Here is a 72,089-nt window from a genome sequence, read left to right on the forward strand (position 1 = left end):
GGAAAAAGATTTAAAATTTCACAACAAATCTCGAAAGGACAGAAAGATGTCCAACTAATCGAATGCATTTATGAAAACAAAACGAAGACTTAAACAGGCGAAACCATATAAAAAGATAGAAATAGATAAAATCAACCGAACTATTGTAACTACTAAAAAAGGAAAAAGAATACATAAAACAGATCTAAAGATTAAATGAAACAAAACTGTTCTTTTCCAGATGCGTACAGCAGTGTCAGGCCCAAAACATCACAATATCCAGTATGGAAAAAAATCCGATAATAGCATTTAACAGAGGCGATGCTAGATTAGCGATAGGTAATAATTATTACATTCATCATTTTAATATATCGGACATTCAACGCGAAATTGAGGTATTATCTATTGAGTTCAAATCCCTTGAAGAAACCCAATTTTCAAGCATGATAGAGCAAGAGTTTTCAAATGTATATGAAATGTTAAAAAATACGATACCGATTCATAGAGCCAAAAGATGGGACACAATAGGAACTGTTTGAAAATTCATTGCAGGAAGTCCTGATGCAAATGATTTACGCCTGATAAATACTACATTGAACGGGTTGATTACGAATAATAACGTTCAAGTGAAAATAAATAAGGATTTAACGCTTCAGCTAACAGAAACATTGAAAACAATCAAAGATGCGCTTAGACTGTCACGAGATTCTTCAATAGAATTCTTTTCCCTCCTTATTCTCAAATACTTGGTCGATAAATTTAGTTTGGTAGCAGATAGGTATAGTAAATCCTCGTATATTAAACCGAAGTGAAATAGATTTTTTAATGAACGATTTACAAAAACAGAATATTCCGTTTCAAACAGTTTCAGAAGCGCTATCATGTGTGACTACTAAAATAGCAACAAATAACAATGAACTGTTATTTATACTTAGCTGCCCGAAGCTGACGAACGATATATATAAGAAAATTGAATTGTACGGTATAACGCATAAAGATAAGAAAGTTCATCTTCCCAACCAATTTTACCTATCCTTAAAATCACAACTTTTCATCGTCCCGAACTTTAACAAGAACATTTACGACTTAGAACAACTACAAGAAGATAACGGAAAATGCGTACCAGCTATACTCAGAGGACAACAAGCAACATGTGACTTCATAACAAACCCAGCAGCGATGGAAATTCTCCAACTCGATAGGACACACATTCTGATCAACTCAGCGGCAGAATTCACTATTAAAACAACATGTGGTATTAAGAAGAGAAACTTGACAGGCTCTTTTCTCCTATCCTACCAATCATGTTACATATTCGTTAATGACGAAGAGATTTCCAGCAGCCAAACTGAGCTTCACGGATCGCCGTTGAATCTTCCGATTTATGGTATAAACGTCACATCGAAGAACCACATGCTGAACCTTACTCTAGAACATCTACACACAATGCATATGGATTAAAGAAGCGAAATGCATCAAATACGGCTAGAAGCCAAGAGCTTCACATGGAACAATTGGTCCATAACAAGCGTTGTGAGCACACCTGTAATGCTGATTATTGCCGCATGTATTTACTACATTGTGAAGACCCAGAAAACGAAAACAGTGATCAACATAAACGGACAGAAACCGGCCATATCACCGAACTCAAACAACGACAACGATAACACTTGCGAAGAGAACGAGCCAAACGCCCAGATAAGTCCAAACTTTCAACCGCCCACAATGATGGAAGTTTTTCGTACGGAGCCTCATATCTAAGGAGGGGCAAGTTAACAAACGTTCAAAACAAGTACGATCACGTTCAAGCGATCCTTCACTTCCGCCGTCCTAAACAAATAATTATTCATATTCCGAGATAAAACCGTTATCGCCGTCGACCCTCGGACCATCAACGATCCTTCGCTTACCTGTTCTTGTTGTTTTTCGTTCCTTCCACATCCTTCCTTCCCGACCCAAAATATTTTGTAAAATCTGAGAAAATAAACCACTCTACGTCTAACCGCCAACTGAAACGGTCATAGTTCTCTGCTCCGCAAAATCACGTTCGAACGTCGTAACCCGAAAGTAAATCTTTCGAAAAAGTTAACTCGCGCATCGTAGACGCTGCTCCGTATTGGCGCCACTTCACCATCGACCATCGTGTGTGTGAGTGTGTGTGTGTGTGTTTTTTTTTTTTTTTGACAAGGAGTTTAAAATCTTCTTAGACACCCTGCGGGCGACATGGGATTTTTACCCATGTAAAAAAATCTCCTTGGCCACGCAGTGTCGCTGCCACCACTCACGGAATCACCTCGCGGTATTACTTCATGAGTGGAGCTCTGCAATGGACTTAGTCAATATACACACGGAAAACTGCACATTCCAAAGTTGGTAACAATACATTACACGAACACAACACTATTCACGGAGCACAGATACACTTATGAGGGACCAACACGTTGGTCTTCCTTCCACCGTCGTTGGAGACTCGTCCCGATTTGCCGCATCATGGTTGCCACAGCTTCCCACAGGTCAGCGCTTTGCAGCATCGACTCCTCCAGATTTGCACTGGAAACTTCTCTGCCACACTTGCTGCTTAGCTGCTGTCGCTCTTCCGTAAACTTCGGACACTCAAACAGCACATGCCCTGCTGTCTCATCCTCGTCAACGCACGTCGGGCAACGAGACGATGAAGCGTGCCGAAACCGGTGAAGATAGGCTCGGAAGCAGCCGTGGCCGGATAGAAACTGCGTAACATAGAAGTCGACCTCTCCGTGCTTCCTCCCAACCCAGTCTGCCACGCTAGGGATCAAGCGATGCGTCCACCGTCCCTTCGCGGAACTGTCCCACTCAGCTTGCCACTTCCTCGTCGAGTTCCTTTTCGCGGTTTTCCTTGCGTTACCGGCGTTAGGTTCCCCCGTACGTGCATTCCAGAAGCTCTCCAGATCTTCTGCCAATGCGATGCAGATAGGCACCATGCCGGCCGGTTATCACACGCTGCTTCATAGGAGATCGTCCTATATGCGCTGGTGACACGCTTAGCCAACATCCTATGCACTGTGTTGACAGCAGCTTGGTGCTGTTTCTGCACCACGCTGGGGCTCCGTATCTCAGCACAGAGGTAGCTACGCAGGCGTGTAGTCGTTTGGCACGACTGTTAGGACCACCGATGTGTGTGTGTGTGTGTGTGTGTGTGTGTGTATGTGTGTGTGTGTTTGTGGGTGTGTGTGTGTTTGTGTGTGTTTGTGTGTGTGTGTGTGTACTTGGGGTAGGGGGTACTAATTGGTGTTCGAAAGAGTCACACTTCTGCCAGAATACCTACCCCAAGACAAGAAATAATAGAAACTGTCGCAGTTAAGGCATAACTGGGCGTTATTCACGTGACAATTGCACCCGTTTATATCCCCCCGATAGCCAATAATGAAAAGGAAACAATGAAAAGGAAATTTAGCAGTGGTATTGCCTGGACCGCTTTTTATTCTGGGAGACTTTAACTCCCATGAAATCGACTGGGGCTTCGATAAGGATGACATTCGCACTCCTATCATCCGAGATATCTGCAACAGATTTGGATTTTCCATTCTCAACTCTGGAGAGGCAACTAGGATGCAGACACCTCGAAGTAGGGCGAGTGCACTGGACCTGTCTCTATGTCCATCAGCAATGGTGCTGGATTTTAGTTGGAAGGTGATCCAGGACCCTATCGGCAGTGACCACTTGCCGATAGAAATTTCCTACATCAAGGGAGGATGTCCAGTAGAAGGAATCCCCGTTAAATGTGACTTTAAATTATTTAAGTGTCGAATTAAATGTCGCTTCGCTTTCTCTTGACTTGGAAGATTTGTCTCCTCTCAAGGAGTACGAAAAACTTGTTTCACTGATAAACAAGTGCGCCCTTGAGGCCCAAACAAGGCGCTCCCACCAAGCAAGGACATTTAAAAAACCTCCCACTCCTTGGTGGGACAAGGATTGAGAAGCGGCTTTCACCAAGAAGCGTGAGGCATTTAAAGCCTCCCGGGACACGGGCTCGAGGTCCTTATATGAAAAATATAAACAACTGGAGGGAACGTGCAAAAACCTGTTGAAGGCGAAGAAAAAGGGTTATTGGCGTAGATACGTCAATAATCTAGACCCTGCCACTTCACTTAATTCGCTTTGGAGAATGACTAGAAGGATGCGAAACAGCTACAACATCATAAGAGCGAAAGCTTTTCTAGCGAGTGGCTGTATGAATTTGCCCATAAGCTTTGTCCCGATTTCGTTCCTGCGCAAATCCATCCATGTTCGTTTTACACAACATGCGCCTGGTAGTGACCCTAGGATGGATTCACCGTTCACAATGGTAGAGCTGTCACTTGCTCTCCTATCAAGCAAAAATTCCTCCCCGGCTCTGGATCAGATTAGTAGCAAATTGCTTCAAAATCTTCCCGACGTAGGGAGGAAACGTCTGTTAAGCATATTCAACAATATGTTGGAGGTCAACAGCGTCCCGCAAGAGTGGAGAGAAGTGAAAGTTGTCACTATCTTGAAGCCTGGCAAACCGCCATCAAGTCACGACTCGTATCGGCCAATATCGTTACTGTCGTGTCTGAGGAAACTCCTTGAAAGGATGATTCTTTTCCGGTTAGAAGAATGGTTGGAATCAAACAACCTTCTCTCGAATACCCAGTTTGGTTTTCGTAAAGCCAGGGATACTAATTACTGCTTAGCCCTTCTAGTTACGGAAATAGAGATTGCTCGTGCACGCAAGCAGAACATGGGATCTATTTTCCTGGATATACAGGGGGCATTTGACTCAGTATCACCATACAAGCTGAGTCAAAAATTAGAAAATGTGGGGCTGGGTCCAAAGTTGAATAACTTTTTATTCAACCTTTTGTCGGAGAAAGCTATATATTTCAACAATGGTCATGTTCAGCTTAAGCGGACCAGTTTCCATGGACTAGCACAAGGGTCCTGCTTGAGCCCCCTGCTATATAACTTCTATGTTAGTGAAATAGATTCTTGTCTAGCTCCGAACTGCAGCATTAGACAATTAGCAGACGACGGCGTCATATCTTTTGCAAGCAGGGACGCCGCCGAAATACAACTGGCTTTACAAACCACTTTGGGCAACCTTGCCGAGTGGTCTGAAAACCTTGGTATCAAGTTCTCTGCACCGAAAACTGAGATGGTAGTCTTTTCTCCTTTTAGCGACACGACGAAAAATAGGGAGAAAAGACTATTTGATCCGGAAATTGATGTTTTTTTGTACGGTGAAAAGATATCAACTACCGACAATTTTCGATACATTGGTGTTTGATTCAACTCAAGACTAAACTGGAGTACACACATCACCCATCTGGTGCAAAAATGCAGCAAAAGAATCAAATTTCAAGGACAATCACAGGATTCTGGTGGGGCGCACATCCAACAGACGTCCTGCGACTGTATAAGACAACGGTACTATTCGTATTGGAATATGGAAGCATATGCTTCCATTGGGCATCCAACACGCATATCCTCAAACTAGAGAGGCTACAGTATCGTTGTCTTAGACTCGCACTAGGGAGCATGAAATCAACACACAACATGTCGCTAGAAGTGATGACCGGAGTGATGCCGCTAAAACTACGTTTTGAAATGCTGTCGCTTCGCCTTCTTGTCCGTTCTTCAGATTCAAATCTCTTGATCGAAGAAAATTTTAAACCGCTTCTAGAGACAGGTTCTAAGAGCAAAATCTTGAAGATCTATGAAGATTTTGTTGCCCTACAAGTGCATCCTAGCGCTCCACAGGCATTAAACCGTGATACCCTTCCTGAGACCTACAGTTCCCTTTTAACAACAGATTCCTCGTTGCACGAGGAAATTAAGACCATACCGAATGATCTTCGCCCGATGGTAGTTCCGGGCATTTTCAGGGATAAGTATGGCCATTTAGACCAAATATGCCAGTATGATACTGAGGATAAGATCGTTGTCTCTGGCGAATCGGTAGATGAGCCTCATGTAGGTGAGGTTCCTAGTCGCCAACACTTCTCTTATTTCTGTACCCGTTCGTCTGCCGATGGTCTCGACAACGCCCAACAAGGAGGGTCTTGCGGTTTCAAACTCCACGCAGGACCACAGAAGGTGATCCACATCGTGAAATCCGTCACCGCAACCACACACCTTTTTTGTTTGAGAAAAGACTACCATCTCAGTTTTCTTTGCAGAGAACTTGATACCAAGGTTTTCAGACCACTCGGCAAGGTTGTCCAAAGTGCTTTGTAAAGCCAGTTGGATTTCGGCGGCGTCCCTGATTGCAAAAGATATGACGCCGTGGTCAGCCAATTGTCTAATGCTGCAGTTCGGAGCTAGGCAAGAATCTATTTCACTGACATAGAAGTTATATAGCAGGGGGCTCAAGCAGGACCCTTGTGCTAGTCCATGGAAACTGGTCCGCTTTAGTTGCACATGACCATTGTTGAAACTCATAGCTTTTTCCGACAAAAGGTTGAACAGAAAGTTGTTCAACTTTGGACCCAGCCCCACATTTTCTAATTTTTGACTCAGCTTGTATGGTGATACTGAGTCAAATGCCCCCTGTATATCCAGGAAAATAGATCCCATGTTCTGCTTGCGTGCACGAGCAATCTCTATTTCTGTAACCAGAAGGGCTAAGCAGTCATTAGTACCCCTGGCTTTACGAAAACCAAACTGGGTATTCGAGAGAAGGTTGTTCGATTCCAACCATTTTTCTATCCGGAAAAGAATCATCCTTTCAAGGAGTTTCCTCAGACACGACAGTAACGATATTGGCAGATACGAATCGTTTCTTGATGGCGGTTTGCCAGACTTCAAGATAGTGACAACTTTCACTTCTCTCCACTCTTGCGGGACGCTGTTGACCTCCAACATATTGTTGAATATGCTTAACAGACGTTTCCTCCCTACGTCGGGAAGATTTTGAAGCAATTTGCTACCAATCTGATCTAGACCTGCGGGGAAATTTTTGCTTGATAGGAGAGCAAGTGACAGCTCTACCATTGTGAACGGTGAATCCATCCTAGGGTCACTACCAGGCGCATGTTGTGTAAAACGAACATGGATGGATTTGCGCAGGAACGAAATCGGGACAAAGCTTGTGGGCAAATTCATATAGCCACTCGCCAGAAAAGCTTTCGCTCTCATTGATGTTGTTGCTCCTTCTAGCCATTCTCCAAAGCGAATTCAGTGAAGTGGCAGGGTCTAGATTATTGACGTATCTACGCCAATAACCCTTTTTCTTCACCTTCAACAGGTTTTTGCACGTTCTCTCTAGTCCTTTATATTTTTCATATAGGACCTCGAGCCCGTGTCCCGGAAGGCTTTAAATGCCTCACGCTTCTTGGTGAAAGCCGCTTGGCAATCCTTGTCAAGGAGTGGGATGTTTTTTAAATGTCCTTGCTTGGTGGGAGCGCCTTGTTTGGGCCTCAAGGGCGCACTTGTTTATCAGTGAAACAAGTTTTTCGTACTCCTTGAGAGGAGACAAATCTTCCAAGTCAAGTGAAAGCGAAGCGGCTATTAATTCGCCGTATCTCGTCCAGTCGATGTTCCTCGTTAAGTCACATTTAACGGGGATTCCTTCTACTGGACATCCTCCCTTAATGTAGGAAATTTCTATCGGCAAGTGGTCACTGCCGATAGGGTCCTGGATCACCTTCCAACTAAAATCCAGCACCATTGCTGATGGACATAGAGACAGGTCCAGTGCACTCGCCCTACTTCGAGGTGTCTGCATCCTAGTTGCCTCTCCTGAGTTGAGAATGGAAAAACCAAATCTGTCGCAGAAATCTCGGATGATAGGAGTACGAATGTCATCCTTTTCGCACCCCCAGTCGATTCCATGAGAGTTAAAGTCTCCCAGGATCAAAGATCAAGACCACTGCTAAATTTCCAAGATCCTCTTTGAACTTTTCATTTTTTTCTTTTTCATTGTTGGCTATCGGGGGGATATAAATACGAGATCCCGAATATAAATTGTCACGTGAAGAACGTCCAGTTTTGCCTTAACTGCGACAGTTTCTATCATTTCTTGTCTTGGGGTAGGTATTCTGGTGAAAGTGTGACTCTTTCGAACACCAATCAGTACCCCCCACCCCTAGTAACGCGATCTTCACGGATTATATTATATCCCGGGAAGGTTAATTTAATGTCATCCGATAGCCATGTTTCACAGAGGGCAAACACATCACAGTTATGTTCACCCACTAATGCTTTAAAAGAGTTTAGCTTGCCAAGCAAACTCCTACAGTTCCACTGTATGATAATAGACGTAGGAGCCATCAATCATCCAAACGGGCCATCATACTTAAGCATGGCCATTGAGCCAGCCACTGTTTGATCATCCCCTTCAGGAAAGGAAGGGCCCAAGTTGCGATCATGTGCAGATGCTGCGGGAGGTTGAGGGTCAAAAGAAGGGACTCAAGGATCTCGGAAAGAGACGGGGTGGGAGTTCTCGGGAAGCTCGTGGGCTCCGTCGGAAAAGCCAGGCTTTCCACCGGAGCTTCGGTCCGATGAGATCGCTTCTTCTTGCGCTGCTTCCTGGCAATTTGTGGGGCGGGAGTTTTGGGTTCAGCGTCGCGTTTCGTGACGGTTGGGGAAATTTTAGCGTGGCGCTGTGATGCCAAAGGTTTACTTTTCGTCTTTAGGACCTTCCTTTGTACTTTTTTGTACGGGATTCTCACATTCTTTACTGGTCTCAATGGCACCTGTTCCAGTGCAGGCGGGTTGGCATCGCCATTTGCAGCTGTACCTAAAACCGCAAAGGGGTTCGTTGCGTTAGCTCCTTTTGGAGCATCGCTGTATGAGCCGCGTGCCCGCTCAGCTACTGTTTTGGTCTGCTCTCTTTGAAGTTTTCGGTACACAGGGCACAAGGCTACCTCATGCCACTCCTCCCGACAATGCGAGCATTTTTTGGTACGGGGCTTCGCAGTCCTCAGTAGCGTGAGCCCCTCTGCATTTTCCGCAGCAAATCTTACGAGTGCAAAACGGATCGGCATGTCCAATCCGGCTGCACTTAGAACAGGTGGCCACCCTTGGCACGTATGGCCGGTCGATGGGTATCCGGACGCCTTCTAAAATGAGGGCCTGCGGAAGTACCGTTCCCTCAAACGTGATCCGGAGGGAGGTGGTCGGGATATATTTCTTTTCATCTTTCGATGAGGCATCTAGCTTAAAAAGCTTTTTTGCCTCAAGGACTTTTACTTTCGGCGTGTCTGGTGCATGAAATGCGCCTACACCGAATTTAACCACCTCCTCCTCCGGATAATCGAAGTCTTCGATCACGCCGGTAACTTCCACCAGACTACCGGGAATATAAACCCGGTAGTGCTCCGTATAATCTGGATCAGCCGCAATGACATTGGCTTGAGCCCGGTCCTTTGCGGTGACCCTGATCTTATTAGGGCGCATCCGAAACACATCGGCAACGCCCGGGTACTTCTTAAATAACGATGCCGCGATCGTCCTCACGTCGAGCTGCTTGGTGCGTGGCATAAAATACACCAATGGCTTACCCTCCCACGACAACGGGTAAGCACGTGCTCGATGCTCAGATAGCTGATCATTATTTTTCGCCAGCGGGGCACAAAAACTATTTGTCGGCGGGACACTCGATGCCTTCGAGGAAGACGGTCTCTCTCCCAATGCCACCTTTTTAGTAGCAGGAGCGGCATTAGGGCGACCAGGCTTACACTTCACATTCGGTTCTATCTCTCTCTCCGAATCCGATAAGTCGGTCCCCATGTAAGGACCGGAGACAACGGGGGAAGTAGGGATAGACAAACTTACCGATATACACGATAAGCAACCACGCGCGCACGAGCAAACACACACACACGCACACAGGACAGTTCACGATCGATGCGACGATGCAGCGATACGCTTGCTTATCGTAACGATCGATAGATACACACACTCACAACACTAAGAACACACGTTGATCGGGGCTAGGCGCCACTCGATCGTTAAACACAAACTCCGAGCGAAAGCCGGAGAAAGGCGGAGACACCGATTAGTGCGATACGGGTAATCACGTTGATTACGCTATCGCACACGAGGACAATGACCACTATCTGCCGTACGCAAATGATCCGTTTGACGCTCCACAGCGAAACACGTCTTATCGCCACGGAAGCTAGCGGCAGAATCGAAATAAAAAAATACATAAGTAGTTTAAAAACAATCGGCTATGGCCAGTGATTGGAATAGGCCTTACTGTATCCAACTTCTTCGACAGGAACTTTGTACTGACAGAAAAAAAAGTTGGATGTTTGGGTAAATCGGATTGGTAGCCTAGCCCGGTGCACCAAGGTCTAGTAGCAATAACGTTGGGCTTATAAGCGTTCGGATCGTTTATCCAATGCCTTACGGACCGTTCCACTTTAGCAACAAATGATGTTTAGGCCACGTGGTAAATCAAAATGGGACGGTCCGGTGGCCGAGGCGATAGCCGCGCCGGTCTTCACACGGCAGGGCCGGGGTTCAAATCCCATCCAGACCGCCTCTCCGTAAATAAGGCTGACTACTTTTCTTCGGGTAAAATTGAGTCACAGAAAGCCAGAAATGGCAGGCCGAGACCTCTCGAGGTTGTAGTGCCAAGGAAGAAAAAGAAGAAAAGGTAAATAAAAATAGAGTTATATAGACCATTGTGTATAGCCCACATGCAAGTAACTGGACCAATAAAAGAAGAATAAAAAGTTATAGACTAGACAACTAATACACAAAGTACACTACACATCAAAAATCTCCAAAATCAGTCTATATAATATGCATTAGAAGATATTCTGTAATAACAAAGCATATTTACGTAGATTATAATCTGATCAGCCGTTCTTCTTCTTTGACACTACAATCTCGAAACGTCTCGTCCTGCTAACTTCTGGCATCCTTTGATTTTTATTTTTACCGTAGCTCGATAGTCAGTCTTACGTACAGTGAGACAATACGGACGGAATACAAGCTATTGGAGCACTATTGGAAAGCCTCATCATTCGTTCTATCCAAGAGAAACACCGAAAGCGAAACTAGAGACAGTGAGTGAATATTATGTTTAATAAAATGAAAAATGTTGCTTCTCAACGTTCGCCCTTGTCATACGGCAACATTTCTATCAAGCGTTCCAGGCTAAATTCACTGCCTTCAACCCTGGTATAGTAAAAGGTTGTGATGTGATGTCCACGGTTCGTTCTTATGCTTCTCTCTGGTAACACTTATAGAAATATAACCGTTGACGATTACCGCATACCGTTGGATAAATCTTAGCCGTTGATGATAAATGAGTCTCCCCGCATATTTTGTAAGCGACCAGACACACCTCTTCGATCAAAGTTTCCCAAACGGTGGCTCATCTCGTACGATACGTACTGCGACGGTTATGATCTGATTTCTCGTTCAACTTCACCTTCTTCTCGAAGCGATCAAGCCTTAAAGCGACAAAATTAACGACAGCTGATGAAGAAAAACATAAACAAAAGTTAAAAAAAAACAAACATTAACGACTCGTTCCTTTGGTTGTCAGGAGAGCAGTCACGCTAAATTAGAATATCGCGGTGAAATCGGGAACCCTCTTAGCATGGGCGATTCAGAAGATCGGCGGTTTAATCAGGGCACGCCGGAGCGATTTATAGTAGCCGCGATTGTGCGTCGGGTTCCGCTGCTAAGGCTCTTATCTGCTTAGTACGCTGAGCCCGAAGGAAGTAATATGTTTTTAAACGACCCCCCTAACAAAGCGCGATCGATAAATCAATCCTTTTCTTGGTTTTTTTTTTTCTTTCTTGTGTGTAGAGAAGTGATGATGATGGAGACGTGGTAAGAATATTTGAGATTTTAATGCGACTTAAAGGACAACATTAAAGATTGCTTCATTTGCCGCCGGTGTGCGAGTGGTGCTCAAGAATGTGCTTTAATCAATGTGCGGTACGCAAAACCTACCAGCTCGTGCCTTTCTGTTTCTAATTAAGCCATCCTTCTTATTGCCCTCCTTGGAATGTCAATATTTGGCGCTTGGTGACGTCAGCGTGAGAGCGTGCGGAAGTATGCCGAGGTTAATGGTGCATTTTTCGATGGCATATTAAAATCGTAAAGCGTACGGAAGGCATCCCTACCGAATTGGGGTGGCTGGGGCTTATGCAAATTCTTCACCGGGTACATTCCCATCCCTGGATGACGGATCAACGGCGAATAAAACATCAAAACATCGTTTTACCGCTCGTTTATGACCGTTAAAGCTGCTTAAAAGCTGAGCTGCTCCGTTCCGTACAATGCCGAGCCGATCAAGACGCTCATGCATAAATATTTGCCGTCAACGGGTGGACAAAAAACAGAGCAGGTATACTTCTTGTAGGCACGCGGTTCACGACTGTTGCCCCGCAATAAACAGCAAACGCTACCGACATTGTCACTACTGTGACGGCGCGACCGGCGGACTTAACATACTGCTGTTGCCGATGGACTATAATCGGATTAAAATTTATAATTCATTAAGTGAAGATGCAGCTCCGTACACCGCTGCCGGTAAATTTGAAGATGGCAAACGCACACGCCTCACACTCGCGCTATACGATGATGGTTTGACTCGTCTGCAAATATAGCAAGAAAAACAAAACCGAATATGAGGAGGATGCATGCAGTATCCTCCCTGGTCCTGTCGAGCAGTTTCCGCACAAGGTCCTCAGCTTTGTACCCAATTTTGTGCTCGCGTGCAACATTCCATATTGCTATCCCTCTTTGCCAGTACGGCAATGATCGTCTGTGCTGCTCTGTCTTCCACAGCCTGTGTCGATGTGTATGCGTGTGTATGGCACTGCTCGACCGTGTAAACGCGCGGTATTGGTATGTATTGTCGCGTCGGTGTAGACTTGACAGGTACGGTGCCGGCACGGAAACAAACCATTGGCCGCAGTTGCTGTTATGGATTAGATTTGTGTTTAGGCAAAGCAAATTTGCCAGCCAAAACATACGCGTCACGTCGAGATCGCTCCTGTATCGGAGGGACCTTCGCATTAATTAATTGTGTTAAAAATTTGCGGGAAAAACGTAGTGCAATGAAAGCCTTCAGCTCTATGTCGGCGTAGGAAGCTTCCGGATGTGTTTCGGAGCCGGCATCGGAGACTATAGGAGTGTTTAAAGAGGCGAATGAGGTCTCTGAGGGCCAAAGCCTCTTTTAATAAATGATTTAAGAAAAGAGCTGTTTTGTTTGTGAAACAAATAATGGCAAGGCGAAAGAAAACACATATCACAATACATACAAACAGCGTGATCACATACACATGTATACCCCTGGAGCGCAAACGCTCACGCACACCACCCCATAAGCCCGAATCCGAACGTCCTCAGAATGTCCTCAGCCCATGTAAAAACGTCCTCAATTTTGTATGGCCGGCGGGCTTGTGACACAAAATTAGGACGTTGCATGCGGATTCGAGCACTTGTATGACGAGTGGGCCGTGACGCTGCAGAAGCATGCTAGTTGTCAGCCAAATCAGCCATAAATAAAACTACGAGTCGAGATACAACAATTTTGGCGACGAGTACGAGTACGAAACTACGCAATTTTTCAACTGCAGCAAAAGAAAAGTTCCTGCATTGTGTTTAGCTGATTGCTGCCATTGTGTTTACTCCATGACACCCCCAACCGAGCATAATACTGACGCTCCTGCTGCCGGAACGCCGATTACGTTTTCGTTCGAGCCGTTCAACCCTGCAACATCAAAGTTTGATCGATGGTTGGATAGGTTGCAAATTTCGTTCCGGATCTACCATGTTCGAAAAGACGATTTACATTGCATGGGATCAGATTTCCTGCCACATTACAAGGGGGGCCCTACATATGATGTGCTGTGCAACAAGCTGAAGAATGCATAACCGATCACAAAAATATGCAGCGAAATTGTCGCTCTGCTTAAAGACCATTTCAGCCCTACTCCTCAGGAAATCCTTGAATATTTCAAGTTCGCTAGTCGCAAACAGCAAGGCCACGAATCTCTTAACGATTACTTAATGAATTTGGAGAAGCTCGCCCAGTCGTGCAATTTCGGGGATTATTTGGACAAGGCTCTACGCAACCAATTTATTTTTGGCATACGAAATCGGATAATACAATCCCGGTTGCTGGAAGTGCGCGATTTAACGCTTCGATTTGAAGAAATCGCATACGGAATGGAAATGTGTCACCGGTCAAACAATGCAAGTACGAGTCGAGGTGCGTTTCATCAACCGTGCAACCCTGAAGAACAAAGGAAACGGTCGTTGCGGGGATCCTGGTCACTACGCAGACAGGTGTCCATATAAAACGATGATCTGCAAGTTCTGCTCGAAGATAGGACACCTGGAGAAAATGTGTCTGGTCAAAACGAAGAAGAAGACGGATGGCACACACCACCTGGAGGAGCAACCCTGCATCATCAAGGATGTTTTCCATCTAAGTACGGCCGGTCCTAGGGAGCCAAGTATGCGACTTTTCGCTAAAGTTGCACGGTTTCACCCCCTCTCAAGCCGTTTTTCTGCCCCTCGCGCAACACCGCCTCCACAAACTAAAGTCGGCCTCGGTTGCAAGCTATACCCATCGCGGTAAAAGACTCGAGAAGGGATCATCTTTCAACTAGTGGTTATTTTTAGTTTGGTGCTTATTACTTCTTATGTGTTTTTTTTTTCTAATATCATTTCAGCGGACACCGCCTACAACAAGTAACGAATCTCCAAGAAAGCCCGGTCTTGTGAAGAAAGAGTACGTAGGAGCGGAGAGAGGAAGGCGGACGGCTAAACGTGCACGGCCAATGCACACCGATGGAAGGATAGATCGACGGCCACGAACGAAGCGAGGAAGAGACGATCAGCTGGCAGCGGTACTAGGGGGACTAGCGAAATCAGTGTGAGTCAAAGATGAGTACAATAAATGAAAAGTGTGAAGAGTAAACCTTCGTGTTTTCATTTCGAACGATCCGAAAGGTGGTGGTGTGGGTACGAGATACGGGTAAAATGTTGAGATACAAATCGGATGTGACGCGACACGCCACGCGACACGTCACAGAAACATCATCATTTTCTGCTGCTATCGCTGGCATTTTGATGAGAGTTTTGATGATATTGTGCCCATATAAAAAAATACACGTGACGTCAAAAACTTGGCTAGTTGGGGTGGTATGCCTGGTAAGTTTCGTTTGAATCTGATGGTCAAATAAAAAAAGCTGACGTTCGAGATTGACACCGGATCGCCTGTATCTTTGATTTATTTACGTGACAAAAGGCAATTCTTTGACTGCTTAGACATTCTCCCAACGAAATTACGGCTTGTTAGTTACTGCCCACTCGTCATACAAGTGCTCGAATCCGCATGCAACGTCCTAATTTTGTGTCACAAGCCCGCCGGCCATACAAAATTGAGGACGTTTTTACATGGGCTGAGGACATTCTGAGGACGTTCGGATTCGGGCTTATGGGGTGGTGTGCGTGAGCGTTTGCGCTCCAGGGGTATACATGTGTGTGTGATCACGCTGTTTGTATGTATTGTGATATGTGTTTTCTTTCGCCTTGCCACTATTTGCTTCACAAACAAAACAGCTCTTTTTTTAAACCATTTATTAAAAGAGGCTTTGGCCCTCAGAGACCTCATCCGCCTCTTTAAACACTCCGATAGTATCCGATGCCGGCTCCGAAACACATCCGGAAGCTTCCTACGCCGGCTCCGAAAGAGAGCCAAAGACTTTCATTGCACTACGTTTTTCCCACAAATTTTTAACACAATTGATTAATGCGACGGTCCCTCCGATACAGGAGCGATCTCGACGTGACGCGGATGTTTTGGCTGGCAAACTTGCTTTGCCTAAACACAATTCTAATCCATAACAGCAACTGCGGCCAATGGTTTGTTTACGTGCCGGCACCGTACCTGTCAAGTCTACACCGACGCGACAATACATACCAATACCGCGCGTTTACACGGTCGAGCAGTGGCATACACAGGCATACACATCGACACAGGCTGTGGAAGAATTGACAGAGCAGCACAGACGATCATTGCCATACTGGCAAAGAGGGATAGCAATATGGAATGTTGCACACGAGCACAAAATTGGGTACAAAGCTGAGGACCTTGTGCGGAAACCGCTCGACAGGACCAGTGGGTGTGACAGTGACATTGATGTACTCGGGAAAATAATGGTTAAAGTTGTTGCTGACGGTAAAGAGATCGCATTGTCTTTACACGTTGCGGACTCCTGTAGGCATCCATTGTTAGAACGCGACTGGCTTTGAACTTAGATTTCAATCGTGTATTTAAACCCGGTACACATACAATTTCGAACTGCAGCGGTGGAGATCATTCTGCCGCTAGTGAACTAAATGCCTTATTAAAAAGAATTGCAGTTGTTTTCGATGAACGTGTAGGTAAAATTAAAAGGATACAAGCTTCAGTATACATACAGTATACTGCAATATACATAAAAGCTAGGCTAGTGGCGTTTGCAATACGCAGTGCAGTTGACAAGGAGATCGACCATCGAGGATCACTCTGAATGGGCCACTCCTGTCATTCCGATGAAAAAAGCAGGAGGCAGGGTTAGACTTACAAAATCACCATACAGGGTTTCCGAGAAGAACTAACGATGTGCGAGCCATTTCTGGGCAATGGCTAGGATGAAGTAAACAATTGCCAGGTAGAACTGGCGATCGGTTACCCTTTCTAGACTATGGCCAAGTTGAACTAGACACAGGCTAGGTTGAAGTGGACGATGGCCAGGTTGAACTGAAATGTCAAATTTGAAACGATTGCTGAAGCGTTCGCAAACGGTTGGGGTAACGCTTGATTTTAAAAAATATTTAAAAAATGACCGGTAAAACCATAAATTTATATTATATAAACCATAAATTTATAAAAAATATTTAAAAAATGACCGGTAAAAACCATATTATTTGTAATAATTTTTTTAAATGATATTAGTTGAAGAGAACGCTTAAATTGCAACGCAGCTCGTATGTAATTATAAAATTATTATTTGCTGCTCTTTGAGCATGTTTCAATGTTCAAAAACAATTTTTTTGTAATGTTGTTTTTGCTTTCCAATGTTTTTTTATTTTTCTGTAAAATATGCAAAACAATAGTTAATAGTTAAGTTAAGTTAAGCGATATTCGGGTAACTGGTCCTGATACAAAGATAGATTTGCTCAGACTCGAGGAAGTATGAAAAAGATTAGCCAAGTATGGGTTGCGGGTTAATAAAGAAAAGTGCGAATTTTTCGCAGACCAGAAGACCAGACGCAGAATTGAACGTTGCGGTTACATGGTCGATAGACTTGGAATCCATAAACTACGCGAAAAGATTGACGCTTTACAGAATATGCCCATTCCCCAAAACAAGGAACAAGTAAGCTCTTTTGTGCGACTAATTAATTACTATAGTAGATTCTTTCTTAATCTCAGTACACTTTTATACCCATTAAATAATCTACTTACAGATGAAGTTCCTTTTAAGTGAAGTAGAGAATGTGAGAAGTCCTTCGCATTTGTAAAGCGGGAAATTCAATCGGATAGTTTCTTGGTGCACTACAATCCATCGCTTTCAGTAGTTTTAGCTACTGAAGTATCACGCTATGGGGTCGGAGCGGTACTAAGCCATCAGTTCCTCGATGGAATAGAACGACCGTTGCAGTATGCTTCGCAAACTCTATCTCGGATACAACAGCGCTACTCCCAGATCGATAAAGAGGTATACTCTATTACTTTTGGTATTCGTAAATTACACCAATACCTCTACGCTCGAAAATTTACTTTGGTGACGAATAATAAGCCGATTAGTCAAATATTTTCGGAATCTAAGGGACTCCCTGCTATGTCCGCGATGCGCATGCAGCATTACGCGGCATTTTTGCAGGCTTTTGATTAGAGCATGAAAATGCTGATGCGATGTCTCGCTTACCCATTACCTCTACCGATCCTGAATCGGAAATTGAAGAACCGGACGTAGTAGGTAAACACTATACAAAACTGCCACTTACAGTAGGTGAATTGAGTTCAACCACTCTGGCAGATGAAAATGAAAATGAACGGGGAAACCAATCGAGGCAAAATTAAGATTTGGCGTAGATCAAGAGCAATTTAGTTTGCAAAAAGATTGCATGATGCGTGGTAGCCGAGTATACATACCTCCTATGCTGAGAATAAAAGTTTTTCGTGAACTTCACTCAACATATTTTGGCATATCACGAATTAAATCTCTTGCTCGCAGCCACTGCTGGTGGGAAGGCATAGACAGGGATATTGAAAACCTGGTCAATGACTGTATTTGCTGTCAGTCAGCAAAAGCAAATCCATCCAAGGTTTCATTTCATTGTTAGGAAGAACCAAAAGAACCTTTCCAACGAATTCATGTGGATTATTTCGGTACATTCATGGGGTTTTACTAGCTCATCTTAGTTGATGCGTATTCCAAATGGCCTTCAGTGTTCCTAGTGAAGAACATGACATCTGAGACAACAATTCGTTTATGTAGAGAGTTTTTCAGTGCATATGGATTTCCTTCTGTATTGGTGAGTCACAATGGTCTTCAATTTACTTCAGTGGACTTTGCACAATTTCTGAAACTCAATGGAGTAGTCCACAAACTAAGTGCACCGTTTCATCCAGCCACTAATGGCCAAGCGGAACGGTTGATACAGACCATGAAATGTTAACTGAAATCCTTACAACGCGATCGCTCAGGAATTCACAGTGAACTTTGTAACATCCTAATATCGTACCGAAAAATAATTCAATTCGAAAAAAATCCAGCAACTGGATTTTCACCCTCAATGTTAGTTTTAAGACGCCAGATTCGATCCAGACTTGATTTGATGACTCCATCAAATGATACGAACCATAGTGAAGTTCAATCAATAATTCGAGAGCTAAAAGTGGGAGCGAACATTGCAGCCCGTGAGTATGTTCACGCAAATAAGTGGGAATTCAGAATTATTCAAAAGCGTTTGGGAAAACTTCATTAATTGATTAAACTTAATTTATTTATTTATTTATTTAACAGGGTTACACAAATTTACTTAATAACTAAGTAATATAAGGAAAAGAAACAGTAGGAAGTCAACAAAGTACACAAAACACTAAGGTAGACGCAAGAATGAGGACTCACGTAGACGAGAACGAAAACGGGACACAGGGACATTGTAGTCGAACAGATGATACGAATTGTTGAAGTCCGAGAGCGCTCTAAGAAGAGGTTCATTTGAACCATAACGCGTACGGCGGGATGGGATGTTTAGGCAAGGCAGCCTTGTTGAAGAAGCGCGTTGCGGATGAGCATATTAAGGCGCTGGAGAAATTTCAATGTTTTTTCTCCGAAAATGTGGCAAATGAGGTGCTGGATGCATTAGAATGATCGATGCGATTCATTCGATGCGATGCGAGATGCGATTCGAATATCGTTCCAAATGTGTTAGAAAAAAATTATTGGCATTTTAATTATAATCACTGTGACTTGGCCGTACTAATCACCTCAAAATCGCATGTTCGAATGAGATAGTGATTGAAACCAACGGAAATGTTATTTTAATTCGTCCAGCAGCATTATTTAAACTACATCTTTTTAAGAATCGTCAGTACAATATAATACACATTAAAACTAAAATCTTAATTTCTAATCCTGTATATATATATATATATATATATATATATATATATGTATATATATATATATATATATATATATATATATATATATATGTATATATATATATATATATATATATATATATATATATATATATATATATATATAAAATAACTTCATCTAAAATTTCTTCGCCCCTCAAACAACGGGACATGTATTGCCACTTATTCAAAATGTAGCCATCGCAATCCTGTCCGGTTATTGGCCTGGATCCACTCCGAATCGCTTCCATCAATTGATCATTCGAAGGATTGCTTCGCCTCACAAAACTCTTCCACTGGCTGAAAAGATTTTCAATAGGATTAAGGAATGGTGAGTAGGGTGGTAGTTATAAAGGTTTGTCGCTATCATTTCCGATTGCAACTCTTACTGCGGGTGTTTTATGGAAAGCTACATTATCCATTATAAAGTAGCTGCTGTTAATGTTCTTCGATCGCAGGGTTTGCTTTAGTTCTTCAATAAACTGTATAAACCGTTCACGGTTCACGGATCGAGTGTGTGTGGTGTAAAGCAGCACGCCGTACCAATGCATAGCACAAATGATGGAGATGTTCCTAGTGCTTAACTGTGGAACGGTGATGGTGGCCGGTGTTCCTCTCTGCGATCGTCCTTTTAGCGTACGCATACTGACGTTAAATCCTACTTCGTCTTAATAGATTAAACCATTATCCGGAATTTCGCGCGCAATTTCATAAAATTGTGTGGCGTAATGTTTCCTTTTTTCCATAGTCGTTGGTGTGTTGCGTCGCTCCGGTAACAGTTTGACCATCTTCAGAGAGTAGTTGAATCGTTTTATTTCCCTCGCTATGGTTGTCGACGAAACTCGAACACCGTGTTGTTCGAACACTTTCCCTGCGAGTGCTTTAAGCGTCACCGTGCAGTCCTCGTCGATCCAGTTCCGAACATCATTTACGGCTTGCTGCGACAATAGTTTAGATCTGTTGCCACCACGCTTCTTTGCCTCGATTTGCCATTGGGTTTGGTATTTTTTGATGATGCCATGGACAGTCGGTTTTTTCAAATTAAACATTTCGCTAATCGTAGCTGCAGTGGCTCCGTTTTCATACGCCGTTACCACGCGCTCTCTATCTTCGTTGCTGGTAGTTTTTCGGCGGCGAGGTGCTTGCATAGCGCTGCTTGCATTTTTCTCTTGTACAGAGCTTTGGCTGGAATTCATATCTGCAAGCAAAAAGTAAAAAGAACGATGTGTGTCTCAGTTGTTTCGCTTCAGCACATACCGCTATTGAAACTCACTGTATTCTTTCACGGTGCGTTAATAAAACAAATTTACCGACAAGAAAAATGTTCGGGGCGCACTTCAACAAGCAAGAGCTCCTATCGTAGCCAAACACCTAGAAAACACTCAAATTCAATGAGAATTCTAGTTGTAGCACTTTTTAATTGTGCTGAAATTCGTACCTTTAAAAGGATGATTGCCAAAACCAAAAAACAACGAAGGAATGTATAATTAAACCGCCAATGATGCTCTGATTTTTAATCGCTTGGTAAAACTGTGAACGCTTCGGTTGCTAGACCAATATGCTAAATATTTTCATTGGCTGAACGGATTTTTTTTCGTGATCACATCAATTTTGAATTCGTGTATATACGTCCAAGTTTGAATTCTTCACATGGCTGTTCTTCTTATGTTTCACAAAGTTTTGTTATTATTTTTTTAACCAACGCTGAAAATCAATAAATTTATGCTTTATAATAATGAACATTAATTTTCACATCACTTTTGTGCGCAACAACTTTCCAATTACATAAAAAACGAAATTTAAACGATTTTTTCCAATCTCGACTTGAGGAGTCCTGGGTCATATAAACCTATATTTTCAAACCGCGCCGAATTCTGACATTCACTAAAGTGTGCACGCGAATCGCTATCCATTTTGGGCCATTCGCTAATTGTACATGCGAATCGCTATCGATGGCCGCAGATGTCTTAAACGTTTGCGCGAACCGCTAAGGTATGCTCGCCGTATGCTATCTATCGGTGAACCCTGTAACACACTTTAAATAACAAAATCAGCATAAAACCATATTTCTTGTACAAATATCTAATTATTACTCACACCTTTCTAACCCATGTCATTCGCCCGTAGTACCAATCTTGGACGCCATCATTTGTTTGCCACTTCGGCAGGTCGATGACGTGCGTGTGTGCCGATCGTTGAAAAACCAACACTTTGAAGCACAACGCAAAAATAGATTAATTATTACTCGAATGACTAGCAGAACAAAACTGTTCACCCATCACACGTTGTCATGCTTAAGACCAAAATCTATATAATAGTGATGGGTTCCCTGGAACGGACCCACGATTCTGATCCGGTTCCGACCGGTGTTTTTTTCGTTTATTTATAGAGGCTTTGGGTCTTTGAGGTTCCCGCCGGTGTCATTCCAGTTCCAATTCCGAGGAAATGAATCGTTGGTTCCACCTGGAACCATCCGGAACCGTCCGGAACCGTTCGGAACCGTCGGGACCATCCGAACTATCCGGAATCGTCCGGAACCGTCCGGAATCATCGGAACTGTCTGGAACTATCGGAACCGTCTGGAACCGTCGGAACCGTCTGGCTTCAGATATTGCAGTGACAGCAGATTGTTGGACAAGCATTAACAATTTGATTTTTTTTTGCAATGACGGCCGATTTTATGGACATTAAATTAGAACTGTGTTCGTATTTTTTGCAATGTTCGAAATTTCTATAAACCATACGGGAAGTAATGTAGCTGACTGGATAACAAATATAACCGACGCCTTTAAAATCAACAACAAGCTTTGGTGACAGATAATGCCACCAATATGAAGTCAGCTGCAGCAATCTTAAACCTGCCACATCGTCCGTGTGGCGCTCACACTTTGAATTTGGTTGTTCAACAAGCCCTGCGAAAGATAAAATCTACAACGGAAAATGTAAAAAGCATCGTAATGCATTTCAAGAAAAGTTCTAAAGCTGCCCTAAAGTTGTCTGAAATGCAAACCAATTTAAATCACCCACAACTAAAAATAAAACAGGATTGTCCTACCCGATGGAATTCCACGTATGAAATGCTAGATCGCTTCAAACAGAACAGAATTCCGTTAGCATCTTGAATTGTTACATTGAAAGTTTCATATAGAACATTTTCGAACAGGCTACTAAGATGCTGAAGTTGTTCATGTGTGACAATAGAAATTATGGCAGAAAAATCTGTGACAATATCAACAATGGGATTTTTGTCTACGTAAGAGTAAATATTACATCCGAAGGTGATAGAATTAGTTGATGAGCTTTTAGTTGGCCTTCAAAGTAGGTTCAAAAAAACAAATAATCTTGAACTAGTTTCATATGCGATTTTGCTAGACCCCAGATTTCAAAAGGATGGGTTTTTAGGATGCGACGCGCTGTACCAGTGTGCGACAAAATTATTGAAAAGATGATTTCATTCCAAAGTGAAATTGAAACAGAGATATCAGATGACAAAGTTAACGATAACGATAGTGATGATGATATTTGGCAACCCCTTAAAAAAGTTCACCGTACACAGAATGTATCTAGCTCAAGAATTCTTTCGGCTCTTGAGCTGGATCGTTACATTTCGGAACAAAATCTGCATGTGAAAAGTGATCCATTTATTTGGAGGAAGGAAAGAGAAGCCGTGTACCCGACACTTTAAATGATTGCAAAACAATATTTGAGTATTCCTGCATCCTTGCATCCTGCATGCAAATAACAAAATCAGCATAAAACCATATTTCTTGTACAAATATCTAATTATTACTCACACCTTTCTAACCCATGTCATTCGCCCGTAGTACCAATCTTGGACGCCATCATTTGTTTGCCACTTCGGCAGGTCGATGACGTGCGTGTGTGCCGATCGTTGAAAAACCAACACTTTGAAGCACAACGCAAAAATAGATTAATTATTACTCGAATGACTAGCAGAACAAAACTGTTCACCCATCACACGTTGTCATGCTTAAGACCAAAATCTATATAATAGTGATGGGTTCCCTGGAACGGACCCACGATTCTGATCCGGTTCCGACCGGTGTTTTTTTCGTTTATTTATAGAGGCTTTGGGTCTTTGAGGTTCCCGCCGGTGTCATTCCAGTTCCAATTCCGAGGAAATGAATCGTTGGTTCCACCTGGAACCATCCGGAACCGTCCGGAACCGTTCGGAACCGTCGGGACCATCCGAACTATCCGGAATCGTCCGGAACCGTCCGGAATCATCGGAACTGTCTGGAACTATCGGAACCGTCTGGAACCGTCGGAACCGTCTGGCTTCAGATATTGCAGTGACAGCAGATTGTTGGACAAGCATTAACAATTTGATTTTTTTTTTGCAATGACGGCCGATTTTATGGACATTAAATTAGAACTGTGTTCGTATTTTTTGCAATGTTCGAAATTTTCTATAAACCATACGGGAAGTAATGTAGCTGACTGGATAACAAATATAACCGACGCCTTTAAAATCAACAACAAGCTTTGGTGACAGATAATGCCACCAATATGAAGTCAGCTGCAGCAATCTTAAACCTGCCACATCGTCCGTGTGGCGCTCACACTTTGAATTTGGTTGTTCAACAAGCCCTGCGAAAGATAAAATCTACAACGGAAAATGTAAAAAGCATCGTAATGCATTTCAAGAAAAGTTCTAAAGCTGCCCTAAAGTTGTCTGAAATGCAAACCAATTTAAATCACCCACAACTAAAAATAAAACAGGATTGTCCTACCCGATGGAATTCCACGTATGAAATGCTAGATCGCTTCAAACAGAACAGAATTCCGTTAGCATCTTGAATTGTTACATTGAAAGTTTCATATAGAACATTTTCGAACAGGCTACTAAGATGCTGAAGTTGTTCATGTGTGACAATAGAAATTATGGCAGAAAAATCTGTGACAATATCAACAATGGGATTTTTGTCTACGTAAGAGTAAATATTACATCCGAAGGTGATAGAATTAGTTGATGAGCTTTTAGTTGGCCTTCAAAGTAGGTTCAAAAAAACAAATAATCTTGAACTAGTTTCATATGCGATTTTGCTAGACCCCAGATTTCAAAAGGATGGGTTTTTAGGATGCGACGCGCTGTACCAGTGTGCGACAAAATTATTGAAAAGATGATTTCATTCCAAAGTGAAATTGAAACAGAGATATCAGATGACAAAGTTAACGATAACGATAGTGATGATGATATTTGGCAACCCCTTAAAAAAGTTCACCGTACACAGAATGTATCTAGCTCAAGAATTCTTTCGGCTCTTGAGCTGGATCGTTACATTTCGGAACAAAATCTGCATGTGAAAAGTGATCCATTTATTTGGAGGAAGGAAAGAGAAGCCGTGTACCCGACACTTTAAATGTTTGCAAAACAATATTTGAGTATTCCTGCATCCTTTGTTCCATGTGAACGTATATTTTCTAAAGCAGGTATTATATTAACAGAAAAAAAAGGTAGAAGTCAAAAAAATAAAAGAAATAATTTTTATTAAACATAATCACAATAAAATACACGTATAGATTAGTGAAAGTGAAGATATAAATACTTCGTAATGTTTAAGCTAACAAAATGTTAGTTTCGTAGAATAACATTGACAAAATAAAAAATAGCCAACCAATAATTTAATTTTTATGGAAAGATAAAAAGGAGCTTAGATAATAATTTGAAAATTCTAAAAAAACAATTTTGGGAAATATTCAAAGTTTAATAATGCACCAATTCAAAGAGGCCTCGATTTGGTTTCCAGATCCTTTTTTAAATTTAACAGCTAAATCATAATTATTAACTTTAACAATGGTAAAATATTATTATTTTTTTTTTTTTATTCATGAAGAACGGCCTGGCCGTATTGCTAATGGTACAATATTATGAAACATTAGCAAATTGCAATTAGAACAATATTTTAATTATAATTTTCGTGTGAATATAAATGAAAGATAAAGGACATCGGGGTGGCTGTGGTAGGATGTGGGAACACCAGAAAACGGTGGGTGACTACATATCCTATCACATCACCAACATCTGAGTTTTGCATTCAGTAACACTTCTAAACGATGTTGAGGAAAAATGCGTAAATGTGTTGCAAAGTGTAATGCGTAATAATTTCCTGTTTATTCATGAAAATTTAACATCGGTATTGAAAAATTTTATCAATAAGTAATGTAGCGCACTGGTAGGAGGTAAACACATATTTCATTCTTTCATTCTTCATAAGCTATTAATTTCATAAGCAAAACAGCTTTGCATCGTTTCCAACAAAGTCAACGGCGTTCATTATCAAAATAATCTACCCATAGAAATATTTCAGATCGTCGATCCGGTTATCCGAAGAGACGCGTAAAGTGAAACCCGGAAAAAAGAAAAAAAGAAAATGTTTCTGTTCATACGGTTTTCTACGATTCCGACGATTCCGATGGTTCAGACGGTTTCGACGGTACCAGACGGTTCCGATGGTTCCGACGGTTCCGATGGTTCCATACGGTTCCGATGGTTCCAACGGTTTCAGACGATTCCGACGGTTCTGACGGTTCCGGATGGTTCCGATGGTTCCGACGGTTTCGACGGTTCCGACGGTTCCGATGGTTCCGGACGGTTCCGGACGGTTCGATTGCACCTACCCTTCGGAACAGGTTCCAATTTTTGTTGGACCCTTTCGGAACCAGTTCTGCTTGATTCTCAATTTAACCCATTACTACTATATAGGACAGAGGTCAAATCTTAGCAAATGTCATGCCCGGCATTTTGCACCCGATTTTTGACATTAAGATCGAAAACTGTTTACATTCAACAGAAGCAGCTGCATGGCACAATAAGGATCCCCGGATGTTTTCACGGTGCAAAACAATACATTTTATCTCAAAAAGTCTTAACAAGACTTCAAGGATCATCAAAATTTCACACACTAGCAGCTGGAGGTGCTCAAGGATCCTGTACCAACAGCAGCATCAGCTAAAAAAACAGTAAACATTTCCTACCTAAACTTCCAGAACAGCTTTTTGTCAGTTAGTATGGGATGCGTCGACCTCTGTCCTATATAGACTTTGCTTAAGACACTCGCCAATCGGTTGTAATGTGAGTTGATTCTCCCTTAAAACTTGTCTTACGTTTATGTTGATGCGGCTGTACTGAATGTATTGCTCGACATCATTCCACATCTCATCGTCGTGCTGCTCTACTGAGACATCATTCGGATCCCAACGTTTGGCACTGTTTCCCATGTTATCAGGAAGCTCCAAATCCGCACAAACACGAGGTACCGCATGATAACACAGCCTACTTTCACCAGTCATAACGATAATGTCACCGCTTCGTAGCAAGATAGCATCCGGTTGCTCATCGCGACTAAGGCCACCGATTAGAAATACAGCGGGCTGTCCAAAGCTATAACAAAAATAAAAAGTCGCTAGTAAAATTATCCGCTTATAGGTACTATCTTTCTGAACTAAAATATTTGTACCTGAAGGAAAACAATGGCGCTGTACGATCATCTTCTGAATGATCTGTGTGACCAGCAAGCGTTGAGCCGATGGGATAATAATTAACTATCGCCGCTTCTGGTGAAAACCGATTGTAACCAAGCACGGTGGCCACGTATTGCACTAGCGCGCGTAGCTCAGACGGGAAGTTTTCCTTTCGTGTTTCGTCGTATATCTTATGTGTCCAATCATACTGATAGCCTAATGTGGTCCAACGAAGTTTTTGGGCGAACTTCTTACGTTCCGTTGCATCCGTGATACTTTGAACCATTTTCCACCATTGAACTTGCTGGGTCGATTGGCTCGCGTTGCTTTGGTTGGTAGTGTTCGGGTGCATCGGATAGTTTACCAAGCTTCGCTTCATCCAGTACCGTTGACCCTCGCACGTGAACGGATTGGCTAGCAGAAGCAATCCCGGCCTGGAACATAGTTCATATATTTTCCAGTCGTTCGGTGGGTATAGACCAGAAAAAATGCTTTCATTGTCATGAGTCAACTGCACCGGCTGTAAGAAAAATGGGCATAGAAATAAAACACTTACAATCGAGTTACATCCGTCACATTTTGTTTGAGGTTATGCAAAAATGCAATCACTGTTTTATACTATCACAGTAAGGGAAAAGTGTGATTTTTGTCTTATAATCTGGATAAGTAATCTTGAGAAACAGCCTGGCATTACTGTCATTACTTTTTGATCGTACCCGTATTTTAAATAGTCAGCCCAGTGAACGTGGCGGCGGTCCAGGGGGATTTCTCAGCCTATCCTTTTTTAGCTCTAATCTAAATTCGCATATTCAAAAGCTTGCTTCCTCATCTGACTTAATCTATCCAACAGAGACATATCTCTGTGGTTATTATTTCTGATTGTTATTATATTTGCCATTAATAGCACGAGTTTACAAGCTTGATAAAGAAACCACGCTTTTATCATTTTTAAAATTGTGATGCCTTTTGCATTCATAAATTTGGCCATTTCTTTCCATGTTTCTTATTCGAAGTTTGTCACTATCCTTCCATGTTTGTCATTCCAAGTTGTAGATCTTTTCCATTTCTCACAGGGAAAGATCCCATACTGTTTGATTCAATATTTTGTTCTTTATCCAAATTTTTCTTCAAAGATTTTAGTTTTATCAATTGTTTTCTTTTCCGTAAAATTAACAGCGTTAACCATAATATTAATGTGAGGTGGTGTCCACCTAATATCTGCCTTAATTCGGTACCCTATTTCAATATATCGTAGATCGATTCGTATATTATTAGCCAGTATTGCCAAGCAGTAAACAGAGCAGAGAGAGAACAGTCCTTAAAAGTTCATTTTTGTTAAATGAAATTCATGTAGTGTTCATGTCTGTTTAAATTAACGATGCGACAAGTCGTTAAAACAAATGTCAAACGCTTATAAAAATTTCAAGCAGTTGCATAAACGACTGTTACTTTGTATCGCATACGCTTGTAACGATCATTTATTTTAACAACGTTTCCACAGCTGTCGTTAAAATTAAACAATAAAGGCATTTGTTGAATTTCAATCAAAGTATTTTAATAAATGGGACGAACATCAACGCAGTCGACGTTTTCTTTCTACCTAATGTTGCAGTTTATAGACGATGTAATCTTCTTTAATATTCCTTTTTTTTTAATTTTCACCAACAATAGCAGAAAAAAAAACGTACGCATTAAAGATGTTTTCGTCTGTGCTGAATATCGCGCTATACAAAGTAAATGCTTTGATGGTTCTTAGAAAATAGTTTTTGTGTCTATCCTTGGTTCAGTTTTAACTCGAATCAAGCTAATTAATCAGGGTCATTGATGCGCTCTGTTTCTATTTGGGTAGGACGTGGTAATGTTTTCTACGGAAATAACTCCTGTCACAGTCGTTAGAAACAGAGAATTTAATCGCACGTTGCGGTTTTCTACAATAGTTGCGATTGTAAATTGCCATTGTTCCAAAATTAACTTTTTCTTCATTCAGAGTCGCTTCAAAGTCTAAGAATACTAAGCAGATGCTTGGGCAAAGGATCTAGCAAAGTTATATTGGGATTGATCTTTCCATAATCTTGTTGTGGATCTTGGGGGCCTCAGGAATTAAGAATCTCTACCAAAATCATAGAGATTCCGCAACGAGAAGTTTGACAACTTTCTAATGTTTTCAATTGCGTTCAGAAATGTGAATCGTGTAGCCTTGTACTTCATAGAAGATCTAAAAGATTATGTATGTCATGCTATCCGAGGTAGCAGCCACATACTTTAGAGCCTACCTGTCCTATGCACTTAAGATGCGCGCCAAAGCGCTTAGGCTTAAAGGACACTTAAGCAGTGATCGAATAAAAAAATCATCCATATCATCTATGTCCCACATACTCTGCCACCGAGCCCCACAGAGAGACTTTGGGGCATACACAGAAAGACTTTGGAGCGGTAGGGAAAGCCCAGTGAAAAAGGGACATTTTTTATGTCCCCTGTTTGACCAATCGATATGGTTTTTCATTAAAACTGCGTTGAGTGAAACGCCAAGAAACCGCATTGAGAGATGCCAAGAAAACGAAGTAGTCTGTGCTCGATGTAAAGTAGTCAGTTGCTAACGACTATGCTTACTTTTCTAACAACTGTTTTTTTTTTGTCGCGATACCAGTTTTGTTGTTTTGGATTATAGATTATCAGCATGCCGCTTGGCTGTCGGAATATATTATAGGTTTTCTATAGTAATGTTCTATTGCTATTCCTAGTGCTTTTTATATGTCTTAGATTTTCATTGATGTTACAGGAACTGAGTTTTTAAGTCTATAGCTCTTGCATATGCATTAATTTTGTATTTTGTATTTGAAATTTCCATCCATTCATGATATTTACAGACTGCAACCCTTTCTAACCAAACTATCTCTCAACCATTGAAACTAAATAAAAAAGTTGGAACCAAGTCCCCTACATTTCACCAAGTAGACAAACAGCAGATTTCGCAACACATTGAACAATATCGGTGCACTCGACTGGCAAGCGACGCAATGCAATATGATATGCGTTTTATTGCATATTGTCGTATATATTGCATATATATTGTTAATAAACAACCAACGCACAAGTAATCTACACAAGGACAACCGTATAATTTAAAGGAAAAAACTGACAGCGTCTAAAAACTCTGCCTAAATGTGGGCGAAAACAAAAACCAATGCGAAACGTGGGAAAAGTACGAACGTTACGTCAAGTGCTTACTTGTAGTTTTGCATAAATGAACACAATATCTAGAAGTGTAAAGAGGCTAATCAGCACCCAAAACCATCTGTTCTTGTCGTTATGTGGGTATTCATTCAGATTAACCAAAAACACATAAATATTTTAGATAAAATTTATAAATGATTGAGCAAGAACCAATATAGCGGAGCGAAGTTAAAAAAGGAGTAAAAAAGAGCATATGAAATTAAGAAAAATTGAGCGTAGAAGTTTTTGCCCGACTAGAGTTGATTGTTTTTCTTTGCCTGGATTGAATTTTTTGAACTTATCCATAACTGGAAAAAATCTTCGTCCTACGTACTGGAAGGCAGTCTGGATGAATCTCATCTACGGTCAACGCGACACCGATTCGAGGTCCTATCATGTGTCGCTCGGTGTAGTCATCACTTCGATCACCGAACCGCTACGGACAAGAATTGATTATGCAAGCAAATTCATCGAACCGCCTGGAATAGAGAACATCTATCCCATCTTAACATTTTTTTTCATTTCAATAGCATTGCGAATTCCTCTCCCTATCCAACCTCTTCCAAACTTGTGGGTGTATGGGTGGATGTACAGAACTTAGAATATGTCAACATAATTTATCACAACCTCACTTAAAAACGCGACGTTATGTCACGACGGACGAAGTTGAGACTCCACAGAACATTTAAAGTCTCAGTACTCACAAACACCTCTGAGATATGGACTCTGTCCAAAACTGACGAAACCCTCTAAGCCGTGTTCGAGAGGAACATGTTCAGAAAGATGTTTGGCCCGGTATGTGTGGAAGGTCAATGGAGGAGCCTCTACGATGACGAGCTCTACGATGATCATCGTGCAGCGAATTAGACTCGTCAGGCTCCGGAGGACTGGTCATGTAATGAAAATAACACCGGACGATCCAGACCGTAATGACCTTATAGGCCGTCCACACGGACAGAGGAGGCGTGGTAAACCCAAACTGAGATGGATTGATGGCGTTGATACTTCCGCAAGATCGACCGGAATAACCGATTGGCAAACGAAGGCACTGGACCGTGAGCGGTATCAAGGATTGTTGCAGCAGGCCAAGACCGTGAAGCGATGGTACCGCCGGATAAGACACTTGCAAACGTGAACAAATACGTTCGAAAATGAAAAGTGTCGGGGATTATATTACACCCGGCCCTACAGTTTGAAGACCAACGCTGCTATCAGCTCGGCTGCCGGACCGCTTCATGTACGCAATTGTCACTGTGTAGTACGAGCATTATTAACGAAACTTTCAACTACTTATCATTTCCTATCGTGTGATTCCTATCTTAGACATAACTCATCTTTTTCTTACTATCCTTGTCTACTTGCTCTACCATACCTTTAGATTAGGTTGATCAGTACCGATAAGTAGCACATTCTCGAACGTAGGTGGAGGATTCCTCGACTTGTAGTATTTAAAGGATGTTTGAAACATTGTACAATCAGTATATTCGTCTGTTATAACATTGATCCGTGTGTGATGCTGTTACACTTCATGGGGAAATGTTGTTTTACAATCCTAAAAAAATAAGTTCATTGAAATGTTAAAATAGAATGAAATCATAAAATCACAGAACAATTGGATACACCAATAAAAGCGATACAATCAAACCGAACCTTTGGATAAATTATATTCTATGCGTCTAAAGTAAATGGAATAGATATTATACTGTTTCTATCGAGCCAAAGTGTGGTCCTAGCTTGTTTATTTACCTGTTTATTTGGATTTCGATTTGACAGATGCTTCACAGCTGTTTCGCGCAACTGTCGTCTTGTTCATATACCACAATTTAAATCGATCGTTAATATCACAACATTTAAATATTATTAAAAAATCAAACTTTTGCCACTTTTTGTTCTGGTACAAAATCCAACTTCCTATCACCAATTATGGGGTTATTACACGAGGGATTTTTTGGTTGGTGATTTTCTGTCAAATAGGGCGTTTGACAAGCATTTTACATTTTGGATGCGTTGTTTTGCCTCGCAATTTTCCTCCAATTTTTTTCCAGTTTAGTTCATGCGATACATGAGTTTAATAACATGAATATTGAAGACGATGTTTTGCTAATGCTAGGAGGGTTATTTGCTACACAAAGCGAAAGTAAGCCGCGATCGAAATGGGTAAAAACCATGTATTTAAAAAGAAGTTCCCTATCGCATATCAACATGATGGAAGAGCTGAGGCTGGAGCCGATGGATAGGCTAAATTACGCCAGAATGGATGAGGAATCATACATGTGGCTTTTGGAGAAGGTCAAACCGCTGATCGTGAAGGAAGACACGATTATGAGATCAGCTGTGTCACCACATGAGCGGCTCAGTGCTACACTGAGATTTATCATCAGCGGCAGCTCCTACCAGTGCCTCCGTTTTCAAAAAGCAATTTCGCTTTTTGTTCGGCCCACAATTCTTCGTAACCAGCGGAACAGCGCGCGGTGACCGAAAAGAATGGAACAAGCACGAAAACAACGCCAGACTGTATTGTTCCGTATATTTTCTTTGAAACATTTGAACAATCATGCTTAGAAAGTGATGTGGGACCAGTTTGAACCGAAAAATCTCTAACCGAATGTTTGTCTGACCAAAGCGCTGTCGGTCACGAAAAAGTATCCCTATCATAATGGCATCGTCAGTCGGTGCCCGGCATGGTACGTTACGTATTAATGTCACGCCCATTTTAGAATAACGGACAATTCAAATGTAAAATAATTCGGATGATGGCAATAAAAATCTGTGCAGCATATTGTGTTATTACACGGACAGCGGGTTTTTTTCTGTCAAACGCCCTATTTGACAGAAAATCACCAACCAAAAAATCCCTTGTGTAATAACCCCATAAGAACCAAAAACTGTTACATTATATTTCACCGGAGCACAGTTTGTGTTGATTGCTTTCGAAGATTTTTGTGTTGTTTTTTTCGAAGCATCTATTTATTGGGCTGAATTTTGCAATTTGCATTGTCGTGCCAGTTGCTTTGCAGCAGTCCGCATAACTTTTCCGCTTGCGGTCATGGGCAACTGGTCGACGAAAATGACTCCGCCTCGTAACCATTTCTGTTTTGGTCTAGCCCGACCATCTGCAGTACGGGCGCAATGATCTATCACCGCTTGCTCGGTTAATGCTTTAGACAAAGACGCAGATTCGTTCGATTCCCGTACAATAAGCGCTGTAGCAAGATCATTATAGCAACGGTCGGGATCAGGCAGCCCGACAACAACAACGTTTCGCACTCCCTCGAGCTCAGCAATTAGCTCCTCCAGTTCGGTCGGTGCGATCTGGAAACCATCGTACTTGAAAATTTCTCTCTTGCGATCAATCAAATAGAGAAACCCATCAGAATCAAACCTAGCAATGTCGCCTGTACGCACAAAACCTTCCGTTCCATTTTCTAGTGCAGCTTTACTCGACGATTCATCGCCATGGTACCCAAGGAACGGGTGAACGGGACGGACAAGCAGCTCGCCATTTTCGTTCGGACCCATCGGTTGCCCATATTCATCAACAATCTACAAATAAAAAGTGAAGAAATGACAAAGCGGTTCTTATTGATCGTAATGTTGGAGAATTACCTTTGCTCTGACGCCCGGCAACAGAAAACCAACAGAGTCCTCTCTAGGCACTAGCTCATAAGCGATATTGCCCGTCTCACTGGTACCGTATCCAACAAATGATCGCCCACGACCGGCTACCAGTACTCGTCGGTTAATTTCGTCACGTAACCGCTTCGGTACTGTGCTACCCCCGATAGCGAACAGCTTGACAGATTCCAGCCGTTTGGTAGGAGCTATGGTCCTAACGATATCGCTAGCCATAGTGGGTGTAACAAGCATCACTGTTACATGATGTCGCTTGCACAACTGGATAGCAAGTTCAGGTGTGGCAGGCTGTGTCGTAATTATGCGCCGAATACCGTTGAGCACACCGTTCATCAATATCTGCAAGCCGGATATCCAGTAGAGGGTGCTAAAGCACAACAGCGTATCGTCCTGGTCCAGCTGGCTAACGCGCTGATAAGGAGCGATGAGCTGGGCATGTGAAATTCGAACAGCTTTTGGTAAACCAGTAGTTCCCGATGAACACACGATAGCAGCAATCAACTGGTTCGAGTCACCCCAGTACGCAGGAACGAATCCATCCTCGTTCTCAATCTTCCTTTGCACCAACGCCTCGACAGAGATCCAACTTTCGTGTAACGTAATATCACGCCCATGGACTTCCTGCAGTAGGAACAAAGTGTGGTTGAAGCATAGCCCCAACCGAGATGCAGCTTCACCAACGAGTACCAGAACGTCACTATCACCAATGACGGCTAAGGGACGTGTAAGCCGCAATAAGTGCTCAACCTCCTCCAAACCGAAAGATGGATCGAGAGTGTTGACCGTTATACCGGCAAGGAAGCATCCGAATACGACTGGAGCGACGTTGTCCGAGTTGCGTGCAATTAGCACAATCACATCACCCACCCGATATTCCGAAGCTATCAGAAACTTGGCGAGCCGCACCGAACGGCGCCGTAATTCATCACAGGTCATAGTGTAACCGGTGTCGACATTCACTTGCGCCGTTTTTTGTGGTGTTCGCTCGAGTACGTTAAGTACCACCGGACCCAAGTTGGCAGCTGGATTGAGAACGCTAGGGCGGCACGGACCGCTCCAACAGCAGGCTTGAGGATCGTATTGTGTCGCCATGCTTAGAACACTTTTTACATCCGAACACTATAGCTCACCGACGTTGAATGATAATCGATCAAATGCAAACTCGGATTCATTTCCACCTTCAATCATAGGAAAGTATACATTGCCCTCTTGTGATTTTTTCCAGTGCCACTTGTTAGATAAATGTTCAATCGCACTAACGGTTCAAGTGGTCTTATGCGAAAGTACTCCCAGATCAGAATGCAATACATTTACCGCAAATTCGCTGACTGTAAATCCATGTCTAGAAATCAATCAGCTATGAGAGCACGTGTTCTAGTTTGTATCTATTTATTTTATGATATTATCGCTTACATTTTGAAGTCCGTATTTAAAGAAAACGCAATACCTCTCGCATGGTTTTATGTTCTTGAATATAATTCTATGCGAATTCCTCTTGAAAGATAAGAAGAGTAAGTCCATTGAACAAGTATTGCGATTTACCGAGGCAACTGCACGTTATAGCCGTTATAAATATGTTTAAAAGCAATTATAATACCACTCGACATTCGCCGGAAAATCCCTATACATCCCACTTTTAGCTACTTTTTGCTCTGATGTTTTCAAAGGTGACCGCACCAGTCAAGTCGTGGTAGCCAGAAATAGTAGGCTCAACCCAAAATGTAGAAGCCAAAAATATGCCAAGACCTAACGACTTAGTAGAGTCGCGGCAGAGTAGAAGAATTTCCTTCTTTTACATGGGTTTTCAATAATAATAATTGACAACTTGGACTACCATGTAACCGAATATTTCCTACATGTATCCATATTTTTGAGGATGAATGGGGCGGTACGCTTGCCGATCTTTACACGGCAGGGCCCATCCAGACCGCCTCAAGTCACAGAAAGCCAGAAATGGCAGGCCAAGACCAAGACCTCTCGAGGTTGTAGTGCGAAGGAAGAAGAAGATCCATATTTTACTGGATTTTACAAAAACGGGTTGGGTTTTGCTTCACCTACCATTGCTTTAAATATCGTCACGTGTTTCCGTTTCCCAGACACATCACCATAGCTTTACGTTGCTTTAACTCCTATTGCTTGGTATACTGATCGGAGGGAAGACAATTAATCATGTTTTAAGACAAAGCCGTGTTATGTTTAATTATGTATGATCACACTTTAATAAACTTACCATAGAAGCCTTAGGAATACTCTAGATCAACATCTAGCTAAATATTCTCGAAATGCCCACGTACACGTCACAATCATTTCGATTTCAGCTGTTAGTGGCACCTGTTCCTGTAAGAAATTGTTTCCAGCATTTATAGCTGATTAGCAAGCTGAAACTTCATAGATTCCTGATGAAAACAACAATGGAAGGGTTAATCAAGTTAGCCAAGAATTTAACTGAAACCTTTAGCTATAGCTATCATTCTGCCGATGGGCCACACACTTCATATTCACACACTTCATATTTATTAGCACATGCTTTTCCGTTATAATTCCAGCAAATTAGCATACACAAGTCCAATTAAGCTTAAAATTAACACACACTTTAAAAAATTTTTGTTCGTTATTTCCGTTTCGTAGAATCGTTGATTGTTTTGATCGAAGTCAGTATAGGACAGAGGTCGACGAATCCCATATAAACTAACAGAATGCGGTGAGAACGTTCTGGAAGTTTAGGTAGGAGATGTTTACTGTTTTAGCTGATGCTGCTGTTTGTACCGGATCCTTGAGCACCTCCAGCTGCTAGTGTGTGAAATTTTGATGATCATTGAAGTCTTTTTGAGACTTTTTGAGATAAAATTTATCGTTTCGCACCGTGAAAACCTAATTGTGCGATACAGCTGCTTCTGTTGTTTGTAAACAGTTTTCGATCTAAACGTCAAAAAACGGGTGCAACCCACTGGTCCTGTCGAGCAGTTTCCGCACAAGGTCCTCAGCTTTGTACCCAATTTTGTGCTCGTGTGCAACATTCCATATTGCTATCCCTCTTTGCCAGTACGGCAATGATCGTCTGTGCTGCTCTGTCAATTCTTCCACAGCCTGTGTCCATGTGTATACGTGTGTATGCCACTGCTCGACCGTGTAAACGCGCGGTATTGGTATGTACTGTCGCGTCGGTGTAGACTTGACAGGTACGGTGCCGGCACGTAAACAAACCATTGGCCGCAGTTGCTGTTATCGATTAGAATTGTGTTTAGGCAAAGCAACTTTGCCAGCCAAAACATCCGCGTCACGTCGAGATCGCTCCTGTATCGGAGGGACCGTCGCATTAATCAATTGTGTTAAAAATTTGCGGGAAAAACGTAGTGCAATGAAAGCCTTTGGCTCTCTTACGGAGCCGGCGTAGGAAGCTTCCGGATGTGTTTCGGAGCCGGCATCGGATACTATCGGAGTGTTTAAAGAGGCGGATGAGGTCTCGGAGGGTCAAAGCCTCTTTTAATAAATGATTTAAAAAAGAGCTGTTTTGTTTGTGAAGCAAATAGTGGCAAGGCGAAAGAAAACACATATCACAATACATACAAACAGCGTGATCACACACACATGTATACCCCTGGAGCGCAAACGCTCACGCACACCACCCCATAAGCCCGAATCCGAACGTCCTCAGAATGTCCTCAGCCCATGTAAAAACGTCCTCAATTTTGTATGGCCGGCGGGCTTGTGACACAAAATTAGGACGTTGCATGCGGATTCGAGCACTTGTATGACGAGTGGGGGCCGGCGGGCTTGTGACACAAAATTAGGACGTTGCATGCGGATTCGAGCACTTGTATGACGAGTGGGACACGTATACACATCGACACAGGCTGTGGAAGAATTGACAGAGCAGCACAGACGATCATTGCCGTACTGGCAAAGAGGGATAGCAATATGGAATGTTGCACACGAGCACAAAATTGGGTACAAAGCTGAGGACCTTGTGCGGAAACTGCTCGACAGGACCAGTGGGAAAAACATATGGTATGGGGCAACAAACATGAACAAACAGCCTCGATTCTCAATCCCTTGAGCAATTTCGCTAATTTATGGGTCATCTTCGCATATCAAATGTTGTTCCACATAAGATTGACGATATTTGGTTGCATTTTTCGTCAAAAAATCGCAAGCGATACCACCACCGGCGCCTCCTCCGACGCTGCCATCACTCTTCTCAATACCCTTCCCAAAGTGAGTTGAGAGGAGGTGTCGGAATAGCGATTTCTTGGTCGGACATCTTGAAAAAAAATTTACTTAACTGAAATGTAAACAAACTGCGGTCAAGCATTCTTTGTTGGTCAAGCAAGCGATCTCTAGCATACATTTATTAGGCTCGATCTGCTGTGCTCTTGATGAATTTTTGCTTGCAGATCGGCAAAAAAGTGGAACGATCCTATATCTCGGATCTACCAATAGTTCGGGGATGCAAACCGGCTCCGCCTGTGACGCCGATACAGTCAGCTGCCCTGTCCATATAGGCGCAGAATCGTTACCACCAAAAACAGTTATAAATATACAATATCCTGATTTCTTCACTTGATCTAAGCTTTCCGAACGATATTGAACAGCAGAATGGAAGAAAACAAATCATATAATGATGTTATTGCTTCGAGAATAATAAACAACACATATAACCAGCTGATTCGATGCGGTCAAGTAAACATCAAACTGGTCCTGGTCTTGTACTTTTTTCCATGTGTCAAAACGGGCTTTTTACGGCACCTCCTCTCAACTCACTTTGACCCTTCCCCTCGATCACCAAAGAACTGTTATGTCAGGTCAAGAAATGTCAATTTGCTCTAAACAACTCTACCTTCTATATCTACATACCTTGGACATGACATTTGCTAAGATTCGACCAAAGTCTATATAGGACCAAGGTATATGGGTAAAAAGCAAGGTGTATGTATTTAGAAGGTGGATTTTTATCGATTTGACAGGGCGACATTTTAGTCGAGTTATGTCAGAGTTGTTTTACAAAAACATATGGTATGGGGCAACAAACATGAACAAACAGCCTCGATTCTCAATCCCTTGAGCAATTTCGCTAGTTTCTGGGTCATCTTCGCATATCAAATGTTGTTCCACAGAAGATTGACGATATTTGGTTGCATTTTTCGTCAAAAAATCGCAAGCGATAACACCACCGGCGCCTCCTCCGACGCTGCCGTCACTCTTCTCAATACCTTTCCCCTTCCCATCCCAAGGGGAAATTTTAGAGGATAAATATCTCCCTCTCTTTCTATTTATACACCTCTTCCGCTCGCACTCATGGATGATTTGTCACACACTCGAGTTTGGTTCATGATGACCTAAATGTTTACATTTTGCTCTCCTTTTATTATTATACCCATCTCGCTTACGCCTATAGATTCACCTTGTTTGGGTGAATATGTGTATGGGCATGTGTGCACTCGTACAGGGTTAGTCTCGTTACTTTACGATATGAACGGCATATATTATACCGTCATTATTGTTTTTTCAATTCGTTCGAGTATTTTCATTCAATCCCGAAGTGTTTTTAGTTCTTCAATTTCTTTCACATGGTTTTCGATATGATTTTATTGTCAAGACGGTAGGTTTTGTCGAAAAAATGTATATAACAAATTGAAACACTTTGTACAAAATATGCCGTTCGCATCGCAAAGTGAATAGGCGAGCCCTGTATCTTTGATCGCTGATTTTTGGTCTGGCTGCTCATGGAGAAGGGGTAAGAGTTAATGCGTGATTTGATTAGAAGAGAGGGAGAGGTTGACAAACCCGATCGTCTTCGTTCTATCTTCTCCGCCAATAAATGTTGCGGAAAATTTTATTAGGTTTCAAGTCGTGCGATTTGTTTTGAGCAATTTGTGCAGGTAATGATTTCGTCAATAAGAAAGGATGCTGCGGTTCTTTCGATCGTCACAGGGATCGGCTCAGGATATGCCTTCAAATACCGTTACTACATTAACCTTCACGACGACCATGTTCCGGACATAAATGGGGACGACACTGGAGCATTTCTTTGCCTGGTTCAGCTGGGCAATATGTACGTGATGCATTGCGCTCGTTCATGTTTTTATTGGTAAGTAAAAGTCACAATTCTATAACCTATATAATCGCCTCTTCTGTATTAACATGTAAAGTAACCATTTTATATTTACATCTTGTATTTCTAGCATCTAACACTATCGCACTGAGCGGCCGGGATGGGCCACCGGCTCGAAGGGAACAATCGACACCAACAGGAGATTGACTACACTGTGTGAACCATCCTGTCCAGTGCAACCAGGCAACACAACATTCCTCTTCAGCAACAGCACCATCATAATCCGTGCTAGCAGCAACCATTGCTGTCGGGAGACTAAAAGATGCAAAATTGATCTTAAATAAAAGCAAACAAATTTGTGTAGAATGATGATTGATCAAACTTATTGTTAATGGAAGGCACTTTATACACAGCAGGACGGTAGGAAGAACTGAACGGAAAAAGAACACCCAATGCTGATTGCTGGCAAGCCGCCGGTAACGTAATGACCAATTTGGAACCCGTGATCGAGCAGAGTCAGTGTTCAAGGCCAAGCACGATTCCGGCATACGATATGCATTCTCCGATACCCATGGCCAGGTTCTCCTACGAGGTACAGCGTGTGCTCACCCACTAACTGTAAATGCACAATCCGTTGATATCCTCCTCACCGCATAGTTGTCGTGAACCTTTTCCCGCTCTGTCTTCCGTGCTAACACCTCTCAACGTTCACCATGGCGCTGCAGAACTAAAAGGCAAAAAAACTATAAGCCAGATAACTGGGATAAAAGCATATAATTATATTTACCTGATTAGATGCACTCATCGACTTTGTAGAGCAAACAGATTTTTGAATCTGAAAAATAAGAAAATTTCAACCGATACAAGCATTTCAACCGATACAAGAATGCACACGGCATTCTGTTTCTAATCTTACTCTTACTCACCCGTTTCAGCACACCGAAAAAGTTTCACACGCACAGATCACAGCTGATAAACAACACACTCGACGCCCACCCCCTCCAACCTTGCAGCGAAAGTTCCGTTGTTACACACAAACATACCACCACACAACGCGAAGAGTCTACGGACATGAAGAGAAGCAAAGCAACATCAGGAGAGAAAAGAGCAAATACAAGAATAGAGGAACCCCCGAACACACATGACGAGACACGACAAGACACAATACATTGACAAAAACTTATCCTCCCATATTAGTTTACATTATGCATGGCTATCCTCGAAAATTTTATCGAAACATAGATTTTTCGAGGATAGTGAACTTTTGTTTATTTACATTCGATGAACATGGTTCCGGTTCATTTTATGACAGGGTTCATTCAAAATGTAAACAAACAGAATCAAAACAAAAACAAATTATCCTCGAAATAATTTGGAATCTCGTAAATCTTTTCGAGGATAATTCGTTAACGAATGTATTTACCAAAACATTTACGAAAACAGGGAGAACAGATAACTTGGGTTGATCACCAAGGAACTGTTATGTCAGGTCGAGAAATGTCAATTTGCTCTAAACAACTCTACCTTCTATATCTACCCAAGTTGTCTGTTCCCCCTGTTTTCGTAAATGTTTTGGTAAATACATTCGTTAACGAATTATCCTCGAAAAGATTTACGAGATTCCAAATTATTTCGAGGATAATTTGTTTTTGTTTTGATTCTGTTTGTTTACATTTTGAATGAACCCTCTGCTCATAAAATGAACCGGAACCATGTTCATCGAATGTAAACAAACAAAACTTCACTATCCTCGAAAACTTTATGCTTCGTTAAAATTTTCGAGGATAGCCATGCAAAATGTAAACAAATTTTCGAGGATAAGTTTTTGTCAATGTATTGTGTCTTGTTGTGTCTCGTCATGTGTGTTCGGGAGTTCCTCTATTCTTGTATTTGCTCTTTTCTCTCCTGATTTTGCTTTGCTTCTCTTCATGTCCGTAGACTCTTCGCGTTGTGTGGTGGTATGTTTGTGTGTAACAACGGAACTTTCGCTGCAAGGTTGGAGGAGGGGGTGGGCGTCGAGTGTGTTGTTTATCAGCTGTGATCTGTGCGTGTGAAACTTTTTCGGTGTGCTGAAACGGGTGAGTAAGAGTAAGATTAGAAACAGAATGCCGTGTGCATGTATACCTCAGCCTGAAGACTGAACCACCAGACTTGCTCAGAGCAGGAATGAAATACACGTAATATAAATTGGAGCGTGGTACGCTTGCGCGTAGCAGATCATGGTGTGGTTAAGAAGAAAAAAAGAAGCAGTGCTACAGTCGTACTAGACTCTGGAATGGGTTGTATCGGTTGAACTTTTCTTATTTTTCAGATTAAAAAATCTGTTTGCTCTACAAAGTCGATGAGTGCATCTTTTCAGGTAAATATAATTATATGCTTTTATCCCAGATATCTGGCTTATAGTTTTTTTTTGCCTTTTAGTTCTGCAGCGCCATGGTGAACGTTGGGAGGTGTTGGCACGGAAGACGGAGCGGGAAAAGGTTCACGACAACTATGCGGTGAGGAGGATATCAACGGATTGTGCATTTACAGTTAGCGGGTGAGCACACGCTGTACCTCGTAGGAGAACCTGGCCATGGGTATCGGAGAATGCATATCGTGCTATATATCGGCTATCGGCTATATAATGGCATATCGGCTATATGCCGGAATCGTGCTTGGCCTTGAACACTGACTCTGCTCGATCACGGGTTCCAAATTGGTCATTACGTTACCGGCGGCTTGCCAGCAATCAGCATTGGGTGTTCTTTTTCCGTTCAGTTCTTCCTACCGTCCTTCTGTGTATAAAGTGCCTTCCATTAACAGTAAGTTTAATCAATCATCATTCTACACAAATTTGTTTGCTTTTATTTAAGATCAATTTTGCATCTTTTAGTCTCCCGACAGCAATGGTTGCTTCTAGCACGGATTATGATGGTGCTGTTGCTGAAGAGGAATGTTGTGTTGCCTGGTTGCACTGGACAGGATGGTTGACACAGTGTAGTCAATCTCCTGTTGGTGTCGATTGTTCCCTTCGAGCCGGAGGCCCATCCCGGCCGCTCAGTGCGATAGTGTTAGGTGCTAGAAATACAAGATGTAAATATAAAATGGTTACTTTAAATGTTAATACAGAAGAGGTGATTATATAGGTTATAGAATTACGGCTTTTACTTACTAACAAAAACATGAACGAGCGAAATGCATCACGTACATATTGCGCAGCTGAACCAGGCAAAGAAAAGCTCCAGTGTCGTCCCCATTTTTGTCCGGGACATGGTCGTCGTGAAGGTTAATGTAGTAACGGTATTTGAAGGCATATCCTGAGCCGATCCCTATGACGATCGAAAGATCCGCAGCATCCTTTCTTATTGACGAAAACATTTCCTGCACAAATTGCTCAAAACAAATCGCACGACTTGAAACCTAATAAAATTTTCCGCAACATTTATTGGCGGAAAAGAGATTTGGATCAACAATCACACAGTGAATAGAACGAAGACGATCGGCTTCGTTAACCTCTCCCTCTCTTCTAATCAAATCACGCATGAACTCTTACCCCTTCTCCATGAGCAGCCCGACCAAAAATCAGCGATCAAAGATACAGGGCTCGCCTATTCACTTTGCGATGCGAACGGCATATTTTGTACAAAGTGTTTCAATTTGTTATATACATTTTTTCGACAAAACCTACCGTCTTGACAATAAAATCATATCGAAAACCATGTGAAAGAAATTGAAGAACTAAAAACACTCTGGGATTGAATGAAAATACTCAAACGAACTGTAAAAACAATAATGACGGTATAATATATACCGTTCGTATCGTAAAGTAACGAGACAAACCCTGTACGAGTGCACACATGCCCATACACATATTCACCCAAACAAGGTGAATCTATAGGCGTAAACGAGATGGGTATAATAATAAAAGGAGAGCAAAATGTAAACATTAAGGTCATCATGAACCAAACTCGAGTGTGTGACAAATCATCCATGAGTGCGAACGGAAGAGGTGTATAAATAGAAAGAGAGGGGGATATTTATCCTCGAGAATTTCCCCTTGGGTACATACCTTGGTCTCAAACAAAGATTTGACAGTTCGAAAATGGTCAGGTCTATTGCACACGCGAATCGTGTTTTGTCAATCGGAGGGGGGATGTTTGTTTACAATTTGCATTTGGATTGTTATTGTGCAGGGAAGTGATCGTCTATTTTCCTCGACCTTTTTTAAGATTTGTCACTAATTATGCGCCTATATTGGTTGCTGTTTTAAATTGTTTCAGGTTTATTCTACGATACGTTAATGATACGTCGCATACATTTAGTGAAAACGTGTTTGGGCTGCGCGTGGACACTTTGCTGCTTTGCTGTGGACCGGTTCAACTCCCGGTCGGATGTTTGTTACCAGAGGATGCAGAGGTGGCTGATTATAGCAACAGTGGCCGCACCGTAACCAGCGCTAGCATCTATGACGATGCGCCTTAACAGCCGTCAATTCTATCAGTATGCGTTTCATACTGGTGTACTGGTGGTACAATGTGCAACCGAATTCTTTCCACCGCCGGAAACAGCAGCATCCCGTTGGATGTTTGCTGCCGGATTATGGAGCAGAGTAGGTTAGCTCCTAGATGTTGCTTACCTTTGGCTAAACCGAAGAACCCCTGTTCTTTATTAAAAGGAATCGGTGTGCAGCCAGCATGTGCACCATATGACACCAATGTATGATTGTGCACTTGCATGCAGACAAAATATGTGTGTATAAAACCGGTGATAAATTATGTGTGATTAATCAGTAATAAAAGATGTGATTTTTTTATCACACGAACCTAAGGCGATCGTGTTTTAAAAATCTTTTAGTGTGAAACATGCGAAACCGTTTATCGTATTTTACTGGTATTTAAAGTTGAGTAAGTATTTCACAGGATTCACATTTGCGATTAAATAATTTCTACTCCGTTTTTGTGTAAACTGTATTGCGATTGCTGTACGTACCTATACAGTATTGTGGTTGAATACAGCGCTCTAGTGGATCCGGGTGTGTTGTATTCTTTAACTTTTTAACGGATGTAACGTTATGCAATCACCGGAAAGGATCGGCGGAAGGCTATCATACAGAAAATTACGTACGATATTCATATATCTGTCCTGCTTTACAAGCCGTCTACCATGCTGATCGATTTCCTTGCAAGCTGGGCAGGTCATTCTATTTTAATATTACAGGATCGCAGTCTAACACATGGCGGTAGGTACCGGCTGCGTTAAGGTAAAAGGTTCGCGCCTTCGTCTCTGATTCTACTGGAATTTCGAACCGTTGAGCAGTTCGTACGTTAATTAAACGGACTGGCTAGCTTACTGGCTGCTGAGCCTAACTAGCGCCTAACAGTGGACCTTGTGCTTGCTGAACAGTAGCTCATAGTTGAATAAGACGGACAGCCTGTCTTTATACATCAGACTCGTAATCATTTATTTCCATTCATCTGAAGAAAAAGTAAAATTTTTATCAAAAATTGAATATAGAAGTCGTTTCTGAACATTCCAAAATATTTTTTTCATGCTCACCTTCCTGATCTAGTAACCAACTTCCGTACCTAGGCACCACCTCTTGGAATAAAGACAAACGATGCCACTTCATACGTTTATCAGATTTTTTCAATATCCACCAATGCAGTGTAGTCATGAAAACTGTTGAGACTATAATGAAATGAAATGATAAAATAAGATTTTATTCGAACACATAAGTGTTAGCAAACTGAAATGAAACTTTGGATTGGTCTATTGAATTGAACTTTGGTTTTCTAGTTCTCGATTTAAATTGAAAGTCTATCTATTTACCACGGTTTATTGTAATGGTTGCTTGTTTAAAAAAGAAGCAAACAATTGAACTTTAATTGAATGCAGACGTATAACATTAAATAGAAGCGCATAAAATGATCCCTGCTGTATTTCTTTTATTTTTCGAACCTCACTAGCATTTATTCCCAATCTGCTCGTTAAAGGATCTTGCTACACGTGCCGGCTTCTATTAAATTCCGGCACTATGTTAAATCATTCAATGCTTTTTTTTGGTTTATTGCACAAAAAACTACTCGAGTGCTCAATACATTAACATTATTACAATGCGTTGATGCTCTACATTCATATGCCAACTGTTGATCAAAGAGTCCAAAATATTACCCAGTATGTAAAATAAATTGTAAGATATTTAAATAACAAAACTTGTTATTTTAATTCATGTAGAACGGCCTGGCCGTATTGCTACAAAACGTTAATCTTATCTAGTAAAAATAAAATTAGCAATACTTCACTGGCAACTCATGGTTTCATAATATAGCAGAGGTTAATTATGTCAAACCCGATGTTTGTTTAATTTTCATTTTACAGATACAATTTCTTTATTAATTAATTAATCCTGCTTTAGATACCGAATCACAATACAGGGCTCATGCTGTTCCTAAGTTACATCAACGCTCTCACCATCATCCCATCCCACCAATGGGATGTACAGCCGAAAGTGACGCCAGTTGTGTCCGACCAAATACCAAGTTATAAATTTTTATTAAAGCATGAAACTTCGGCCTGAATAACTAAATCATTTACATTTTATGAAACATTATGTTTCATAAATGTTTAAAGCAAAAGAAAAACTATTCCAAGTAATTTTTGTTCCAATTTTTGTGAAACCAAATCAACACATATGTACGCTCCAAAAAGTGGAATGCGAATGGTCTGATGTTTCTAACATGTGAAATGTCCTGAAAGATTTTTATCCAAAGCCTTCTCAGTCGTGTTTATTCGTCGCGTATCATTCAGCCACGTGTTTACTGAGAATTTTCTGAAAGTATTTTCATACTAAATGTTAATGGCTAATCCAACCTTTTCTTCTTGCGGCAAAAGGCGCTTCCGGGTGATGTGAAAGATATTCATTAACAAATTCTACTTTTTCAAACATTTACTGCTAGGTGTGTTGTAGCTCTGTTATTCTTAATTCTTGGGTATAGCTTGGTTGCAATGCATTATGGCTATGAGACGATTTTTTTAAATGAGTCTCTATAAAATGTAAATCTTTTTAACGAAACAATAAATTTAATTCAAAATCAATACTCTCGCATTGTTTATTGCTACACTTTGCCAAAACCATTGTACCGATTTGAATTTAAATTTTTCTGCGTATATGGTAGGTATGAGAATAAGATTTATAGTAGTTTTTATGCCGATAGGTCGGATAAGTCGGATCATACTGTGCTACCTTATGCTCCGCTATTGAAGACTATATTACAATCAAATGAAAAAATAAATAAATAAAACACACACGTAAGGTTATTTGAAATATTTATTTTACTAACAATTTAAGTTGAATCGATACAATTTTGAAAAATTAAAATGCATTTTTTTCATTTGGTAATCATGTACTTCAGGACATCAAGGAGACAAAAATTTCGTGAATGCAGCAGAAAAGTTGATATTCATCAAGCATATCTGTGTGCACCAGTTTTGAATTTGTCTCATTTTTTTTTTGAGAAACGCTTTCAACCATCTTCATAAGCTATTATTTATTTTTTTATGCATGAGAAGCTTTTATTTATTTGTCTGTGTACAAATATAAGTTATACACGCTTGAGTTGAGAAAGACAATGGGGTGGTTAAATTACCATGCAAATACACAATTATGTGTTAGGTTATTATTTCGGTTGTAGTATTCATCTCCAAACATGTAAATATTATTTACAAGGGACAGATAAGTGGTTCAGATATGGCCTCACCAGAGTTATACTAACACCTGTTTGTTCTAAAATAAATCAATAAAAAGTTTTGAAAAATCATAAAACATTTTATTTTTAAATACACCTGTTATACTTACGTCACAATTCTACACACAGTTTAATTATTCCTTTTTTGCACTATTAAAATTTATCCAATCTAAAATTGATGGAAACCAAAGATTTTTTTTTGATGAATACATAAGCGTAGAGATCATTTGACATTTTTAAAATATAGATTTCCACGAGTACCTTTCGGAATCGGAAACCTACCATATAAGAGCAAAAACAATTTTCAGAAAGCTAAACCTATAGAAAGTAAAGTATAATACAGCAATAAAGTTTCAGGAATTCATCAAAATTAACAGCTTTTAAAACACAACTAACTTACACGAGCTTAAGGGTTTTTTGTTTTGCTTCTAGAAAAGACTCAAATATTGAAGGAGTGAAGTGCCTAGCTCGCTTTGATTGACTGATTATTTTGCTCTATTTTAATCAGTATATTATTTTTAAGTGGTCCTGCGTGGAGTTTGAAACCGCAAGACCCTCCTTGTTGGGCGCAGTCGAGAGCATCGGCAGACGACCGGGCATAGAAATTAGAGAAGTGCTGGCGACCAGAGACCTCGCATACATGAGGCTCATCTTCCAATTCGCCAGAGACAACGGCCTTATCCTTTGATTCCGCATCCCCATTATCCGTTTTTTTTTTTGTTTTTGTAGTGCCACGGGTGATCCGTTGACAAAGCAACAGCATCCGGGGTCAAAGTCGGCACTGTCGTAAGAAGGGAGGCAGAATTTTCTGTAACAGTGTTCTTCATCTCTGTCTAGCCTTGATGGGGCGAGCCCGGCGTGGCTGGCGTTGGGTTCCCGAGGTGGTCGGCGGGTTCAACCCCGTAATTAGCAGAGACCCTGCTGTTACGGGATGGAACTCGCCGATAGCTTTTGAGTTCGGTGCTGGCTTGATCGAGCTTGGGCTATCACTGCTGGGCAGTTTGAGGAACACTGTACGCAGGCAAATGTTTGTAATGTCCCGATTACTGTTTTCTTTTTGTTTTGTAACAGTCTAGATCCGCTACACGGAAGGATGTTCCGTTCCACACACCACACTACCACCAACACAGTAACAGAAAGCAATAGACCCGGACCAAACCATCAACACAACCTCCACAATAGACATGAACAACCACACTGCAATCTCCACATACCGACAACCGAGCATGCCCGGGATAAGGCAGAATAACAGGGAGGAAATGCCTTGTTAATATTTGTGAATTTGTAATCGTCAACACATGCGGTGTTGACAATACGGCGTCATGCCGTAATACTGGAATTATAAATAAATAAATAAATAAATTATTTTTAAGTATTTCTATAAAAGTCTCCCGTACATAAGGCTGACTACCTTTTCTACGGGTAAAATTAAGTCACAGAAAGCCAGAAATGGTAGGCCGAGACCTCTCGAGGTTGTAGTGCCAAAGAAGAAGACTATAAAAGTGTATTGTGTTATTTTCACACTAGAATCTTGATTTGAGCTATTCAGGTAAACCGATTATTTGCGCCTTATAGGCAACCCGCATGCCATTCCCGAAGGCGGTCACGATCGAATGAATTATTGGAATGCATGCTATGGGTCTAGAATAGGAATAAAGATCCCTCAAAAACGAACAATCAAGCAGTGCACACGTTTCTTACAACACCTCTTAAGACATTATTCTTAGATTTCTCCGCGACTCACCCCCGAAATATATTGATAAGATAATTTAATAAATTATTCCATATTTTTCCAACTTTTTGAGCATCTTCCATGCCACATCCAATTTTGAAAATATATAAGGAAGGCCTTATAAAAAAATGGAATGAATGTTGAATAAAAATTAATGTAATATTATAAATTAAAAAAAAAAGAAATCGTCGATCGTAAAAACTTAAACCCAAATTCACAATTTCTAACTCGTCTATTTGGCCTTCTATAGCTTTCTATGATTTTTGTTACCGGTAACTGGATGATAGTCTTGCACACCCCCGGACCGCACCAATAGCATAATAGCATGCCAAAAAAGCACGATACGTCATTATTACATTTAGCTATCACATCAAGCTTTTGTTTTATTCCCAAAATCAGATGCTTGTTTAGTTTGATTAGTTAGATGAAACGTATCGTAGACATGAGCTCTATTTAAAAATTAATTTACTAGATAGATAGAATTTACTAGATAGAATTCAATATTTATAATTACAACAACCCGTAAAGACAAGCTTCGCGTGTATGGTACGACATTTTGTGAATGATTCTGTGAAAAACCAGTAAGTAAATAATCAGTTGACATTTGAAAGAGGCATAACTTACATCAAAATTTATTATAATTTCTATTTCATTTTCAAGGCATATGTTCGAGGTTGAAACCATGTATTCAACCACTTACCAGTTCATGTAAATAATATTTAAATATTTAAAGATGGATACTACAACCTGACCGAATGCCTAAATAATAATGAACTCGAGGGTTTTTTGGTATTTGCATGGTAGTATTAACCACTCCATTGCCTTTCTGCGTCCATGTAATTATAACAAGCATTTGTATATACGCTAAGAAATAATAGCTTATGGAGAGGGTTGAATGCATTTCTCAAAAAATAAGAGACAATACAGAAAATCTCAAATACATATACAAGAAGAATATCAATGTTTCTGCTGTAATGAGAACACTTGTGTCTCCTTCTTACCCTGAGAATCATGTATAGAATGCAAAAAATAAGTTCCCCAGTATCTCGTCTAGTAATATGGTACATAGAGAAGCACAGCAAACATACGGAACATTTAGCGGCATAATAAATACAGCAAACATTATTCTCATTCTTACCATAGGTGTACTTTAAATTAAATTGAAATCGGTAGAACTATTATCGAGGAATTTTGAAATAGACACTTCGACAGTATAAATTTTAAATTACTGACTGAATTCCTTAATACTTGCTGAAAACATAGTCTTTAATGAACAACCTCGATTCCCATTACGAAATGCCACCAACTTATCGGTGCCAACCATAGAGTCGGATTTAGAATAACAGAGCTACAACACACCTAGCAGTAAATGTTAGAAAAACTAGGATTTGTTAATGAATAATAATATGTGTTGATTTGGTTTCGCAAAAATTGGAACAAAAATTACTTTGAATAGTTTTTCTTTTGCTTTATACTTTTTTGAAACGTAATGTTAGTTATTCAGGACGAAGTTTCATGCTTTAATAAAAATTTATAACTTGGTTTTTGGTCGGACACAACTGGCGTCACTTTCGGCTGTACATCCCATTGGTAGAATGATGGTGAGAGCGTTGATGTAACTTAGGAACAGCATGAGCCCTCTATTGTGACTCTGGTTCTAAATCAGGATAAATTAATTAATAAAGATATTGTATCTGTAAAACAAAAATTAAACAAACATCGGATTTGACATAATTAACCTATGCTATATTATGAAACCATGAGTTGCCAGTGAAGTATTGCTAATTTTATTTTTACTAGATATGATTAACGTTTTGTAGCAATACGGCCAGGCCGTTCTACATGAATTAAAATAACAAGTTTTGTTATTTAAATATCTTACAATTTATTTTACATACTGGGTAATATTTTGGACTCTTTGATCAACAGTTGGCATATGAATGTAGAGCATCAACGCATTGTAATAATGTTAATGTATTGAGCACTCGAGTAGTTTTTTGTGCAATAAACCAAAAAAAAACATTGAATGATTTAACATAGTGCCGGAATTTAATAGATGCCGGCACGTGTAGCAAGATCCTTTAACGAGCAGATTGGGAATAAATGCTAGTGAGGTTCGAAAAATAAAAGAAATACAGCAGGGATCATTTTATGCGCTTCTATTTAATGTTATACGTCTGCATTCAATTAAAGTTCAATTGTTTGCTTCTTTTTTAAACAAGCAACCATTACAATAAACCGTGGTAAATAGATAGACTTTCAATTTAAATCGAGAACTAGAAAACCAAAGTTCAATTCAATAGACCAATCCAAAGTTTCATTTCAGTTTGCTAACACTTATGTGTTCGAATAAAACCTTATTTTATCATTTCATTTCATTATAGAGTCTCATCAGTTTTCATGACTACACTGCATTGGTGGATATTGAAAAAATCTGATAAACGTATGAAGTGGCATCGTTTGTCTTTATTCCAAGAGGTGCTGCCTAGGTACGGAAGTTGGTTACTAGATCAGGAAGGTGAGCATGAAAAAAATATTTTTGAAAGTTCAGAAACGACTTATATATTCAATTTTTGATAAAATTTTTACTTTTTCTTCGGATGGATGGAAAGAAATTATTACGAGTCTGATGTATAAAGACAGGCTGTCCGTCTTATTCAACTATGAGCTACTTTTCAGCAAGCACAAGATCCACTGTTAGGCGCTAGTTGTTGAGCCAATAAGGTAACCAGTCCGTTTAATTAACGTACGAACTGCTCAACGGTTCGAAATTCCAGTAGAATCAGAGACGAAGGCGCGAACCTTTTACCTTAACGCAGCCGGTACCTACCGCCATGTGTTAGACTGCGATCCTGTAATGTTAAAATAGAATGACCTGCCCCGCTTGCAAGGAAATCGATCAGCATGGTAGACGGCTTGTAAAGCAGGACAGATATATGAATATCGTACGTAATTTTCTGTATGATAGCCTTCCGCCGATCCTTTCCGGTGATTGCATAACGTTACATCCGTTAAAAAGTTAAAGAATACAACACACCCGGATCCACTAGAGCGCTGTATTCAACCACAATACTGTATAGGTACGTACAGCAATCGCAATACAGTTTACACAGAAACGGAGTAGAAATTATTTAATCGCAAATGTGAATCCTGTGAAATACTTACTCAACTTTAAATACCAGTAAAATACGATAAACGGTTTCGCATGTGTCACACTAAAAGATTTTTAAAACACGATCGCCTTAGGTGTACGATCACATCTTTTATTACTGATTAATCACACATAATTTATCACCGGTTTTATACACACATATTTTGTCTGCATGCAAGTGCACAATCATACATTGGTGTCATATGGTGCACATGCTGGCTGCACACCGATTCCTTTTAATAAAGAACAGGGGCTCTTCGGTTTAGCCAAAGGATAGCAACATCTAGGAGCTAACCTACTCTGCTCCATAATCCGGCAGCAAACATCCAACGGGATGCTGCTGTTTCCGGCGGTGGAAAGAATTCGGTTGCACATTGTACCACCAGTACACCAGTATGAAACGCATACTGATAGAATTGCCTGCTGTTAAGGCGCATCGTCATAGACGCTAGCGCTGGTTACGGTGCGGCCACTGTTGCTATAAACAGCCACCTCTGCATCCTCCGGTAACAAACATCCGACCGGGAGTTGAACCGGTCCACAGCAAAGCAGCAAAGTGTCCACGCGCAGCCCAAACACGTTTTCACTAAATGTATGCGACGTATCATTAACGTATCGTAGAATATAACTGAAATAATTCCAAACAGCAACCAATAAAGGCGCATAATTAGTCACAAATCTTAAAAAAGGTGAGGAAAATAAACGATCACTTCCCTTCTTCTTCTTCTTCTTCTTCTTCGTCTGTGTGGTTATACTCTGCTCAACCTGATGAATCCAGCTTCCTGGGCCTTCACAAGGTAATCCGTAAGACTAAACCACTAAAAAAGAGACCGGCAACTAAGGCCATATGTCCCGATTGTTTAATTTAATTGTTGTATTTCCAATTGAATATAATGTCAGAACCTTTCTTTGCTTCTCTCACTGTTCAGCTCTCAAGGCCAGGCTACATGATGCGAGATTTCAAATAGATTTCGCATAAAGCGGGGATAAGCGAAATTTTTACGTCAAAAACATTTCGGTTCATATAGCCGCGTTTAGGGCAACAAAGCGCACACCCAGCAGCCCAAGGGGAAATTCTCGAGGATAAATATCCCCCTCTCTTTCTATTTATACACCTCTTCCGTTCGCACTCATGGATGATGTGTCACACACTCGAGTTTGGTTCATGATGACCTAAATGTTTACATTTTGCTCTCCTTTTATTATTATACCCATCTCGTTTACGCCTATTCACCTTGTTTGGGTGAATATGTGTATGGGCATGTGTGCACTCGTACAGGGTTAGTCTCGTTACTTTACGATACGATCGGTATATATTATACCGTCATTATTGTTTTTACAGTTCGTTTGAGTATTTTCATTTAATCCCAGAGTGTTTTTAGTTCATCGATCTCTTTCACATGGTTTTCGATATGATTTTTTGTCAAGACGGTAGGTTTTGTCGAAAAAATGTATATAACAAATTGAAACACTTTGTACAAAATATGCCGTTCGCATCGCAAAGTGAATAGGCGAGCCCTGTATCTTTGATCGCTGATTTTTGGTCTGGCTGCTCATGGAGAAGGGGTAAGAGTTCATGCGTGATTTGATTAGAAGAGAGGGAGAGGTTAACGAAGCCGATCGTCTTCGTTCTATTCACTGTGTGATTGTTGATCCAAATCTCTTTTCCGCCAATAAATGTTGCGGAAAATTTTATTAGGTTTCAAGTCGTGCGATTTGTTTTGAGCAATTTATGCAGGCAATGATTTCGTCAATAAGAAAGGATGCTGCGAATCTTTCGATCGTCACAGGGATCGGCTCAGGATATGCCTTCAAATACCGTTACTACATTAACCTTCACGACGACCATGTTCCGGACAAAAATGGGGACGACACTGGAGCATTTCTTTGCCTGGTTCAGCTGCGCAATATGTACGTGATGCATTTCGCTCGTTCATGTTTTTATTAGTAAGTAAAAGCCGTAATTCTATAACCTATATAATCACCTCTTCTGTATTAACATGTAAAGTAATCATTTTATATTTACATCTTGTATTTCTAGCACCTAACACTATCGCACTGAGCGGTCGGGATGGGCCTCCGGCTCGAAGGGAACAATCGACACCAACAGGAGATCGACTACACTGTGTGAACCATCCTGTCCAGTGCAACCAGGCAACACAACATTCCTCTTCAGCAACAGCACCATCATAATCCGTGCTAGCAGCAACCATTGCTGTCGGGAGACTAAAAGATGCAAAATTGATCTTAAATAAAAGCAAACAAATTTGTGTAGAATGATGATTGATCAAACTTACTGTTAATGGAAGGCACTTTATACACAGCAGGACGGTAGGAAGAACTGAACGGAAAAAGAACACCCAATGCTGATTGCTGGCAAGCCGCCGGTAACGTAATGACCAATTTGGAACCCGTGATCGAGCAGAGTCAGTGTTCAAGGCCAAGCACGATTCCGGCATACGATATGCATTCTCCGATACCCATGGCCAGGTTCTCCTACGAGGTACAGCGTGTGCTCACCCACTAACTGTAAATGCACAATCCGTTGATATCCTCCTCACCGCATAGTTGTCGTGAACGTTTTCCCGCTCTGTCTTCCGTGCTAACACCTCTCAACGTTCACCATGGCGCTGCAGAACTAAAAGGCAAAAAAACTATAAGCCAGATAACTGGGATAAAAGCATATAATTATATTTACCTGATTAGATGCACTCATCGACTTTGTAGAGCAAACAGATTTTTGAATCTGAAAAATAAGAAAATTTCAACCGATACAAGCATTTCAACCGATACAAGAATGCACACGGCATTCTGTTTCTAATCTTACTCTTACTCACCCGTTTCAGCACACCGAAAAAGTTTCACACGCACAGATCACAGCTGATAAACAACACACTCGACGCCCACCCCCTCCAACCTTGCAGCGAAAGTTCCGTTGTTACACACAAACATACCACCACACAACGCGAAGAGTCTACGGACATGAAGAGAAGCAAAGCAACATCAGGAGAGAAAAGAGCAAATACAAGAATAGAGGAACCCCCGAACACACATGACGAGACACGACAAGACACAATACATTGACAAAAACTTATCCTCCCATATTAGTTTACATTATGCATGGCTATCCTCGAAAATTTTATCGAAACATAGATTTTTCGAGGATAGTGAACTTTTGTTTATTTACATTCGATGAACATGGTTCCGGTTCATTTTATGACAGGGTTCATTCAAAATGTAAACAAACAGAATCAAAACAAAAACAAATTATCCTCGAAATAATTTGGAATCTCGTAAATCTTTTCGAGGATAATTCGTTAACGAATGTATTTACCAAAACATTTACGAAAACAGGGAGAACAGATAACGGTAAAAAGGTAAAATAGAGTCCCAAACAAAGATTTGACAGTTCGAAAATGGTCAGGTCTATTGCACACGCGATGCGTGTTTTGTCAATCGGAGGGGGGATGTTTGTTTACATTTTGCATTTGGATTGTTTTCGTGCAGGGAAGTGATCGTTTATTTTCCTCGACCTTTTTTAAGATTTTTGACTAATGAAGCGCCTATATTGGTTGCTGTTTTAAATTGTTTCAGTTATATTCTACGATACGTCAATGATACGTCGCATACATTTAGTGAAAACGTGTTTGGGCTGCGTGTAGATACTTTGCTGCTTTGCTGCGGACCGGTTCAACTGCCGGTCGGATGTTTGTTACCGGAGGATGCAGAGGTGGCTGTTTAAAGCAACAGTGGCCGCACCGTAACCAGCGCTAGCATCTATGACGATGCGCCTTAACAGCCTAGATGTTTCTTACAGCAATTCTATCAGTATGCGTTTCATACTGGTGTACTGGTGGTGGTACAATGTGCAACCGAATTCTTTCCACCGCCGGAAGCAGCAGGATCCCGTTGGATGCTTGTCCCCGGATTATGGAGCAGTATATGTTAGCTCCTGGGTGTTGCTAACCTTTGGCTAAACCGGAGAAGAGCCCCTGTTCTTTATTAAAAGGAATCGGTGTGCTGCCGGCATGTGCACCATATCATATCATTGTATGATTTTGCACTTGCATGCAGACAAAATATGTGTTGATAAATCCCGTGATAAATTATGTGTGATTAATCTGTAATAAAAGATGTGATCGTACACCTAACGCGAACGTGTTTTAAACATATTTTAGTGTGACACATCCGAAACCGTTTTGGTATTAAGGCTCTAGTGGAGCCGGGTGTGTTGTATTCTTTAACTTTTTAACGGATGTAACGTTATGCAATCACCGGAAAGGATCGGCGGAAGGCTATCATACAGAAAATTACGTACGATATTCATATATCTGTCCTGCTTTACAAGCCGTCTACCATGCTGATCGATTTCCTTGCAAGCTGGGCAGGTCATTCTATTTTAATATTACAGGATCGCAGTCTAACACATGGCGGTAGGTACCGGCTGCGTTAAGGTAAAAGGTTCGCGCCTTCGTCTCTGATTCTACTGGAATTTCGAACCGTTGAGCAGTTCGTACGTTAATTAAACGGACTGGTTACCTTATTGGCTCAACAACTAGCGCCTAACAGTGGATCTTGTGCTTGCTGAAAAGTAGCTCATAGTTGAATAAGACGGACAGCCTGTCTTTATACATCAGACTCGTAATAATTTCTTTCCATCCATCCGAAGAAAAAGTAAAAATTTTATCAAAAATTGAATATAGAAGTCGTTTCCGAACTTTCAAAAATATTTTTTTCATGCTCACCTTCCTGATCTAGTAACCAACTTCCTCTTGGAAGTAGCCTAGTACCTAGGCAGCACCTCTTGGAATAAAGACAAACGATGCCACTTCATACGTTTATCAGATTTTTTCAATATCCACCAATGCAGTGTAGTCATGAAAACTGTTGAGACTATAATGAAATGAAATGATAAAATAAGGTTTTATTCGAACACATAAGTGTTACCAAACTGAAATGAAACTTTGGATTGGTCTATTGAATTGAACTTTGGTTTTTCTAGTTCTCGATTTAAATTGAAAGTCTATCTATTTACCACGGTTTATTGTAATGATTGCTTGTTTAAAAAAGAAGCAAACAATTGAACTTTAATTGAATGCAGACGTTTAACATTAAATAGAAGCGCATAAATGATCCCTGCTGTATTTCTTTTATTTTTCGAACCTCACTAGCATTTATTCCCAATCTGCTCGTTTAAGGATCTTGCTACACGTGCCGGCACAAAAAGCTACTCGAGTGCTCAATACATTAACATTATTCCAATGCATTGATGTTCTACATACATATGCCAACTGTTGATCATAGAGTCCAAAATATTACCCAGTATGTAAAATAAATTGTAAGATATTTAAGTAACAAAACTTGTGTGTTTAATTAATGTAGAACGGCCTGGCCGTATTGCTACAAAACGTTAATCTTATCTAGTAAAAATAAAATTAGCAATACTTCACTGGCAACTCATGGTTTCATAATATAGCAGAGGTTAATTATGTCAAACCCGATGTTTGTTTAATTTTCATTTTACAGATACAATTTCTTTATTAATGAATTAATCCTGCTTTAGATACCGAATCACAATACAGGGCTCATGCTGTTCCTAAGTTACATCAACGCTCTCACCATCATTCTACCAATGGGATGTACAGCCGAAAGTGACGCCAGTTGGGTCCGATCAAAAACCAAGTTATAAATTTTTATTAAAGCATGAAACATCGTCCTGAATAACTAAATCATTTACATTTTATGAAACATTGCGTGTCACAAATGTATAAAGCAAAAGAAAAACTATTCCAAGTAATTTTTGTTCCATTTTTGCGAAACCAAATCAACACATATATACGCTCCAAAAAGTGGAATGCGAATGGTCTGATGTTTCTAACATATGAAATGTCCTGAAAGATTTTTATCCAAAGCCTTCTCAGTCGTGTTTATTCGTCGCGTATCATTCAGCCACGTGTTTACAGAGAATTTTCTGAAAGTATTTTCATACTAAATGTTAATGGCTAATCCAACCTTTTCTTCTTCCGGAAAAAAGCGCTTCCGGGTAATGTGAAAGATATTCATTAACAAATCCAAGTTTCCCAATCATTTACTCTTAGTTGTGTTATTCTAAATCCGACTCTATGCTTGGCTCCTATAGGTTGGTGGCATTTCGTGATGGGAATCGAGGTTGTTCATTAAAGACTATGTTTTCAGCAAGTATTAAGGAATTTAGTCAGTAATTTAAAATTTATACTGTCGAAGTGTCTATTTCAAAATTCCTCGATAATAGTTCTACCGATTTCAATTTAATTTAAAGTACACCTATGGTAAGAATGATAATAATGTTTGCTGTATTTATTATGCCGCTAAATGTTCCGTATGTTTGCTGTGCTTCTCTATGTACCATATTACTAGACGAGATACTGGGGAACTTTTTTTTTGCATTCTATACATGATTCTCAGGGTAAGAAGGAGACACAAGTGTCCTCATTACAGCAGAAACATTGATATTCTTCTTGTATATGTATTTGAGATTTTTCTGTATTGTCTCTTATTTTTTGAGAAATGCATTCAACCCTCTCCATAAGCTATTATTTTTTAGCGTATATACAAATGCTTGTTATAATTACATGGACGCAGAAAGGCAATGGAGTGGTTAATACTACCATGCAAATACCAAAAAACCCTCGAGTTCATTATTATTTAGGCATTCGGTCAGGTTGTAGAATCCATCTCTAAATATTTAAATATTATTTACATGAACTGGTAAGTGGTTGAAAACATGGTTTCAACCTCGAACATATGCCTTGAAAATGAAATAGAAATTATAATAAATTTTGATGTAAGTTATCAAATGTCAACTGATTATTTACTGACTGGTTTTTCACAGAATCATTCACAAAATGTCGTACCATACACGCGAAGCTTGTCTTTACGGGTTGTTGTAATTATAAATATTGAATTCTATCTAGTAAATTCTATCCATCTAGTAAATTAATTTTTAAATAGAGCTCATGTCTACGATATGTTTCATCTAACTAATCAAACTAAACAAGCATCTGATTTTGGGAATAAAACAAAAGCTTGATGTGATAGCTAAATGTAATAATGACGTATCGTGCTTTTTTGGCATGCTATTATGCTATTGGTGCGGTCCGGGGGTGTGCAAGACTGACTATCATCCAGTTACCGGTAACAAAAATCATAGAAAGCTATAGAAGGCCAAATAGACGTGTTAGAAATTGTGAATTTGGGTTTAAGTTTTTACGATCGACGATTTCTTTTTTTTTTAATTTATAATACTACATTAATTTTTATTCAACACTCATTCCATTTTTTTATAAGGCCTTCCTTATATATTTTCAAAATTGGATGTGGCATGGAAGATGCTCAAAAAGTTGGAAAAATATGGAATAATTTATAAAATTATCTTATCAATATACTTCGGGGGAGAGCCGTGGAGAAATCTAAGAATAATGTCTTAAGAGGTGTTGTAAGAAACGTGTGCACTGCTTGATTGTTCTTTTTTGAGGGATCTTTATTCATATTCTAGACCCATAGCATGCATTCCATTAATTCATTCGATCGTGGCCGCCTTCGGGAATGGCATGCGGGTTGCCTATAAGGCGCAAATAATCGGTTTACATGAATTGCTCAAATCAAGATTCTAGTGTGAAAATAACACAATACACTTTTATAGTCTTCTTCTTTTGCACTACAACCTCGAGAGGTCTCGGCCTACCATTTCTGGCTTTCTGTGACTTAATTTTACCCGTAGAAAAGGTAGTCAGCCTTACGTACGGGAGACTTTTATAGAAATACTTAAAAATAATTTACTGATTAAAATAGAGCAAAATAATCAGTCAATCAAAGCGAGCTAGGCACTTCACTCTTTCAATATTTGAGTCTTTTCTAGAAGCAAAATAAAAAACCCTTAAGCTCGTGTAAGTTAGTTGTGTTTTAAAAGCTGTTAATTTTGATGAATTCCTGAAACTTTATTGCTGTATTATACTTTACTTTCTATAGGTTTAGCTTTCTGAAAATTGTTTTTGCTCTTATATGGTAGGTTTCCGATTCCGAAAGGTACTCGTGGAAATCTATATTTTTAAAATGTCAAATGATCTCTACGCTTATGTATTCATCCAAAAAAAATCTTTGGTCTCCATCAATTTTATTTTTGATACATTTTAATAGTGCAAAAAAGGAATAATTAAACTGTGTGTAGAATTGTGACGTAAGTATAACAGGTGTATTTAAAAATAAAATGTTTTATGATTTTTCAAAACTTTTTATTGATTTATTTTAGAACAAACAGGTGTTAGTATAACTCTGGTGAGGCCATATCTGAACCACTTATCTGTCCCTTGTAAATAATATTTACATGTTTGGAGATGGATACTACAACCGAAATAATAACCTAACACATAATTGTGTATTTGCATGGTAATTTAACCACCCCATTGTCTTTCTCATCTCAAGCGTGTATAACTTATATTTGTACACAGGCAAATAAATAAAAGCTTCTCATGCATAAAAAAATAAATAATAGCTTATGAAGATGGTTGAAAGCGTTTCTCAAAAAAAAAAAAATGAGACAAATTCAAAACTGGTGCACACAGATATGCTTGATGAATATCAACTTTTCTGCTGCATTCACGAAATTTTTGTCTCCTTGATGTCCTGAAGTACATGATTACCAAATGAAAAAAATGCATTTTAATTTTTCAAAATTGTATCGATTCAACTTAAATTGTTAGTATAATAAATATTTCAAATAACCTTACGTGTGTGTTTTTTTATTTATTTTTTCATTTGATTGTAATATAGTCTTCAATAGCGGAGCATAAGGTAGCACAGTATGATCCGACTTATAGATCACCTATCGGCATAAAAACTACTATAAATCTTATTCTCATACCTACCATATACGCAGAAAAAATTAAATTCAAATGGTTTTGGCAAAGTGTAGCAATAAACAATGCGAGATTATTGATTTTGAATTAAATTTATTGTTTCTTTAACAAGATTTACATTTTATAGAGACTCATTTAAAAAATTCGTCTCATAGCCATAATGAATTGCAACCAAGCTATACCCAAGAATTAAGAATAACAGAGCTACAACACACCTAGCAGTAAATGTTTGAAAAAGTAGAATTTGTTAATGAATATCTTTCACATCACCCGGCAGCGCCTTTTGCCGCAAGAAGAAAAGGGTGGATTAGCCATTAACATTTAGTATGAAAATACTTTCAGAAAATTCTCAGTAAACACGTGGCTGAATGATACGCGACGAATAAACACAACTGAGAAGGCTTTGGATAAAAATCTTTCATGACATTTCATATGTTAGAAACATCAGACCATTCGCATTCCACTTTTTGGAGCGTACATATGTGTAGATTTGGTTTCACAAAAATTAGAACAAAAATTACTTGGAATAGTTTTTCTTTTGCTTTATACATTTATGAAACATAATGTTTCATAAAATGTAAATGATTTAGTTATTCAGGCCGAAGTTTCATGCTTTAATAAAAATTTATAACTTGGTATTTGGTCGGACACAACTGGCGTCACTTTCGGCTGTACATCCCATTGGTGGGATGGGATGATGGTGAGAGCGTTGATGTAACTTAGGAACAGCATGAGCCCTGTATTGTGATTCGGTATCTAAATCAGGATTAATTAAGTAATAAAGAAATTGTATCTGTAAAATGAAAATTAAACCAACATCGGGTTTGACATAATTAACCTCTGCTATATTATGAAACCATGAGTTGCCAGTGAAGTATTGCTAATTTTATTTTTACTAGATAAGATTATCGTTTTGTAGCATTACGGCGGGGCCGTTGTACATGAATATAAAAACAAGTTTTGTTACTTAAATATCTTACAATTTATTTTACATACTGGGTGATATTTTTGACTCTTTGATCAACAGTTGGCATATGAATGTAGATCATCAACGCATTGGAATAATGTTAATGTATTGAGCACTCGAGTAGTTTTTTGTGCAATAAACCAAAAAAAAGCATTGAACGATTTAACATAGTGCCGGAATTTAATAGAAGCCGGCACGTGTAGCAAGATCCTTTAACGAGCAGATTGGGAATAAATGCTAGTGAGGTTCGAAAAATTAAAGAAATACAGCAGGGATCATTTATGCGCTTCTATTTAATGTTATACGTCTGCATTCAATTGAAGTTCAATTGTTTGCTTCTTTTTTAAACAAGCAACCATTACATTAAACCGTGGTAAATAGATAGACTTTCAATTTAATCCGAGAACTAGAAAAAACAAAGTTCAATTCAATAGACCAATCCAAAGTTTCATTTCAGTTTGGTAACACTTTTGTGTTCGAATAAAACCTTATTTTATCATTTCATTTCATTATAGAGTCTCATCAGTTTTCATGACTACACTGCATTGGTGGATATTGAAAAAAATCTGATAAATGTATGAAGTGGCATCGTTTGTCTTTATTCCAAGAGGTGGTGCCTAGGTACGGAATTTGGTAACTCGATAAGGAAGGTGAGCATGAAAAAAATATTTTTCAGAATTCAGAAACGACTTGTATATTCAATTTTTGATAAAATTTTTACTTTTTCTTCGGATGGATGGAAAGAAATTATTAGGAGTCTGTTGAATAAAGACAGGCTGTCCGTCTTATTCAACTTTGAAATAATGATCAGCAAGCACAAGGTCCACTGTTAGGCGCCAGTTGTTGAGCCAGTAAGCTAGCCGGTCCGTTTAATTAACGTACGAACTGCTAAACGGTTCGAAATTCCAGTAGAATCAGAGACGAGGGCACGAACCTTTTACCTTAACGCAGCCGGTACCTACCGCCATGTGTTAGACTGCGATCCTGTAATGTTAAAATAGAATGACCTGCCCAGCTTGCAAGGAAATCGATCAGCATGGTAGACGGCTTGTAAAGCAGGACAGATATATGAATATCGTACGTAATTTTCTGTATGATAGCCTTCCGCCGATCCTTTCCGGTGATTGCATAACGTTACATCCGTTAAAAAGTTAAAGAATACAACACACCCGGCTCCACTAGAGCCTTAATACCAAAACGGTTTCGGATGTGTCACACTAAAATATGTTTAAAACACGTTCGCGTTAGGTGTACGATCACATCTTTTATTACAGATTAATCACACATAATTTATCACGGGATTTATCAACAAAAATATTGTCTGCGTGCAAGTGCACAATCATACAATGGTGTACACAATCATACAAGAACAGGGGCTCTTCTCCGGTTTAGCCAAAGGTTAGCAACATCCAGGAGGTAACATATTCTGCTCCATAATCCGGCAGCAAACATTTAACGGGATGCTGCTACTTCCGGCGGCGGAAAAAAAATCAGTTGCACATTGTACCACAAGAACACCAGTATGAAACGCATACTGATAGAATTGCCGGCTGTTAAGGCGCATCGTCATAGATGCTAGCGCTGGTTACGGTGCGGCCACTGTTGCTTTAAACAGCCACCTCTGCATCCTCCGGTAACAAACATCCGACCGGCAGTTGAACCGGTCCGCAGCAAAGCAGCAAAGTATCTACACGCAGCCCAAACACGTTTTCACTAAATGTATGCGACGTATCATTGACGTATCGTAGAATATAACTGAAACAATTTAAAACAGCAACCAATATAGGCGCTTCATTAGTCAAAAATCTTAAAAAAGGTCGAGGAAAATAAACGATCACTTCCCTGCACGAAAACAATCCAAATGCAAAATGTAAACAAACATCCCCCCTCCGATTGACAAAACACGCATCGCGTGTGCAATAGACCTGACCATTTTCGAACTGTCAAATCTTTGTTTGGGACTCTATTTTACCTTTTTACCGATTTTTGAATCTGAAAAATAAGAAAAGTTCAACCAATACAAGTCATTCCAGAGTCTAGTACGACTGTAGCACTGCTTCTTTTTTTCTTCTTAACTACACCATGACGCGCAAGCGTACCACGCTCCAATTTATATTACGTGTACATCATTCCTGCTCTGAGCAAGTCTGGTGGTTCAGTCTTCAGGCTGTGGTATACATGCACACGGCATTCTGTTTATAATCTTACTCTCACTCACCCGTTTCAGCACACCGAAAAAGTTTCACACGCACAGATCACAGCTGATAAACAACACACTCGACGCCCACCCCCTCCCTCCAACCTTACAGCGAAAGTTCCGTTGTTACACACAAACATAATACCACCACACAACGCGAAGAGTCTACGGACATGAAGAGAAGCAAAGCAAAATCAGGAGAAAAAAGAGCAAATACAAGAATAGAGGAACCCCCGAACACACATGACGAGACACGACAAGACACAATACATTGACAAAAACTTATCCTCCCATATTAGTTTACATTATGCATGGCTATCCTCGAAAATTTTATCGAAACATAGATTTTTCGAGGATAGTGAACTTTTGTTTATTTACATTCGATGAACATGGTTCCGGTTCATTTTATGACAGGGTTCATTCAAAATGTAAACAAACAGAATCAAAACAAAAACAAATTATCCTCGAAATAATTTGGAATCTCGTAAATCTTTTCGAGGATAATTCGTTAACGAATATATTTACCAAAACATTTACGAAAACAGGGAGAACAGATAACTTGGGTAATTACTTTGCGGTATTTATTTACATTTTCAAATATATTCTCAAAACATAAAACAAGAAAGTTATTTTCGAAATAACATGTAAAATTAAAGATTTTTAATACCATACCGTTGCTTTGCCGGCTTTGTCGGTTTGTTTTGTTTGGGTTTATTCCTTCTTCTTCTTTTTCTCAATTTCAATTTTGATGATCTCGGTGAAGTGTCAAAAGGATTTCGCATGGATATCAAGGTATGTAGATATAGAAGGTAGAGTTGTTTAGCGCAAATTGACATTTCTCGACCTGACATAACAGTTCCTTGGTGATCAAGGAGAAGGGTATTGAGAAGAGTGATGGCAGCGTCGGAGGCGGCGCCGGTGGTGTTATCGCTTGCGATTTTTTGACGAAAAATGCAACCAAATATCGTCAATCGTCTGTGGGACAACACTTAATATGCGAAGATGACCCATAAATTAGCGAAATTGCTCAAGGGATTGAGAATCGAGGCTGTTTGTTCATGTTTGTTGCCCCATACCATATGTTTTTGTAAACAAACTCTGACATAACTCGACTAAAATGTCGCCCTGTCAAATCGATAAAAATCCACCTTCTAACTACATACACCTTGACATTATGTGAATTAAACCTTCGCTACGTGTAAACAGTGCTTAATCTATTTTGTTAAGATACTGTCAATGGGGCGCTGTCAAATTTGTTTTATTTCGGATAATGCGTGATTATCAACGATTCTAGAAACGCTCCCGGTTTAGGTGATCTAGGTGCGCATTGAAGTTAGACTACGGCTAGTGTGGCAGAAGGTTTGTGCTCAGTGTGAACTATTATTTACAACGCGTGTAAGTGTTGAACTGCTAATCAGTGATCCGCAATGGAGAAGTCTTTTTCCATGGAATAACTACGAGCGGAAAATGACGAGCTTCACCTAGAGTTGCACGCCGTGAAGAGCAAGTTTGAGGTAGCTAGCAACATGATCATAGATTTGTCTGAAGAGCTGGAACAAGTGGTGACAAAATCTGCTAGGAAAAAGGTACAAATTCACCAAAAGAACGAGAATCAGCTTAAAATTCAAGAATCAATAATTGAAAAAATTAAAGCAGACGTACACGAGCAACATGCAGGTCGAACTGTCTGTTTCCAACGCACCGATTATGTTCGACGAACAGGATTTGACAAGAATAAAACAGAACTGGGAAAACGAGGAAAAACAATATCAGACCGAACTGGAAACGCTCCAGCACAAACTCATGTGCTACGAATGACTTCTCACAAAGTGGAAAATCGACGAAATTACCGAGGAACTCCAAATGCTGAAGGAACACTTGGAATGCAAGAAGACGGAACTGCTAACAAATAGAGAAGAAACCAATGAGTTGCGCGCGTTGCTTGAAACTGCCCCGCAAGAGAATGCATTGCTTTCCGCTTAGCTCGCAGGAATACGAGCCGGCTCTGACAAAGAAGTAAGTTTGCGAAGTTTTTCGCCAACGCAAAGGCACCTGCATATTCATATTGCTGGTTATTGTTTTGATTTACACAGACACCAAAGGAAATTCCCTGTTCGGTGAGGTTGCCGACCAGCGCAATAAACTACTGACGATACTTTCGAAGATGAAAACGTCTTACAATAAACTGAAGTTAGAGCACGCGAATTGTCCGAGACAGATACAGCAGTTGCGCTATATGAGCCAGCAATCCGAAAGGCTGTACCGACAGTGCATTAATTTGATCGAGTATGACCGTGTGATTATGCTTAAGGAGCAAAACGGCGAGCTACATGAATAGGTCGATAAAGCATTGTGTCGTATTCGCTATTTGGAAAATGAGATGGCTTCCAAAAGCGCAGAGTGGGTGAACAAGCTGGTGTCATATTACAAGTAAGTTAGCAATTTTGCAATTATATTTAATTAGTAACAGTATCATAGACCTTCATTCTTTTTAAGAAATAAATGAAACGCGAATGCACGAGCAATGATGGTTTGATTTTACTTTAAATTATTATTTACGGTATTCAAGAATATAATTTTCATTAGTTATATGGTGTAATTTGTAACTTTCGACGATCGTCAACGCTTATTTTTCATTTTTATCCTCATTATTTTTTTTTGTACTAGTAACTTTAATTTTTATACGGATAGTAACATTCTAACTGGGTTGAACACGAAGAATAGTTTATTTTTATTTGAGTTTTTGATATTGCACTGTGATGAAAATATCTTTTTTATTTTTTATTCATGATGAACGGTCTGGCCGTATTGCTAAAGCATCTATTTTTATATAATGTATTATTTGTTTCGCTAAGGAGCATTAGTAATGGGCGCACCGGTACAGAGCAACGGCTCCAGTGTCGGCTGTGAACGAAAGGCTTTACAATCGGCTACAAACAAGATTTGTTAAGTGTATAGCATGTTATTCGAATATAATTTATGGATTTTTTTCTACAAAAAAAAAAATCGGTGGCTAGGTTTGCCAGTCAATTTAAATGGAGCGCAAGCGGCTTTTCAATCTCTAATCGTCAAACAGGTGAAATGAGATGATAGTGATCCATGCAGTTTTTAAACCAATATCATAGATTATAGAAGTTACAAACGGAGTCGCATTTCCGTGCTGGTCGTGCTGGGTGTACACTAATGCATTCACGATTTGTCTTGTTCAATGTGCCGTTTGATGAACGATTCTGCTTGCGCTGTGGAATCGATTTCGATGCAATGTCGTGATGTTTATGTAAATATTCTATCCTTACATCCTTGTTTCGTTGCTACGGGTGGTATTATCACACTAAAATTTTTGTAGGTTTCAACAAATGCATAGGACTATATTCTATGTGTACATGGTTAGGTTGTAGTTTGGAGTTCTATTTCTTGTATTTTTTCTTTTAACTTGAGGATTTCTTGTAACTATGTCGCGGTATCCAAAATTACTTTCATATACTTTACAACCTGTCCTTAACTGAAGATACTCGCCCGATGATGTATGTATATATATATATATATATATATATATATATATATATATATATATATATATATATATATATATATATATATATATATATATATATATATATATATATACCCATCTTACAAGACACTTGGGTGCTGATCATATAAAACTTGTTAGGCAATTGTTATAGTAATAGCAATGGCAATGTTAATTAATAATAATTTAATTTAATTAAATAACAACTTTTTTCTTTTCTCGTCTGCATATATGTAGAGAACAGATAAAGAAATTGGATACAAGGTTGCGTAGCTGCCATATCAAGCAACGCGAAGCAATGGAATTGCGAGAAAATGCGGTAAAGGATGGCTGCATGTGGCGACTAGAAAAAAAAGAGACTAGAAAATGAGTACCTTGCATATTGGTCCAGCGCGTTCGCCATCGTTGCTCGATACCGAAGAAACATCACCATCGATTACCGAAATCCCCAAACCCGAGGAAGTGGTGTAGCCGGACATGGAAATTTGCGACAAAGAGAACAAAGGTAAGGGAGGCGACGTTATTAATCGTGCCGAAACGGTCTACACGACCCACAATTCACCTTCCGGCAAAGATGCTGTAGGTGTTACAGATTCGGCCTCAGTGTTGCAAGTCGAGGACTGCAGGATTCTCATCAACGACCGGAGCCGGATTTAGTAAAAATCAATTTTATGCCATTGAGGTTTTATAAAATTGATGACCTTATGACGCTTAACAAAGGGCTTAACAATACCAAAGTGAATATGTCGGATGCTAATACTCAAGATCGAGTGAGCGAGGATGCTGTTACGGGAAATCCACTAGCAAAATAAGTTTCTGTATGACTGTCACTGACATTACTATATTGCCTATATTAGATTGTTGGGAAGAATAGTGTGATACTGTCTCCATAATTTAAAAAGACTGGGTCATATAGCTTCAGTACACGATAGCTGCGGGCACTGCAGTTGTTGACGAAATTTGTTAAAAATTTGGACGGGTAAAAAAATGCTTTTTCAGCTACTTCACATTTCATCACATCACATTCCTTCCGCGACATCATTGTATAGAAAGGCATCTTAGGGGTTAGGGTTACATAGTTAGTTTTGCCAAACATAAAAATGGTTCGATACAATGGTTTCTCAAGTTTTAGAAGCCACCCACGCCATCACTTTCGTTCTGCGATATCTTAGGTTGGAAAAACAACTAAGGGAATAGTGTGTAATTTTTTCTATACCGAACTTAAAATTTCCCATTATTCATGTTTAAAATTTCTCTGTGTGTTTCAACTGTTCCATTATACGGATTTCAATCGCTGTAAGGCACAGCTAGAAAGAGACAGCGAGATATGAGTTAATGTATATACGTAAAGATAAAAGTTCCACCGTACGCTTTTTTTTTGCACCAAATAGTATTCTGTCGACTGAGAGTCACAATTTAATACTTGAAGGGAAAGAAGTAATGGCGTGTATTTCTTGTTTAACACTGTTCTGAGCAATTGCTTCTTCTTCTTACTATCTTTATTTGCCGAAGCAGGATGTAGCCTTTTATGTCGATGAGATCTTACTGTTCTTTCCACTCATACAAAGGGTTACTGGCTTGAGCTACGCCTGTAATCTGAATCATCTGTCATTGCGGCCGTGCACCTTTTGCTGATACTTGTGTAAACATCTATACTTATTAATTAATACCTTAAAGTAAACATCTATCGTCATGCCGCATATGCTATAGCGTTGGCCCTAAGATGTAATGTAAACCTTCGTTGATCATGCGACCGCGTACCGCGCTTATGTTTTAAGGTGCTTTTTGCATGCTTATGCCCTCCATGCGTTGGATTTTTGACATATTATAATTTTGCCGTCAGATTTTGTTCGGAAACGATGGAACGTTTGTGACTTTCGTCAGAGTTTGATTCGATACTCACGTTTCTTAACAATGTTATAATTTTGAAATGATTACCTTTACTCGTGCATGCTTGCTTTCCTCTATTTTTTTTCTTGTATTGCCGCATTCGCAACATACTTCCTAGACCAGTGAATATCAAAGATCGATGTTTGTACTGGTTTAATACTTCATGCTCTTTGTGTTTCTGATTTTCCTAAATTTTGTTATGGTTTATAGAGATATTATTAATGTGTTTGATACTCTATTTACTCGTCACCTCTAGCTAGGCATAGCTTAAACCGATTCGGGGGTCCGATGGAAAAAATGTAAAAAAATGCTAAAATATAGACGAATAGTCGCCAAGATACATACGTACGTTAGTGTTGGGGAGTATACGTTGCGGCATCCGGGCGATGTTCTGGATATCGGCTAGAGTGCTGCTGACGACCGTGCGTTTTCTGTAACCGGGTTTGTGCTCGTTGAACCTGTGGTTCTGGAAAACACGTCTAGACAATTTAACTGTTTTGTTCCGAATGACGCTTTATTTGCCCGCCCTATCTTCGTCAAACGCGGTTGTCAAACGTTCCAGGGGTTCTCAACATCACAGAACCTCGTTGCCAAACCTGTCACCACATCAGCAGTGCACCTCATATGTCGGGCATTCCCGTGGTCCGATATTAGCTGATGAGGTTTTCCGCTGACCTTGCTCGAATCAGTTGAGGTTTTCTAGAGCAAGATAAGAATAAGATCTCTTGAGAATTGTACTAATATTTGTAATTTAGCTTTAAGCAATACGTCCAGGCCGTTCCTTATGAATAAAAAAAGATCTCTTGTTCCAATTTTAGGTTTGCAAACTGTAAGGTTTCTTTTGGGAATTCGCTGAATATTCCTTGGTCGTTAAGGACTTGCTCTTATTTAAATATTTTGTTTTTAAATGGTTTCGTCTATCTCTACTAGTAGTAGGTTGTTTCCATAAAAAAGAGCAAACAAGCTCACTTGATACATAACAAACATGTAAAGAATTGATGGCACAAATTATTTGTTTATTCTTATAATTTCCGTGTGCGACTATCCTCCGGACCGCTCTTCCCTCTTTTTATAAGTTTTCGCCTCTCTTTCGTTCTCTCTTTCCGTTGTTCCCTCTCACCGCTCTTGCATCGCTCCTTGACTCTCTCATCGCCCTAAACACTACCACACATGCTCTCCTGACTTCCACTTTCTTCTCGAAAGGATTCACAGGCTCTCTTCGTCTACGTGGTAACGTTTCATGTAACTTGCCGCGGTCGTTGTTATATTGGGTACTTCACCTGTTTTTTTTACTCGATACCGATCGTTTGGCATACCTTCCATAACTTTATATGTACCTAAAAACTTTGTGGCACATTTCTTGCCTGGATTGAACTGTGTTTTTTGAATCAATACAATATCCCCGTTTTGATATTTACATGCCTTTCTGGCTCTTAGATCGTAACAGTGTGTTTTTTCTACTTATGCCTCCTCAATACTTGCACTAGCTGCATCTCTAACCTTGCAATCTTATTAAAATCTTCTTTGTTTCGCATTTTTACTCCGAAAAGAGCCTCGAATGGAGTTATTTTCGCACTTTGATGCATGTTACCGTTTATTCATTTTTGTACTGTGCCGACATGCTTATACCATTTCCTAGGATTGTTCACGCTTTCACTTCGATTCAATATCTGCATTCAGCTTTTCGCACTCAGCGTTCTAATCTCGCCCTCAGCGTTCTAATTTCGTCCTCAGCGTTCTAATCTCGCCCTCAGCCTATTGTTTCGCACTCAATGTTTTTATTTCGCACTCAGCGTCCAGGTTTATAATCGGTCTCCTTCACATCATGCCATTTGGTTCTTGTTGACATTCTCTGTGGAAAATATAAAAAAATATTAGTTTGTTTCTGAAACAGTCTACTGGTTCACAGATAGGTCCAAGCTAATTCATAAGAAAAAGGCTCTCTGATCACATTGTTCCAAATACCGGATATCAATCTTGCTATGGTAGTTCACCTCATTGTTTTGTTCCTGATAT

The 72,089-nt window shown here is 40.2% G+C and overlaps 3 protein-coding genes and 5 long non-coding RNA genes across 31 annotated transcripts; 4 read left to right on the forward strand and 4 right to left on the reverse strand.

Moving 5' to 3' along the window:
- Positions 1-11,373: 11,373 nt before the first annotated feature.
- On the reverse strand, positions 11,374-36,858 carry LOC118513798 (nucleic acid dioxygenase ALKBH1). Of its 20 annotated transcripts, XR_004906522.1 has the most exons (8): positions 36,162-36,853; positions 35,990-36,075; positions 31,671-31,850; positions 27,082-27,605; positions 26,729-27,005; positions 21,039-21,304; positions 20,874-20,971; positions 20,781-20,798 (listed from the first exon to the last, which is right to left on the reverse strand). XR_004906522.1 is itself a non-coding variant. In XM_036060036.1 (7 exons), the coding sequence occupies exons 3-7, from the start codon at positions 31,764-31,766 to the stop codon at positions 20,705-20,707; spliced, it is 1,089 nt and encodes a 362-aa protein (XP_035915929.1). In that variant the 5' UTR covers positions 31,767-31,850; positions 36,162-36,268; positions 36,794-36,855; the 3' UTR covers positions 20,015-20,704. The 20 variants fall into 20 exon arrangements, 18 of the variants coding, with proteins under 18 accessions (XP_035916021.1, XP_035915929.1, XP_035915899.1 ...); XM_036060036.1 differs by lacking the exons at positions 21,039-21,304; positions 35,990-36,075 and having other exon boundaries at positions 20,015-20,798; positions 36,162-36,268; positions 36,794-36,855; XM_036060006.1 differs by lacking the exons at positions 21,039-21,304; positions 35,990-36,075 and having other exon boundaries at positions 20,015-20,798; positions 36,162-36,268; positions 36,671-36,854.
- Positions 13,435-14,878, forward strand: LOC118514108. The gene is made up of 2 exons (XM_036060686.1): positions 13,435-14,532; positions 14,631-14,878. Exons 1-2 carry the CDS (start codon positions 14,147-14,149, stop codon positions 14,680-14,682), a joined length of 438 nt encoding a protein of 145 aa, XP_035916579.1. The 5' UTR covers positions 13,435-14,146; the 3' UTR covers positions 14,683-14,878.
- LOC118514387 lies at positions 28,619-43,120 on the forward strand. Of its 3 annotated transcripts, none has more exons than XR_004906608.1 (4): positions 28,619-28,634; positions 41,922-42,342; positions 42,405-42,787; positions 42,859-43,120. It is a non-coding gene; the product is annotated as an uncharacterized LOC118514387 (long non-coding RNA). The 3 variants fall into 3 exon arrangements; XR_004906609.1 differs by lacking the exon at positions 28,619-28,634 and adding an exon at positions 41,520-41,558; XR_004906607.1 differs by lacking the exon at positions 28,619-28,634 and having other exon boundaries at positions 41,816-42,342.
- Positions 33,213-35,977, reverse strand: LOC118513525 (probable 4-coumarate--CoA ligase 1). The gene is made up of 2 exons (XM_036059399.1): positions 33,905-35,977; positions 33,213-33,841 (listed from the first exon to the last, which is right to left on the reverse strand). Exons 1-2 carry the CDS (start codon positions 35,021-35,023, stop codon positions 33,266-33,268), a joined length of 1,695 nt encoding a protein of 564 aa, XP_035915292.1. The 5' UTR covers positions 35,024-35,977; the 3' UTR covers positions 33,213-33,265.
- On the forward strand, positions 39,484-40,355 carry LOC118514467. The gene is made up of 2 exons (XR_004906635.1): positions 39,484-40,019; positions 40,114-40,355. It is a non-coding gene; the product is annotated as an uncharacterized LOC118514467 (long non-coding RNA).
- LOC118514441 lies at positions 40,514-41,419 on the reverse strand. 2 transcript variants are annotated; one of them, XR_004906628.1, is made up of 4 exons: positions 41,407-41,419; positions 40,910-41,046; positions 40,771-40,818; positions 40,514-40,710 (listed from the first exon to the last, which is right to left on the reverse strand). It is a non-coding gene; the product is annotated as an uncharacterized LOC118514441 (long non-coding RNA). The 2 variants fall into 2 exon arrangements; XR_004906627.1 differs by lacking the exon at positions 41,407-41,419 and having other exon boundaries at positions 40,910-41,140.
- Positions 43,121-54,512: 11,392 nt separating the features above from the next.
- On the reverse strand, positions 54,513-55,940 carry LOC118514431. 2 transcript variants are annotated; one of them, XR_004906626.1, is made up of 5 exons: positions 55,928-55,940; positions 55,431-55,567; positions 55,292-55,339; positions 54,891-55,231; positions 54,513-54,819 (listed from the first exon to the last, which is right to left on the reverse strand). It is a non-coding gene; the product is annotated as an uncharacterized LOC118514431 (long non-coding RNA). The 2 variants fall into 2 exon arrangements; XR_004906625.1 differs by lacking the exon at positions 55,928-55,940 and having other exon boundaries at positions 55,431-55,623.
- A 9,959-nt stretch (positions 55,941-65,899) lies between these two features.
- Positions 65,900-69,387, forward strand: LOC118514379. The gene is made up of 3 exons (XR_004906605.1): positions 65,900-66,667; positions 66,745-67,081; positions 68,421-69,387. It is a non-coding gene; the product is annotated as an uncharacterized LOC118514379 (long non-coding RNA).
- The last annotated feature ends 2,702 nt before the right edge of the window (positions 69,388-72,089 follow it).

This window comes from Anopheles stephensi, chromosome X (assembly GCF_013141755.1).
Source record: "Anopheles stephensi strain Indian chromosome X, UCI_ANSTEP_V1.0, whole genome shotgun sequence".
Lineage (NCBI taxonomy): Eukaryota > Metazoa > Arthropoda > Insecta > Diptera > Culicidae > Anopheles > Anopheles stephensi.

Coding starts and splice junctions, on each gene's coding strand:
- LOC118513798 (XM_036060036.1), bottom strand. CDS start 31,766: ATGTTTCAAACATCCTTTAAATACTACAAGTCGAGGAATCCTCCACCT. Junction 27,606..31,670: donor CTGATCAACCTAATCTAAAG/GTATGGTAGAGC, acceptor TTTTTCTTACAG/CCGGTGCAGTTGACTCATGA. Junction 20,972..26,728: donor ACAGCCGCATCAACATAAAC/GTAAGACAAGTT, acceptor AGTGTTTTCTAG/GTGTTTGGCTACGATAGGAG.
- LOC118514108 (XM_036060686.1), top strand. CDS start 14,147: ATGCAAGTACGAGTCGAGGTGCGTTTCATCAACCGTGCAACCCTGAAG. Junction 14,533..14,630: donor TGCAAGCTATACCCATCGCG/GTAAAAGACTCG, acceptor ATATCATTTCAG/CGGACACCGCCTACAACAAG.
- LOC118513525 (XM_036059399.1), bottom strand. CDS start 35,023: ATGGCGACACAATACGATCCTCAAGCCTGCTGTTGGAGCGGTCCGTGC. Junction 33,842..33,904: donor TGCCGGGCGTCAGAGCAAAG/GTAATTCTCCAA, acceptor TTTTATTTGTAG/ATTGTTGATGAATATGGGCA.